Source organism: Triticum aestivum, chromosome 4D (genome assembly GCF_018294505.1).
Source record: "Triticum aestivum cultivar Chinese Spring chromosome 4D, IWGSC CS RefSeq v2.1, whole genome shotgun sequence".
NCBI lineage: Eukaryota > Viridiplantae > Streptophyta > Magnoliopsida > Poales > Poaceae > Triticum > Triticum aestivum.
In genome coordinates, this window is record NC_057805.1 from 27,764,499 (window position 1) to 27,836,587 (window position 72,089).

The following is a 72,089-nucleotide window of genomic DNA, read 5'->3' on the forward strand; positions in this document are numbered from 1 at the left end:
GACCAGTCCTATATCCCACCTGAGGTGTATGCTCTAAGTTGCAATGTTTATATTTCTCATATGATGCATATGGTGTCTTGCATTGCTTAGTTTAGACATCATATGCACAATATTGAATTCTATCTGCTTAGTTTAGAGATCATACATGCGAGTGCCAGTTGCTTAGTATATGAATCAATTATGTCAATTATATCATGCCATCCTGTATACTTAGACAACATGTATGTGAATTATTTCATCCCAACCTATTTTAGAAAGACATCATATAGTTTTGTCATGTCATCCTGTTTAGGTACTCATCATATGTTGAATTATGCCATTATATCCTGTTAAGTTATCCATCATATATCTGAAACTGTGTCATGCTATCATGTTTAGTTAGGCATCATATATGTGAAATTGTGTCATGATGTCCTGTTTGGTTAGACAACATATATGTGAATTACCACATCTGTCTATCATACAATGTCTGTACGTTCAATTTCTTTTCTTGTTTATCAGCCATTTGAATTGGAGGGGGTGATGGCAGTATCTAAGGGAGCAAAAACCCGTTCTTCACAAAAGACAGTGCTACCCGTCGATGCAGATAGAACCATGGTTGTACTGGCCCACAAACTAGCCCCATCACACATAATCGAGACTCTTCCAGATTGCACACTTACACTGTTGGGCAGAGAACCAGCTACAACCCATCTAACCGCAACCCCAGCGGATAGTAACCCACTTATAGTTGACAAAGCACCATGTCCACCACAGAGTACCCCCACACGAGCAGTTTGTAAAGCTACTGCAGTGCCCAAAGCACAAAGACCACCACAGCTAACCCAAACTCCACGTTTAAAGCAGAAGAGCAACTGTTCTCAGGTCAGATTCCGTAGCTATGGTCCATACTCCTTTGCTGTTGCATCACTGTATTTACTCATACCAACTACTTTCGAATTTGAAGGATCCAATTGAAACTCCAATGGCGCAACAGGTATGTTTTAAACCTATTTCTTTAACTAGATTGCTGTTCTAACTTCTTGCTCTATGTTGATTTCAGTTTAAGTTGTATAAACAGTTATGTTCTCATGTGATGCACATTACAAGTGCTGCCAATGCTGTGTAGTTTCTCACACTTATATTCTGTCTATGCTGCTGTGTCTTAAAAATATATGAGTTGAACTGTGTCTCTATCTTGATTAGGGAACATAAACTAGAATGATATGGACAATACAGTGACCATAGTACATAGATATATGTTTGTTTCATACTGTTATCCTGTCCACCTTACTACTGAACCGGTTTACCAAAATGAGTTTCGTATACTACAAGCTAAACGTGTGATGTGTCTGCTTGTTTCTCTTGTAGTATGCAAACAGAATATTGGAGAAGAGCACCCCACTATGCAGTGGTAGAGAAAGTAATGCAGATAAGGTTCAAGATAGTGAGACAACCCTGTTGGTCTCCAAGAAAGGTGATAAAAACGATCTTGTAGACAGTGAGAAAACCCCACAGTCCTGCGTTGATGTAGTGTTCGAGTTACTGGCCAGTACCGCTGGCACAAGCTCTTCGAACTCGCTGCCTGAATCACTTCGGCTTCTTCAGTCTCAGCTACAAGCTGAAAGGCATCAGTCAGCTGTGATGCGGCAAGAAGCCGAAGGACTGAGGAAGTCCCTGTAGAATTCATATGCGTACTTTCTTGTGCAACAGCAAGCGCTGGAGGATTTAAGCGCCAAACAAGAGAAAGTTAATAAGCTTGCTAAGCATCTTGCCAGCATTATGGGTACCCAGGATATTTTTTTCTTGAACTCTTCTGAAGTGGTTTCAGTTCTGGACTTGTTTTGCTGCGGCGTTTATATGCTGCTTTGTTCCCTATATTTGCACTGGTGGCGAACTTTGATGCCCAGTGGATGTAATATGTGTAATAGCCATGATAGCCTAGCATAAGTTGCTTGCTTATTTATTTCCTTGTTGTCTTGTTTATTTGTTTGCTTGTAGTCAGTGCAGTTCTTTTTCCGCGGTTTGCTAGTGGCTGCAATAACCTATTTTTTAAAACTAGGCCACAATAACCATGGGCTAATATTTATTGTAGTGACACTGGGCCTCCTACGGGCCGTAGAAACAGTGGGCCTTCTACGGGCCATAGAAACAGTAGGCCTTCTACGGGCCGTAGAAACAATGGGCCTTCTACGGGCCGTATCATCAATGGGCCTTATACGGGTCGTATGATCGATTGGCCAAACATGGGCCAATAACAGGCCGCATTATGGCCGTAAACGGGCTAGAGTTGGAATCGTCCGTTCATGGGCCGACCATAACGGGCCATCGTTAATAGGCCGTATTTGATGACGCTATGAAAACTGCCCAACGTATTAACGGACCACAAACGGGCCGACTGTAACCACGGGCTGAATTTGGCCCACAAGCAGAAAATGACAGTAACGGGCCGTAAGTAAACGAATGCTGGAAATGAGCCCAAGAATAAATGGGCTCTGAGAAGGCTGAAAGATAACATGGGCTAGAAATGGACCAACGGAATAACGGGTCGTTAATGGCTATAAAGTGATACACTATTCATTACGGGCCAGTTTCACCACGGGCCGTTAATGGGTGTAAAGTGATACATTGTTCATTACGGGCCAGTTTCACCACGGGCCGTTAATAGGCCAAGAGTTACATAGGGCCTCATATGGGCCGAATGACGTCATGGGCCAGAAGTGAAAACAGGCTGGAACCATATTGGATGGCCCAGATGACGGTACTGGGCCTAATTCGGATAGGGCGTAACGGGCCTTGGGTTAGCAGGCTGTAAATGGGCTATATGCGAACAGGCCGTTAACAGGCTTTCCATGGGCCGGCCCTCCACCTTTTGACCAAGTCAAACGGGCCAGCCTTTTCACAGGAATGGGCCTCTGTTGGGCCATGCCACGTGTCGACGTATCATAGGCGCCTTCTGTCCAATGAGTGGATGACATCTGTCCCAACGATGAGCCGACACGTGTTTCCTCCAGCCAATGATGATTTTACACGTGGAAAATCCCCATTGGTCGGGGCTGTTAACGGGTTATCGGATCCAAAACCCGACCCGATAGCTTAACGGCGTTCCGTTACGGTGGATGCCACGTGTCGGTCACCCTTGACGAAAGCACTTCTGTGACGCGCGATTTATCGTCATGGAAGTGCACACTTCCGTGATGATAATTTTGGTAATGTCATGGAACACTTCTACGACAGCACAGGTATGCCTATCTTGATTCTGTCATAAAATCGTCATGGATATACATGCATGACAAAAAAACGCGACCTACTATGATAAACACGTATCATCACGGAAGTGTATTTTTTTGTAGTGTGTACCGCCTTCTTCGCACACATCTAATTTGACCGGTCTTCGTCAACATCATCGTCAACAACATCGCCTCTGCAAAAACCACAACTGCATCATATACAAACCCACGTGTTCCGATTTACTTTCAAATTGAGGTTGTCGCTGCATGTGCGCTTGTACTGTTCATGTTGTTTAGTGCATATAGTATGCTCAAGATATACATGATAATAATTGATTTAATTATGATTTTTTTTGTGAAATTGATTATCAAATTGTCTAACTTTCCAATAAAACAATACGTCAAAATAACCCGCTACAAATGAGGCCTATTTTAAGGCAGATACTATTTGCCGTCCATGGGTGGGAAATAGTCGACTCAACGCCTTTAGATGAGCCAGTTGGGCCAGCCCACCTACAGGTTCGCGTGATGTTTAGTTTGCTTGTCGTTGTAATTTTTTACTATTTTTTATTTCTTGGTTTTCTTTCTTTCACGTTTGGTTTTTGTTCTGTTTTTCTTTCGGTTTTCAATGGTTTTGTTTCGATTTTTTCATTTTTCTGTTTTGGTTCTTTTCCCTTTCCCTTTTATGTTTCTCTTTCTCTTTATCCTTTTCTTTTTTGTGTATTATACAAAAAGTTCAACGTGTATTACAGAAATGTTCATCGCATTAAAAAATGTTCATCCTATAGTAAAAAAATGTTGATCCATATATTACAAGAAAGTTCACCGTGCATTATAAAAGTGTTCATCATGTACTTAAATAATGTTCACCATATACGAAAAAATGTTTAATTTGTATTTAAAAATTGTTTAGCATATATTACAAAAATGTCACTGCATTTCAAAAAGTTCATCGTATATTTTAAAAAAGTTCAGCACACATTATTAAACAAAAATGATCCCGAACGTTCAGGATTTGACCATGGCACATTGAACGTTTTTATGGCAATTTTAGGATGGCAAGTTTAGTTGACACTCACAACAATTTTCTGGCAAAAAGTACACTAAGCATGGAGTTGCCATGCTTGCCATCTAAAACTGCCATCGAAAATGTTTGATTTGCCAAGGTCAAATCCAGAATTTTCAGGCATTACTGGGGTTCTTATTAAAATGTTTATTGTGTATTAGGAAAATATTCAACCTATTTAAAAAAATGTTCAATATGTATATAAAAATTGTACAGTGTATATGACAAAAACGTAAATATTCAGAAATTTCAGAAAGCACACGGTTTAAAATAAATCATATTTTAGAAAAAGTTCAAAATACGAACCGACCAAGAAACTGGGTCGCTAAGATGGACCAGATGCTACAGTGCACCGACTGCTAGATTAACTGGTTGGCTACAGTGCGTTCTCCTACACTTTACACTTACTGCTTACTGGGCCGGCCCATTGTGCTCGTTTCAGGCGTCACGCTCACTGTTTGACGGCGTCATACAGGAGTATGGGTGACCACTTATGATGGATCTTTGTCTCAAAAAAAAAAACTTATGATGGATCTGAGACTTGATCGACCCATCAAGTCTAGCAGGTAGCAAAACTGCTATAACTGGTTTTTCGGAAGAGACAATCAACTCAACGAAGAGGTGGCATCTCGTCCTGGTCGATAATGCATCACACCGACTGAGTGGAGCGGCGGGAGCAATGGATTCATCTTTTGAATCTCTTGAACGAGTGGCGACGACGCGGCTGCGCTGCGCGCGCACCCGGATGTCGGCTAAGTTGGTTTGGAACGAACCATCGTGTTTGTGCCATCACGTGGCAGCGTATATGTAAGTATATATCTACCTACAACCGAAAGGTGACAATAGTGGACGTTCCGGCCTGTCTTGGCACGTACATGGTGCTCGTTGAGTTGTAAAGTTCCACAATATAGCAGCTAGCCAGCACTCCGTCTGCAGAAACTCAAGGATCAGCTAGCGTTACATGTATATGGAGGCAATGGCGCGTTGGGTGGATGTCAGTGTTTTGCAAAACGCGCCGCCGCTACCCGTCTTACGTTCACACACACGCCACTACGAGCTGCCACCAAAATACCTCCACTACGAGCTGCCAGCGAAATATCTCCTGGGACACCTCTTATTCCACCACCACCGGCCATCAATCAGACCCACTCACGTAGATAAATTTGACTATAAATGCTCCACACAGCCATGCCGGAAGAGCCATCCCACGCCCTGCGACCTAAGCTACAACCCAGAGCACCACTACGTACGTACGTGCACTTCCACTCCCGCACTGCAAAGAAGCAATGGCGTCCAAGTCCACCGCTTGTTTCCCGGCGCTCTTCCTGGCGCTCAACCTCCTCCTGGTCGCCGGCGTCCGCGGCCAGAGCCGCAACCCGTGCCCGACGAACGCGCTGGCCGACCTCAAGGTGTGCGCCGACGTGCTGGTGCTGCTCAAGCTCAAGATCAACGTGCCGGCCAACCAGCAGTGCTGCCCGATGATCGGGCAGCTCGTCAAGCTCGACGTCGCCGCCTGCCTCTGCGCCGCCATCAAGCTCAGCGTCATCGGCATCCCCATCAACCTGCCGCTCGACATCCCCCTCGTCCTCAACTACTGCGGCCGGAACGCAACCGCAGCCGGCTCCAAATGCTCGTGAAGTCCCAACATAGCTGATTTAAAAAAAACATGCATGCATACTACTCCTACCTACGTACGTACATTGGTGTGCTTAATTTACCTTCTCATGTGTGCCATAGATTTGTTGTTGTATCCGTGGATGTTTCGTTGATTGGCATGTCGATGAACATCCCAAAGGGAAATCGCAGAGTTGTTTGTGTTTTACTGCAAATAATAAACGTTCCTCCAGTTTGTCAACTGCAAGTGACTGCTAATTTCTCCCGTGTATGTCCAAGCATAAATATGATCTTCTCTCTATTCATAGGAGGATGAGACGGATGTCACATATGTTGGTCCGCTTATCTCTCACTTGGTTGGTGAGGTCACCAAGATTGGATTGGATGATGCAAGACCGGGTCCATGTTTTGCGACTTCACGGCGTCTTTGCGTAAATCTAAATCTCATTCCTCGAGAAAGAAAGAAACAAAAACCGCTCAAGAAGGCGAAGATTTCCACCCCGACCCGAGTTTCCACATGAGAGGCATGTTTTGGAATAGCAGAGGTCTTTCAGACTTGGCTAAACATAAACACGTCGATGATTGTGTAAGAGAACATGGGCTGGATTTTGTGGCAATTTCCGAGGCTGGTAAGTGTGACTTCCATGCGAATGTCCTCGATCACCTATCAGGTGGTTTCGACTACACATGGCATTCCCTATCAGCACATGAAAGGTCGGGAGGAATCCTATCTGGGATACAGACCATAACCATGGATTTGTTGGCCTTTTCGACTGGTGAATTTCACATCAAGTTCCACCTATGAAACAAGGCTGATAATTTTACATGGAGCCTGGTCGCACTCTATGGGGCTGCCCAAGATGAGCATAAGTCCGCTTTCCTTCGGGAATTCGTGAACCTGGCTAAGGATAACCCATATGCAATGCTTATTGGAGGGGACTTTAATATCCTTAGATACAAGGAAGAGAAAAATAATGACCGTTTTGATAGTCACTGGCCTTTCCTGTTCAATGTTGTGATTGCCAGTTTCAATCTTCGGGAAGCCAGTATGTCGGGGCGGCAATTCACTTGGGCCAATAACCGATCTGTGCCGACATATGAGAAACTCGACAGGGTACTCATGGATACCGAATGGGAGTTAAAATATCCTCTGGTAATTGTACGGGCCCTTGAGCGTATCAAGGCATCATCAGATCATGCGCCCATCATTCTCGATACTAACTCTACAAGCACATCTACGCGCCGCCCTTTCAAGTTTGAATTGGGATGGTTGCACAGGGATGACTTTGGAGATATAATCAAGAATGTATGGGAGAGGCCCGCCATTGGTCATACGCCTATTCAGAGATGGAACTTGAAAATTAGGGCCATCAGGTGGTATACCTCTGGATGGGTGAACCGCACCAATGGTTTGTACAAAAAAGAAAAATAACGTCTCTCCGTCATCATTGATGACCTTGATAAAATCGCAGAGACTCGCATCTTGTCGCAACAAGAGATTGAACTAAAAAATCAATCCAACGAGAAGATCGCATGTCTTTTGCGAGAAGAGGAAATCAAATATTACCACGATCAAAAGCTGACTTTATTTTGAAGGGAGACAATAATACACGATACTTTCAATTGGTTGCCAATGGGCGACATGGGAAGAAGTGTATCTTCTCTCTTCAACAAGATGAGGGGCGGATCGAAGGTCAGGTGGAGCTCAAAAATTATATCACTAAATACTACAAGTCTCTTTTCGGGGCGCAAGATGAAGGGAATTTTACCTTGATGAGACCCGGTCAGATGATATTCCACAAGTCTCGGCAGAAGAAAATAATATCCTTACGACACCATTCTCGGAGGAGGTGAAAGCTGCGGTGTTCCAGGTGGAACTTAACAAAGCTCCAGTCCCCAATGGATTCCCCGCAGAGTTCTATCAGAATTTTTGGGAAGTCATCAAGACTGACCTTTTGGAGTTGTTCAATTGTGTTCATGCCGGCCGACTTGAGCTTTTTAGGCTTAATTTTGGTGAAATTGTGTTGCTGCCGAAAATTAAGGAGGCTGAGCGGATTCAGCAATATCGACCCATATGTCTCCTTAATGTTAGCTTCAAGATTTTCAACAAAGTGGCCACTAATCGGCTCAACACGGTTGCAGACCATGTCGTCCGACCATCTCAAACTGCTTTCATGCAAGGAAGAAATATACTCAATGGAGTAGTGATCCTACATGAGACCGTTCATGAGATTCACCGGAAAAACATGAGTGGAGTAGTTCTCAAGATTGATTTTGAAAAGGCCTATGATAAGGTCAAATGGTGCTTCCTTCAATAGGCCCTAAGAATGAAAGGATTTTTTGATAAATGGCGCGAGTCGATCCAAAATTTTGTTACTGGAGGTAGTGTGGCCGTCAAAGTAAATGATGATGTAGGCCATTACTTGCAAACAAAAAAAGGACTACGCCAGGGCGATTCGATGTCCCCAATGTAATTTAACATTGTTGCTGATATGTTGGCGGTTCTGATTGAGCGTGCTAAGCAGGACGGTCAGATTGTAGGAGTAGTGCCACACCTAGTGGATGGTGGCCTCTCCATTTTGCAATATGCCAATGATACAATTCTTTTTATGGAACATGACCTAGTCAAGGCTCGAAACCTGAAACTCTTGCTTTCGGCATTTGAGCAAATGTCGGGCCTTAAAATTAACTTCCATAAAGGTGAATTGTTCTGCTTTGGAGAAGCCAGTGAGGCGGCGGCTGATTATACTGACCTGTTTGATTGTGCACAAGGCCAATTCCCAATTAAATATTTGGGAATTCCGATTCATTACCGTTGTCTCAATTGCGGAGTGGAAACATGTAGAGGAGCATTTAGAGAAACGATTGAGCAGTTGGAAAGGCAAGTTGCTCTCTGTTAGAGGACGACTGGTCTTAATCAACTCTGTTCTCACAAGCATGGTTCTCTATATGCTTTCTTTTTTCCAACTCCCAAGAGGGGTCTTGCAAAGACTGGATTATTTCAGATCCAGATTCTTTTGGCAAGGAGACAATGAAAATAAAAATACAGACTCGCAAAATGGAGCGTGGTTTATAGGCCTAAAGACCAAGGTGGCCTTGCCATTCATGACCTGCAAGTCAAGAATGCTGCCTTACTTAGTAAATGGTTGTTCAGACTTCTTACTGAGGACGGTGTTTGGCAAATCCTATTGCGCAACAAGTATCTATGCCAAAAAGTTGTGTCTCAGGCCTACTGGAAACCTGGTGATCCACACTTTTGGGCAGTTCTAATGGCGGCAAAGAAACATCTTTTCCGCTTTGGACCTTTCGCGATTAAAGACGGGTCTGAGATTCGTTTCTGGGAGGACATCTGGCTAGGCAATGCCAGTCTCCAGGAACAATATCCAGCTTTGCACCGCATTGTTCGCGATAAGAATGAAACTCTTGCGCAGGTGCTCAGTTCCTTTCCACTAGATATTTCTTTCAGGCGAGATTTGATTGGCCCCCGTCTTGTGTCATGGCAACATCTTTTGTCCCAATTGGATACGATTAATTTTACACAAGGACGAGATATGTTCCGCTGGAACCTCACTGCATCTGGGTCCTTCACAGTCGACTCGATGTATCGTGCGCTCACGCATTCAGATGTCCCGGTGGACAATAACAAGAAAATCTGGAGATCGAAGAGTCCACTGAAAGTTAAGATCTTCATGTGGTATCTTCGGAAGGGAGTGGTACTAACCAGAGATAACCTCGCCCGTCGCAACTGGCATGGAAGCAAGAAGTGTGGCTTTTGTACTCATGACGAGACAATCCGACACCTCTTTTTCCAGTGCAAGTTTGCGCGTTCTACGTGGTCAATCATCCAAATAGCGTCTAATCTTTATCCGTCCATAGGTGTTGCCAATATTTTTGGCCACTGGCTGGACGGTATTCCTTATAGATTCAAACACTAATAAGTGTGAGAGCGTATGCCTTATTATGGTCGCTTTGGCTATGTAGAAATGATTTGATTTTTAATGACAAAAACTCTTCTCCTTTGCAGGTTATTTTCCGTTGTACGCAATCGCTTCATATGTGGTCTATGCTTCATCGTACGGAGTTCCAACCGCTGTTCAAGGCGGTGTGTACGCAATTGGAGCGAGTGGCCATGGAGGTTTTTTCCCAGCATGGGTAGCAGCATAACCTCCGTATCGGCCCATCACATCCTTCAACATAGGCATAGTGACGGTCTTATTTGACTCCACTAGTCCCTATATGTCATCTTTTTTTTTCTCGGACTATTTGTGTTAGGCTGGGTGCATCATAACTATGCAGAGGCCAGGTGTTACTCATCATGATTTGTATCTTCTTAATGCTACGTTTTGAGTTAATAAAAACGTCCTTTATCAAAAAAAATATGCATGGTTTTCACTTTCAGTGTAATCTGACCGAAATTTCACTAATTTCGGACATACTGAAATAGCTATCTTTTTTTAGGTAGTGCGCACAAATTGAAATTATTTTTTGAATTTTCAAGATATTTGGTTGGATCCCAATGAAGTTCAAGTGAAAAATTTCCTTTGTCCGAGACTACTACTTAGCATATGTGTAGCAATACCTAGAAGAATAATAGTTTGTGTTTTCCCTCAAAATCGTTAACTTGGCTCATGTTTTGGGTTCAAATTATTTTGGAGCTCACATGACTCCAATCTATGACTCTCTTCATCGACGATGGTCAATGCTCTGGTCCTGTGCGACCTTAGCATGGCTACTTTTTGATTGTATATTATCACAAAGTTTGCCCTGCTTCGGTGAAGGAGGAGCGTTGATGATGACGTGCCTTAGTCTCACTTCAATACTCGTGGTCGTCGCCAGATGGTCCATGAACCAGGTCCTATTTTTTTACATCCAGTGTTCCCTATGACTATCATGATTGAATATGAATAGATTGGAAGTTTCTCATGCAATTTTTTTAAGAAGCACAATGAATAGATTGGAAGTTTCTCTTGCAAAAAAATTTAAGGAGTGCATTGAATAGATTGGAAAGAGGGTAATACAACAATAAACATGTTCAAGAAGCACAAACTAATGGCCATGTAGCTACCACTAATTCTCAACATGATCTTCGTTAACCTGCTCATTTTTTAGGGCTAAAAGTGGCTTTAAGACTCAATAATGTTCATGGATATTACTCCTATAAAGAATGCTAGAGTACCCGCCTCCTAGGGGCCTTCGAGGGTGAGCCTGCCTTCCGTTCGCCCGTTCTGCAAAGGCGTGCCACGGGAGCTTCTCAGGGGCTCTCCGCATCGTCCGATCAGTTCAAGCGCTCCTACTCGTTCGATAAACCTTTAGGTCGTTGACTTGAGGAAAAGTTGTTGCTTTCTATAAACTTGTGACTTGGGGCCCAACAACTTCCTAACAGAGAGGAAGCATTCAATGACAAAAATTAGATGTTGAGATTCAAATAAATATCTTATGTACTCTAGAAATCTCTATTTGCTTGTAACTAATCATACACTACAAACCTATGTAGGGGGTATTTGTCCCTTTTATTTTACTTTCCTCATATTTAAAGGATTTCGGTTTAAGTAAAGATCCACTCCATAGTTATGCCTTGAAAAGAGAAATTTTACTTAACTTTTGATACAAGCTGCAATTTAAATTTAGAGCGGCGCAAGTTAACTTTTTAAGGACAAGTGTTAGGGTTATATAGAAGTGCATGTGTAAGAAACTTTAGCAACCTTACATTCTTTTAATTTTGCAAATTAAACTAAATGGTAGAACAAAGTATTTCAGTTGAGATTGTACTACAATGGAATAAATTAATATGTATAAAAGTTTGGTATAACTACTTTTTATCTGAACCCATGTTGGATAGAATAGACTATAGTCCACACTATCATAAGTGATCGCGTGATCTTGGCGCCACATCTGTTTAAATATGAATTGCACACGTACGTGTCAACCAGGATGTAGAGTGAGCTCGACATGAACATGTGAATCTCGTGGTAGACTGAGTGGCATCTCTGAGTCTCTTCTTAGAAGCTTTGAACTTGATCTACGTTATTTCTTGCTTGAGAGCCATGTTGTAAAACTGGTCAAACTCAATCGGCTCCGAGAGAATAAGAGCGAGCTGAAGGTCCTCTCTGAGGCCACCCTGAACTGGTAAATTTTACTCTTCTCATCGGGAACATCTTGCTTGGCATATCGAGCAAGCCTCTCGGACTCAGAGTTATATTCATAGACGGACATACTTCCTTGCTTGAGATTTCTGAATTTCTTGTGCATGCCTTCAGTCACACTTGTTGGAATATGGTGAGCTCTGGAATCATGACAGAAATCGGTCCAGCTGACCACTCGTCCCCCTCTGGAGTCCTTGTACTGCTGCCACCAATCTTCCGCTTGATTCTTGAGTTGGAAAGTAGGGAACTTGACGTAGTCCTCACGCCAGACATTGCTGCTTTCGAAGTGCTTGTCAATATAGACGAGCCAATCGTCAGCATCGAGAGGCTCGGCGCAGAAGCTGAAAGTCTTGGGCTGGTTGCTAAGAAACTAGTTCAGAGTTGCGAATTGAGGTTGATTGTTGAAGTTGCCCTGGCCTTGATTTCTTTGAAGGCCCAATCATGACCATGGATGCTTCCTCTTCTTGCTTCCATTTACCTCCCATTGAGCAATCATTAAGCAACCTCCTCCAAGTCACCGCCTTTGAACAAACCATCGTCATAATAATCCAAGGTCAAAGAATCCTCGAAAATCTTTCACAATCGATCTCATGTATACAATTTGTACAATCCACGTCATCTACACAAAACACAAGTTGTATACAAATAGAATATAGAAATTCGAACTTAAATTACCTCTAGGGATCATGTTAATGAAGAAATTGACCTCGGCAGCGGTTGAGCCTGCGAGGAAAGGCTGGAGGAGAACCACGGCGGGGGGTGGGGGGGATGTTAGCAAAGGCTAACCAAAGAACACGCGGGGCTCAGAGTGGGGTGGCGGGGCGACAACCAGTGGCTGGAGTGCGGTGTGGGCGGGAGAGATCTCCTGTGGGAGGCATGTTTGACGGAAATCATGTGTTGAAATAGGACGGTGACATCCTCAACACATCATATATTTTGTTGTTTACTAGAGCTGGTTTAGGAAATCTGATAGACTTGTCTAATAAAGCATAAGAAGTGTGATGGAATTAGAACAACTCTATCAGAGTCGCCATACCCACAACCTTCAAACCGTGTATAGAGGGTCTCAGTATGCCTCAAGAAATCTCCATCTCTATCTTTCAGTATGCCTCAAGAGATGTCTAGATGCGATTTCCGTGCCTATGAGGCTTGACAGTTGTGCTCATATGTTCATAGTCGTTGGCTACGGATGTTTTCCCCTCATCCTCAATGATCATGTTGTATAGGATTAAACACCATGCCATGATCTTTCCCAAGCAATCATTGTTCCAGAAACAAGCATGACTCTCGGTAATTGCAAACCTAACCTACAACACTTAAATGATCTCACAATGTATACATGAAAAAATTAGGGAAAACTCGACCAATGATCTCACAATGTATACTTGTGGATTCGATTTGTACCAACCTTCAAAAAAACATGCCGACCGAGCACGCGACGGTGATTCGGCTATATATACTGATTGTTTCAACCAAAAAATCATCGTACGAGCGGCTGTTAGTCGATCGGGCCGATATGACGACTCTGCTAAAGTTGCTCTTGAAATATCAAGGAGATGCATATAGACTGTGATGTTGGCCGACAGCACCACACGTGTGCGCCATAGTGCACGTTCAACGCACTGCCTTGGAGTTCACACTCGCTGCGACACTGGGCGGGCAAAGTTGCAGGATAAGTGTTGAGTTTTTGGAGAAGGGCTCGAAATGAGCGAGCCGTTAGGCATACGGACAGGCGACTGCGTAGGCGACTGCGTGCCTGCGGCGGTGCGCGCGTCGGGCGAGGCTGCACCGGCGGAATGGACCTTGGTTCGCCACAGTGCGGGTTCCCCCTAGGTGAGCGTGGCGGTGGGGAGTGCTGGCTCGCCGGCGGCGGGGGCTGGGGCCCGCCGCAACTGGCTCTGGGCTTTGTCGGAGGAAGTCTCTGAAGACGAAGATGCAGGGGAGGAGTCTGAGCGGTGACTGTGTGCGGTGCCGGCGGGGCCGTCGGTCGGCGATTTCGTGGCCTTCGCGGCTGAGGCGTGCGGTCTGGGCGCGGGGCACGGGCGGCGCTTTGCGCCGGGAGGTCGAGGCTCCAGGGCCACGGCCTTGTGCATCTGGCAACCTTCGCCGGAGGGGAGTGCGGGCGCGGGCTCGGGTGATGTGTCGGGAGCGGCTCGGAACATCAGATCCATGACGGCGGCGAGCTTGGTGGCGGACAGGACAGCGCCGTCCAGGGAGGACTGGCCTCGCCTGCCTGCCTCATCTCCCCCTATGCCGCCGCCGGTGGCGTCGTGCGATCGGGAGCAGTCGCGGTCCCCTCCGGTGCCTAGGGTTGGACCGGTTGGGCCGGGCGCTGTCATTGGGCCTGGTCCGGTTGGCAATCCAGGACACGCGTCAGGCCCATCTGTTGGGCAGGGGCTGGGGACGGACCTGGGTGCGATTCCTCATGGGCCACCGCGGCCCGTGGCGACTCGGCCTGCCGCGCGACCGGTCACCGGCTATAAATGGATGAGGCGAGGCTATCTGGACCCTCATTCAGGGTTTCCAGCCACTTCTCGTGAGGTGCGGCGCCTCGCTCACTCCGCCCGCACCCTCAAGATCTCTCCACCTCCTCCCCCTCTCCTCAAATCCTTCGCGGCGGTGGTGATGGGAGACCGACGAGCTGAAAAGCAACCCATGGAGATCTTAGATCCGGAGGCGGAAAGGCGCAGGGAGCACGAGCTGCGAGACAAGGCGAAGCGCGCGATGCGGGAGCGCTCTGATGCTCATGAGGTCAGAGCTGAGCGCGGCGGATCTCGTGACCAGGGCGGGCGCGAGGGGGATTGGGGTCCTCCTCCCCCGTGGTGGATCCAGCTTCTAGAACGCAAGAAGAAGAAGAAGGTCAACCAGAGGCGGCGCGGGCTTGAGAGGAAGCCGGAGGCGCATCTGAACTGTGGTGGGGGCCATGGTGACCTGATGGCCAAGAAACCTCGGGCGCCCACAGATCCATTAGCGGTGGCGCTCCCTTCTTCGTCCAAGGGCACGGCAGAGGAGCCCATCCCGGTGGAAGAGGCGCCCGACGTTGAGTGCTTCAAGTGCGGCCGTCTAGGGCATTTTCAATCCAAGTGCAAGTTCCAGCCCCTGTGCGTGCTTTGTAAGGAGGAGGGACACGCGTCTGCTCACTGCCCGACGAGGGGTCGTCAACTGCATCTGCAGATCATGGGTAGCGCCATCTCCGGCGAGGGCTTTTTCTGCCTTGAGTTTGATGAGGAAGCCGAGGCCGAGCTGCCAGTGGATGCCCGGATCGAGAACGCGGCCATTCTCTCTGCAGAGCCTGGGAGGCGAAACCTGCGCATCCTCAAGCAAGAGCTAAGGCACATGGTGACTGGGACTTGGGATTGGCAAGTGACACAGGTAGGTGACAATGACTTCTTGGTGGTTTTCCCGTCCGCAGATCTACTTCACATGGCGAAGACTAGTGGGAAGCTGTTTCTGTCTATCAAAGACATCACGGCAACGGTTCGGGATATGCTGCATGAGGAGGTTCTGTTGGAAATATGCCCTAGAGGCAATAATAAATGATTATTATTATATTTCTTTGTTCATGGTAATTGTCTATTGTTCATGCTATAACTGTGTTATCCGGAAATCGTAATACACGTGTGAATACATAGACCACAACGTGTCCCTAGTAAGCCTCTAGTTGACTAGCTCGTTGATCAAACAGATAGTCATGGTTTCCTGACTATGGACATTGGATGTCATTGATAACGGGATCACATCATTAGGAGAATGATGTGATGGACAAGACCCAATCCTAAGCATAGCTCAAAGATCGTGTAGTTCGTTTGCTAGAGCTTTTCCAATGTCAAGTATCTTTTCCTTAGACCATGAGATCGTGCAACTCCCGGATACCGTAGGAGTGCCTTGGGTGTGCCAAACGTCACAACGTAACTGGGTGACTATAAAGGTACACTACGGGTATCTCCGAAAGTGTCTGTTGGGTTGGCACGGATCGAGACTGGGATTTGTCACTCCGTATGACGGAGAGGTATCTCTGGGCCCACTCGGTAATGCATCATCATAATGAGCTCAATGTGACTAAGGCGTTAGTCATGGGATCATGCATTGCGGTACGAGTAAAGAGACTTGCCGGTAACGAGATTGAACAAGGTATTGGGATACCGACGATTGAATCTCGGGCAAGTAACATACCGATTGACAAAGGGAATTGTATACGGGATTGATTGAATCCTCGACATCGTGGTTCATCCGATGAGATCATCGTGGAACATGTGGGAGCCAACATGGGTATCCAGATCCCGCTGTTGGTTATTGACCGGAGAGGCGTCTCGGTCATGTCTGCATGTCTCCCGAACCCGTAGGGTCTACACACTTAAGGTTCGGTGACGCTAGGGTTGTAGAGATATGAGTATGCGGAAACCCGAAAGTTGTTCGGAGTCCCGGATGAGATCCCGGACGTCACGAGGAGTTCCGGAATGGTCCGGAGGTGAAGAATTATATATAGGAAGTCCAGTTTCGGCCACCGGGAAAGTTTCGGGGGTCACCGGTATTGTACCGGGACCACCGGAAGGGTCCCGGGGGTCCACCGGGTGGGCCACCTATCCCGGAGGGCCCCATGGGCTGAAGTGGGAAGGGAACCAGCCCTTAGTGGGCTGGGGCGCCCCCCATGGGCCTCCCCCCTGCGCCTAGGGTTGGAAACCCTAGGGTGGGGGGGCGCCCCACTTGACTTGGGGGGTAAGTTACCCCCCTTGGCCGCCGCCCCCCCCCCCTCTAGATGGGTCTTGGCCGGCGCCCCCCTTCCCAGGGGGCCTATATAAAGGGGGGAGGGAGGGCAGCAATACAACAGCCTTGGGCGCCTCCCTCCTCCCCTGCAACACCTCTCCCTCTCGCAGAAGCTCAGCGAAGCCCTGCCGAGATCCCGCTACATCCACCACCACGCCGTCGTGCTGCTGGATCTCCATCAACCTCTCCTTCCCCCTTGCTGGATCAAGAAGGAGGAGACGTCGCTGCACCGTACGTGTGTTGAACGCGGAGGTGCCGTCCGTTCGGTACTCGGTCATCGGTGATTTGGATCACGGTGAGTACGACTCCATCAACCACGTTCATTGGAACGCTTCCGCTCGCGATCTACAAGGGTATGTAGATGCACTCCTTTCCCCTCGTTGCTAGTATACTCCATAGATGGATCTTGGTGAGCGTAGGAAAATTTTAAAATTCTGCTACGATCCCCAACAGTGGCATCATGAGCCAGGCCTATGCGTAGTTACTATGCACGAGTGGAACACAAAGCAGTTGTGGGCGTTGATGTTGCCAATTCTTCTTGCCGCTACTAGTCTTATCTTGTTTCGGCGGTATTGTGGGATGAAGCGGCCCGGACCGACCTTACACGTACGCTTACGTGAGACAGGTTCCACCGACTGACATGCACTAGTTGCATAAGGTGGCTAGCGGGTGTCTGTCTCTCCTACTTTAGTCGGAACGGATTCGATGAAAAGGGTCCTTATGAAGGGTAAATAGAAATTGGCAAATCACGTTGTGGTTTTACGTAGGTAAGAAACGTTCTTGCTAGAAACCTTACAAGCCACGTAAAAACTTGCAACAACAATTAGAGGACGTCTAACTTGTTTTTGCAGCATGTGCTATGTGATGTGATATGGCCAGAAGATGTGATGAATGATATATGTGATGTATGAGATTGATCATATTCTTGTAATAGGAATCACGACTTGCATGTCGATGAGTATGACAACCGGCAGGAGCCATAGGAGTTGTCTTTATTATTTTGTATGACCTGCGTGTCATTGAATAACGCCATGTAAATTACTTTACTTTATTGCTAAACGCGTTAGCCATAGAAGTAGAAGTAATCGTTGGCGTGACAACTTCATGAAGACACAATGATGGAGATCATGATGATGGAGATCATGGTGTCATGCCGGTGACGAAGATGATCATGGTGCCCCGAAGATGGAGATCAAAGGAGCAAAATGATATTGGCCATATCATGTCACTATTTGATTGCATGTGATGTTTATCATGTTTTGCATCTTATTTGCTTAGAACGACGGTAGTAAGTAAGATGATCCCTTATGATAATTTCAAGAAAGTGTTCCCCCTAACTGTGCACCGTTGCGAAGGTTCGTTGTTTCGAAGCACCACGTGATGATCGGGTGTGATAGATTCTAACGTTCGCATACAACGGGTGTTGACGAGCCTAGCATGTACAGACATGGCCTCGGAACACACGCAATACACTTAGGTTGACTTGACGAGCCTAGCATGTACAGACATGGCCTCGGAACACGGAGGACCGAAAGGTCGAGCATGAGTCGTATAGAAGATACGATCAACATGGAGATGTTCACCGATCTTGACTAGTCCGTCTCACGTGATGATCGGACACGGCCTAGTTAACTCGGATCATGTTTCACTTAGATGACTAGAGGGATGTCTATCTGAGTGGGAGTTCATTGAGTAATTTGATTAGATGAACTTAATTATCATGAACTTAGTCTAAAATCTTTACACTATGTCTTGTAGATCAAATGGCCCACGTTGTCCTCAACTTCAACGCGTTCCTAGAGAAAACCAAGCTGAAAGATGATGGCAGTAACTATACGGACTGGGTCCGGAACCTGAGGATCATCCTCATAGCTGCCAAGAAAGATTATGTCCTAGAAGCACCGCTAGGTGAAGCACCAATCCCAGAGAACCAAGACGTTATGAACGCTTGGCAATCACGTGCTGATGATTACTCCCTCGTTCAGTGCGGCATGCTTTACAGCTTAGAACCGGGTCTCCAAAAGCGTTTTGAGAAACATGGAGCATATGAGATGTTCGAGGAGCTGAAAATGGTTTTCCAAGCTCATGCCCGGGTCGAGAGATATGAAGTCTCCGACAAGTTCTTCAGCTGTAAAATGGAGGAGAATAGTTCTGTTAGTGAGCACATACTCAGAATGTCTGGGTTGCACAACCGCTTGTCTCAGCTGGGAGTTAATCTCCCGGATGACGCGGTCATTGACAGAATCCTTCAGTCGCTTCCACCAAGCTACAAGAGCTTTGTGATGAACTTCAATATGCAAGGGATGGAAAAGACCATTCCTGAGGTATATTCAATGCTGAAATCAGCGGAGGTGGAGATCAGAAAAGAACATCAAGTGTTGATGGTGAATAAAACCACTAAGTTCAAGAAGGGCAAGGGTAAGAAGAACTTCAAGAAGGACGGCAAGGGAGTTGCCGCGCCCGGTAAGCCAGTTACCGGGAAGAAGTCAAAGAATGGACCCAAGCCTGAGACTGAGTGCTTTTATTGCAAGGGAAGTGGTCACTGGAAGCGGAACTGCCCCAAATACTTAGCGGACAAGAAGGCCGGCAACACCAAAGGTATATGTGATATACATGTAATTGATGTGTACCTTACCAGTACTCGTAGTAGCTCCTGGGTATTTGATACCGGTGCGGTTGCTCATATTTGTAACTCAAAACAGGAACTGCGGAATAAACGGAGACTGGCAAAGGACGAGGTGACGATGCGCGTCGGGAATGGTTCCAAGGTCGATGTGATCGCCGTCGGCACGCTACCTCTGCATCTACCTACGGGATTAGTTTTAAACCTCAATAATTGTTATTTAGTGCCAGCTTTGAGCATGAACATTGTATCTGGATCTCGTTTAATTCGAGATGGCTACTCATTTAAATCCGAGAATAATGGTTGTTCTATTTATTTGAGAGATATGTTTTATGGTCATGCCCCGCTGGTCAATGGTTTATTCTTGATGAATCTCGAACGTGATGTTACACATATTCATAGTGTGAATACCAAAAGATGTAAAGTTGATAACGATAGTCCCACATACTTGTGGCACTGCCGCCTTGGTCACATTGGTGTCAAGCGCATGAAGAAGCTCCATGCAGATGGACTTTTGGAGTCTCTTGATTACGAATCATTTGACACGTGCGAACCATGCCTCATGGGTAAGATGACCAAGACTCCGTTCTCCGGAACAATGGAGCGAGCAACCAACTTATTGGAAATCATACATACCGATGTGTGCGGTCCAATGAGTGTTGAGGCTCGCGGAGGATATCGTTATGTTCTCACTCTCACTGATGACTTAAGTAGATATGGGTATGTCTACCTAATGAAACACAAGTCTGAAACCTTTGAAAAGTTCAAGGAATTTCAGAGTGAGGTTGAGAATCAACGTGACAGAAAATAAAATTCTTACGATCAGATCGTGGTGGAGAATATTTAAGTCACGAATTTGGTGCGCACTTAAGGAAATGTGGAATCGTTTCACAACTCACGCCGCCTGGAACACCTCAGCGAAACGGTGTGTCCGAACGTCGTAATCGCACTCTATTGGATATGGTGCGATCTATGATGTCTCTTACCGATTTACCGCTCTCATTTTGGGGCTATGCTTTAGAGACTGCCGCATTCACTTTAAATAGGGCTCCGTCGAAATCCGTTGAGACGACACCGTATGAATTATGGTTTGGGAAGAAACCTAAGCTGTCGTTTCTAAAAGTTTGGGGATGCGATGCTTATGTCAAGAAACTTCAACCTGAAAAGCTCGAACCCAAGTCGGAGAAATGCGTCTTCATAGGATACCCTAAGGAAACTATTGGGTATACCTTCTACCTCAGATCCGAAGGCAAGATCTTCGTTGCCAAGAACGGGTCCTTTCTGGAGAAGGAGTTTCTCTCGAAAGAATTGAGTGGGAGGAAAGTGGAACTTGATGAGGTGATAGTCACCCCTTCCGAACCGGAAAGTAGCGCAGCGCGGGAAGATGTTCCTGTGGTGCCTACACCGACTGGGGAGGAAGTTAATGATGATGATCATGAAGCTTCGGATCAAGTTACTACTGAACTTCGTAGGTCCACAAGGACACGTTCCGCACCAGAGTGGTACGGCAACCCTGTCCTGGAAATCATGTTGTTAGACAACGGTGAACCTTCGAACTATGAAGAAGCGATGGCGGGCCCGGATTCCGACAAATGGCTAGAAGCCATGAAATCCGAGATAGGATCCATGTATGAAAACGAAGTATGGACTTTGACTGACTTGCCCGATGATCGGCGAGCCATAGAAAACAAATGGATCTTTAAGAAGAAGACAGACGCGGATGGTAATGTGACCATCTATAAGGCTCGACTTGTCGCTAAGGGTTATCGACAAGTTCAAGGGGTTGACTACGATGAGACTTTCTCACCCGTAGCGAAGCTGAAGTCCGTCCGAATCATGTTAGCAATTGCCGCATACTATGATTATGAGATATGGCAGATGGACGTCAAAACGGCATTCCTTAACGGCTTCCTTAAGGAAGAGTTGTATATGATGCAGCCGGAAGGTTTTGTCGATCCTAAGAATGCTAACAAAGTATGCAAGCTCCAGCGCTCAATCTATGGGCTGGTGCAAGCATCTCGGAGTTGGAACATTCGCTTTGATGAGATGATCAAAGCGTTTGGGTTTACACAGACTTATGGAGAAGCCTGTGTTTACAAGAAAGTGAGTGGGAGCTCTGTAGCATTTCTCATATTATATGTGGATGACATACTATTGATGGGAAATGATATAGAATTCTTGGAAAGTATAAAGGCCTATTTGAATAAGTGTTTTTCAATGAAGGACCTTGGAGAAGCTGCTTATATATTAGGCATCAAGATCTATAGAGATAGATCAAGACGCCTCATTGGTCTTTCACAGAGTACATACCTTGACAAGATATTGAAGAAGTTCAATATGGATCAGTCCAAGAAGGGGTTCTTGCCTGTATTGCAAGGTGTGCAATTGAGCACGGCTCAATGCCCGACCACGGCAGAAGATAGAGAAAAGATGAGTGTCATCCCCTATGCCTCGGCCATAGGGTCTATTATGTATGCCATGCTGTGTACCAGACCTGATGTAAACCTTGCCGTAAGTTTGGTAGGAAGGTACCAAAGTAATCCCGGCATGGAACACTGGACAGCGGTCAAGAATATCCTGAAGTACCTGAAGAGGACTAAGGATATGTTTCTCGTTTATGGAGGTGACGAAGAGCTCGTCGTAAAGGGTTACGTCGACGCTAGCTTCGACACAGATCTGGATGACTCGAAGTCACAAACCGGATACGTGTATATTTTGAATGGAGGAGCAGTAAGCTGGTGCAGTTGCAAGCAAAGCGTCGTGGCGGGATCTACATGTGAAGCGGAGTACATGGCAGCCTCGGAGGCAGCACAGGAAGCAGTCTGGATGAAGGAGTTCATTACCGACCTAGGGGTGATTCCCAATGCGTCGGGCCCGATGACTCTCTTCTGTGACAACACTGGAGCTATTGCCCTTGCGAAGGAGCCCAGGTTTCACAGGAAGACCAGGCATATCAAGCGTCGCTTCAACTCCATTCGTGAAAGTGTTCAAAATGGAGACATAGATATTTGTAAAGTACATACGGACCTGAATGTAGCAGATCCGTTGACTAAACCTCTCCCTAGAGCAAAACATGATCAACACCAGGACGCAATGGGTGTTCGATTCATCACAATGTAACTAGATTATTGACTCTAGTGCAAGTGGGAGACTGTTGGAAATATGCCCTAGAGGCAATAATAAATGGTTATTATTATATTTCTTTGTTCATGGTAATTGTCTATTGTTCATGCTATAATTGTGTTATCCGGAAATCGTAATACATGTGTGAATACATAGACCACAACGTGTCCCTAGTAAGCCTCTAGTTGACTAGCTCGTTGATCAACAGATAGTCATGGTTTCCTGACTATGGACATTGGATGTCATTGATAACGGGATCACATCATTAGGAGAATGATGTGATGGACAAGACCCAATCCTAAGCATAGCTCAAAGATCGTGTAGTTCGTTTGCTAGAGCTTTTCCAATGTCAAGTATCTTTTCCTTAGACCATGAGATCGTGCAACTCCCGGATACCGTAGGAGTGCTTTGGGTGTGCCAAACGTCACAACGTAACTGGGTGACTATAAAGGTACACTACGGGTATCTCCGAAAGTGTCTGTTGGGTTGGCACGGATCGAGACTGGGATTTGTCACTCCGTATGACGGAGAGGTATCTCTGGGCCCACTCGGTAATGCATCATCATAATGAGCTCAATGTGACTAAGGCGTTAGTCACGGGATCATGCATTGCGGTACGAGTAAAGAGACTTGCCGGTAACGAGATTGAACAAGGTATTGGGATACCGACGATCGAATCTCGGGCAAGTAACATACCGATTGACAAAGGGAATTGTATACGGGATTGATTGAATCCTCGACATCGTGGTTCATCCGATGAGATCATCGTGGAACATGTGGGAGCCAACATGGGTATCCAGATCCCGCTGTTGGTTATTGACCGGAGAGGCGTCTCGGTCATGTCTGCATGTCTCCCGAACCCGTAGGGTCTACACACTTAAGGTTCGGTGACGCTAGGGTTGTAGAGATATGAGTATGCGGAAACCCGAAAGTTGTTCGGAGTCCCGGATGAGATCCCGGACGTCACGAGGAGTTCCGGAATGGTCCGGAGGTGAAGAATTATATATAGGAAGTCCAGTTTCGGCCACCGGGAAAGTTTCGGGGGTCACCGGTATTGTACCGGGACCACCGGAAGGGTCCCGGGGGTCCACCGGGTGGGGCCACCTATCCCGGAGGGCCCCATGGGCTGAAGTGGGAAGGGAACCAGCCCTTAGTGGGCTGGGGCGCCCCCCATGGGCCTCCCCCTGCGCCTAGGGTTGGAAACCCTAGGGTGGGGGGGCGCCCCACTTGACTTGGGGGGTAAGTTACCCCCCTTGGCCGCCGCCCCCCCCATCAAGATGGGTCTTGGCCGGCGCCCCCCTCCCAGGGGGCCTATATAAAGGGGGGGAGGGAGGGCAGCAATACAACAGCCTTGGGCGCCTCCCTCCTCCCCTGCAACACCTCTCCCTCTCGCAGAAGCTCGGCGAAGCCCTGCCGAGATCCCGCTACATCCACCACCACGCCGTCGTGCTGCTGGATCTCCATCAACCTCTCCTTCCCCCTTGCTGGATCAAGAAGGAGGAGACATCGCTGCACCGTACGTGTGTTGAACGCGGAGGTGCCGTCCGTTCGGTACTCGGTCATCGGTGATTTGGATCACGGCGAGTACGACTCCATCAACCACGTTCATTGAAACGCTTCCGCTCGCGATCTACAAGGGTATGTAGGTGCACTCCTTTCCCCTCGTTGCTAGTATACTCCATAGATGGATCTTGGTGAGCGTAGGAAAATTTTAAAATTCTGCTACGATCCCCAACAGGTTCAGCCGATGGCCATGCCCAAGACATGAGTGCAGCTACATGGCATTCCGAAGAAGCACAGGCGTGAGGACCGCATCAAGGAAGGGTTCTGGATGCTTGGTCGCCCGATCGTGGTGGGTGAATTGTCCCTCATCAGGTTGGGGCCGGTGAGGATGAAGTTAGCGTGTAAGGCTCCGGAGAAACTTAATGGTTTTGTGGAAGTTTGGTTCAATCACGAAGGCTATCAGATTAAGGTGGAGCGTGAGGTTCTTCCCAAGCGTGGCGGCGAACGTGTGGTGCCTGGCACTGGTCCTTCCAACCCCGCCCAAAGACCCTGATGTCACTGGTGGTTCGCGGCCATCGGGAAGCGCTCGGCCTAGCTGTGCGGGCCCTGGATCAACACCTCTAGGAGAGGACCGGCCGCCCATCACGGCTGCTGACGGCGACGCCAAGATGCAGGACATGGGAGAGGACTTCGAAGACAGCCAACAAGACACTTCAATTGACACAAAGACATGGGACAAGATGGGTGCCCTCTCGGCTGATGCGGGTGCCATGAGGGTGGCGACCCAGGACACGGCTGTGAGTGTTCCACCGTTGGCCCGCTCCCTTGCGCTGACTTTCGATGAATACGGATCCAATATCTCGGCCCCCCTACGAGCGAGGCCTGAGTCTCATGAGGTGGTTGGGCGACTTCAACTGCTGCCCTGACACCCTCTCTTGTTGTGGCAACGGGGACAAACTCTGGGTGCGTCGTTGACTACGACCTGACTCCTACCAACAAGCGTGGCTCCAACAGCGCAGGTCGTTAGGCCAAGAAGACGGGAGGCAGAAAGCCGGCCAATAAGCATGTGTCATCTAAGACGGGGGCGGCGGTGACTCTTAGTGGCGAGTTGGGGGCGGCTTTGGGTACGGCAGAAGTGGGCAGCAAGCCCAGGCGCTCCAAGGCTACTCCAGTGGTGCAGCGGGCCCCCAGCGTTCGGGCCAAGGCCAAACTTGGGGACCTGTCTTCGCTGGAGAGCGCCAAGCTTCGGCTCGCCGACAAGAATCTGGAGTCGTCAGGTAATCCCTTACCTTCTTACCGTATCTTGAACGCATTTTCGGATGAACATCTGGCTAGCATCTTAGACGATAGTGGTGTGGCGATTAGTGCTCCGTTTGGCAAAATTATTTCGCTGGTGCGCGCGCGGGAGGAAGCGCGGGCCATGCTCGCGGCTGCGGCTGCGCGTTGTGCTGATTCGAACCAACTGGCCATCGTACCAATAGAGGCTGGTGGCGAGGCAGGTCCCGATGAGGGGACAGAGGCTAGGGATGCCTCTGATCTACCTTCTTCCAGCCGGATTCCGACGCGGAAGCGTGTGGCGAAAGCGGTGACATCCAGGGGGGTGCGCCTTCGAAATCGAATCATATAGATGTGCTACCTGTTTTGGAACATTCGTGGTTGTGGCCACGGTGGGAGGCGTACTCAACTCAAGGAGTATATAGCCAAGGAGAGGATTGACGTGGTAGCGCTCCAGGAAACGATCAAAACTGACTTCTCGTTCCGCGATCTCCTTGCGTTTGATCCTTTGCAACGTTTCTCATGGAACTGGGTGTCCTCGACGGGCCACTCGGGTGGAATTTTAATGGGTTATAATCGTGATATCTGTGATGTATTGCAATGGGATGTTGGTGTATTTTTTCTTGCGGCTACCATTCAACATCGTGCTTCGGGTCTCTCGTGGGTAGTTGTGTGCGTGTACGGGCCTGCTGACCATTCGCGTTCAGCTGATTTCTTGCTTGAGCTAACCAATTTGGCCGGGGCCAAACGAGCTCTCAACTTGCCACTGGTGGTGGGTGGTGATTTCAATTTAATCTGTTCGGGGGCGGACAAAAACAACGCCAATATTGACTGGACTCGGGTGTCCATGTTCAATGGGGCCATTGCGGCAATGGCATTGCGTGAGGCTACACGGACCGGTACTAGATATACATGGACTAACAAACAATTGCAGCCGGTGCGGAGCATGTTAGACAGGGTGTTTTTTACCCCTGAATGGGAGGTTCTCTTTCCCTTATGCACGCTTGTAGCCAAAACACGCATTGGCTCGGATCATGTTCCATTGATATTTTCCTCTGGGGAGGACTACATTAGACGTAGCTCGCGTTTCTACTTCGAAATGGCGTGGTTCGAAGCCAAGGGGTTTGTACAGATGGTCGCGGATCGTTGGATTTCGATTTGCGCCCAGCTCGAGCCGCAACGCGGACCGGCAGAGTGTTGGACCGTGGCGGCTAGCAAACTCCGCGTGTTCCTGCGTGGGTGGGGGGCTAACCATGGCAGTGAAACCAAGAGGGAGCGGGCTAGAATTGTATAGGCAATAGCCGCGCTGGACTTGGAGGCCGACCAACGCACCTTCTCGGAGGGAGAATGTGCCTTTGGTACGACCTTGAACGCAAAGTCATAGCCATCCTTCGGGCAGAGGAGGAATATTGGCGACGTAGGGGCGGAATCAAATGGGTCACCAAAGGAGACGCTAACACCGGCTATTTTCATGCTTACGCTAACGGTAGGAAACGTAAAAGTACTATTCTACGGTTACAATCAGATAATGGTCTCTTTCTAACCAATGAACTCATTGTGGCCCACATCTATGAGTTTTTCATCGGCCTTTTGGGGACGGCCAAGGAAAAAGCCCTTTGCCTCCGCGAGGACCTTTGGGACCCATCCGAACGGGTCTCACAGGAGGAGAACTAAGGGCTCGTTCTCTTGTTCCTTCCGGAGGAAATCGATAGAGCTTTGCACGATATGAAAACGGACACGGCGCCTGGGCCGGATGGCTAGCCGGTGGAATTTTTCAAACAGTTCTGGCCTAATCTTAAGCACCTTTTCTATGATATTGTGAACGGTTTCGCGTTAGGTACAGTAGACCTTGTGAGATTAAACTATGGGGCTATCAGCTTGATTCCCAAAGTAAAAGGGGCCGACGACATCAAACTTTTTAGGCCGATCACTTTGATTAATGTCCCTTTCAAGATTTGCGCGAAAGCTTACGCCTCCCGCTTGGCGCCCGTGGCTCAACGGGTGATTAGCTCTAGTCAGACTGGTTTTCTGAAGCATCGTAACATTCTAGAAGGTCCTTTAGCGCTTCTTGAAATCATGCATGAGCTTAAACGTACCAAGTCGCAAGGCGTACTTCTCAAGTTAGATTTCGAGAAGGCCTACGATCGCGTGAACTGGGAGTTCATATGTGAGGTCCTCATCAAAAAGGGTTTTGATGGGGGTTTTGTTCACCGTATCATGCACCTCGTGAGTAGTGGGCACACGGCGGTGACCATCAACGGTGAAATGGGCTATTTTTTCCGCAACAAGCATGGCCTTCGGCAGGGAGACCCGAGCTCGCCATTGATCTTTAGTTTTGTTGCGGATGCCCTCGTGGCTCTGATTAACAAAGCCAGGGCTGCGGGACACATTAAAGGGCTAATCCCCCGCCTCATCCCCGGCGGTGTTACTCACCTGCAATACGCAGATGACACGATGCTTTTGTTCGAGCCGGACGACCATAGCATTGCTCGATTAAGTTACTTCTACTAGCATTTGAGATTTTGTCGGGTCTTAAGATCAATTTTTTCAAAAGCGAAGTGATCACCACAGGGATGGAGGATCACGAAAGTAGGAGGATTGCAAACTTGCTCAACTGTAAGATTGGGAAGTTCCCGATCAAATACCTTGGGCTACCGATTATGCACAAGAAACTGACCATAGCTGAATGGCCGCCACTTTATGGCAAAGTGGTGAATCGGGTTAGCCCGTGGAGATGGAGGTTTATGTCTTCGGCTTCTAGGTTGATTTTGACCAATTCTAGCTTATCCTCCCTCCCTCTATTTACAATGGGCATGTTCCTCCTAGCCGATGGCGTGCATGCCAAGCTGGACACGCCGCGCACCCGGTTCTTTTGGGAAGGAACTGGGACGAAACGCAAATACCACTTGGTAAAATGGGATGCGGTCTGCAGACCGAAAAAGTTCGGTGGTCTGGGGATCACGAATTCGAAACTTATGAATGTTTCCCTGCTCACCAAGTGGTGGTGGAGCCTCGCCCAAAATGAGAAGGGTCTCTGGGCGGATATCCTTCGGGCAAAATATTTCCCGGACGGCAATCTTTTTAAGGCCAAGACCAAGGGATCGTCGTTTTGGAATGGGATCCAAGCGGTGAGACCAACATTTTCGGTTGGGCCCATTTTTCAGTCAACAACGGCTCGTCAACGCGATTTTGGCTTGACTGTTGGAGGGGCCAAACTCCGCTGTGGCAATCACATCCGGAGCTGTATCAGCTTGCCATGGATACTAACATTTTGGTCGCTGACGCCCTTAGAGTGCACCCGCCGGCGATCTCCTTCTTCAGGTCTCTGGAGGCAGGAGAGGAAGCTTCTTGGAATGCACTGGTGGCTGAGCTCAAGGGGAGGAGCCTCAGCCAGGATAAGGATAAGGTCACGTGGAGGCTAACTGCTTCACAGAAATTCTCGGTGAAATCCTTATACGAGAAGCTTACGGAGGGGAATGAGCTAGACATGGCTAGGGGGCTGTGGAAGGCTGGCATTCCCCTCAAGATTAAGATTTTTATGTGGCAAATGTTTCGTAATCGCCTCCCAACCTCGGATAATGTGGCCAAGCGTCACGGGCCGGCGAATGGGACATGCGCCATTTGTGGACTCGGGGAGGACGCTAACCACGTCTTCTTCGGGTGTTGTCTTGCTAGATTTGCGTGGAGCGCGGTCAGAGATACTTTTAATCAGAATTGGAACCCGCAAACTAGCGTCGACCTTCTTAACTTGTTATCCGCACAGAGGGGTGCGAATGCGAGGGTGGTGTGGCACAGCGTAGGGGCGATGCTTTGGTCCATCTGGACCGTGAGATTCTTTTCAAATGTCATATTTTCTTACAGGCTTGGGCGCCATTGGGGAAGCAGCGTGACGAGGGATGCATGAACGAGATTATGGAGCAGATCAAGCGGTGCATGACGAGATCAAGACGGCAAGGACAGCATGCTTGAGCCTTTTGCGTTTAATTTAGCTGTGACGCGATCTATGCTATGGTCTATCTTCTCTAGTTTGAACTCTTAGCTTATCTTTGCCGGGACGTTGAGCCCGCTGAACTTATGTCGGCGTGGTTGTAAGGTTGAACTTTGTGTGGATGCTGCCTTGAGGCTTTATTAATTTAAAGCCGGACGCTTTGTGCGTCTTCGTTCCAAAAAAAAAAGTTGCAGGATAAAGTCATTTCTTCAGAGGAACATGAATCGCATTTACAAGTTCCGGCAGCAAAACAACATCATCAATTCAAGACACACAAGATACCAAATTCTTTTCTGCCATGCTATTTCCCCTACCATCAAAGAACGAAAAAAAAGGAAGAAAAAATGTGAGAGCAGCGGCCGCGATCGGCTCGGTGAGTTCAGGACAGCGACGCCAGCGACGAGGACATGCTGCCGCCCGCCTTGGCCACGGCGACGTAGTTGAACGACGACGCCGACGCTGCCGACAGGCGCCGCGCGCCCTGCAGGAGCTCGCCGCAGCGCCCGGCCCCGGCCGCCGACGACCGCGGCCGGTCGAGCTCGGCCGAGGAACGGCCTCCGCCGCCGCTGGAGCCGCTGCTGCTGCTGCGCATCGACGGCGCGGAGCACGTGAGCCTGCCGGCGTCGACCCTCTTCCGGTTCATGCTACTCGGGTCCGGCGTCCTGCTGAAGCCGCCGCCGCCGCTGCCGCTGGGCCTCTTGAGGCGCGGCATCGTCTCCTTCTCGCTGAACAGAGTGCGCAGCTTCTTCTGCTCCTGCAACACGCCATCAATTTACTTCAGGTGAGTTCAGAATCCGCATGAATTCAAGCAAGTGTCATCCAAATAAATGCAGTTAACAGCAGTCAGCAGGGATGATTTATTTACCCGGAGTCGCCTCCTCTCCTCCTCCTGCCGCAGCCTGGCTTGCTTGTGCTCCTCCAACACGGCCACCAGGCGAGCCTTGACAAGGTAATAAGAAACGCAAGCATTTCATCAGCTGCCATGCCATGGAAATTGTTGCTGCCGTACAGTTGAGCTGAAGCTAGCTTACCCCGTCGTACAGAAAAGGCTTCTTTCTTTCGCTCTCCCATGCCAGCGTTCGACTCATCAGGTTATCAACAATAGCTGCAGATCGATGAACACTGGGTTATTTTTTGCACAAGGGGTAGTTAGGTTTATGAATGTTTCATAAAACCCAGATGTATATGTACATGTACTCCTACATACCTGGAATCTTCATGATGATGACCCTGGCTTTCTCGGCGCGTTTGAGGTTCAGACGTGCAGTCCTGCCGGTGCTGAACCTGTTCTCATCCTGAATGAAATCAGCGAGATGAGATCAGAACCAAGAGATCACTGTCCAATGCACCCAGATAGTACGCATTCAAATTGTAAGATGTGGAGACATACCACGTTGTGGTCGTCGAGCCATTTCTCTTCCTCGCAGGCCAGCAGCCACTTGTTGATCTTCTCCATGATGTCCTTCCTCGACTGATGCTCCTCCTTGGCCTTGGCTATCTGGTCGTCGATGCTGGCCATCAGCTCAGAAGGGTTCACGAGGCCTAATAATATGTAAGATGCAGTCACCATTAGAATAATTGCACATTTGAAATGCATTTCAGTAAGTAAAGAAAAGCTCGGCGCGTCTGAATTTTTTTCTCGGTACTAAAACTGAACAAGAAGCCTGAGCTCGTGGTACTGTACGTACCGGAGTCGATGAGCGCGATGGACTTCTCGGGCACGGTGCTGGCGTCGGGCTCGACGTGCATGCTCCGGCAGATGTTCTCCAGCTCCAGCCTGCGCTTGAGCACCAGCTCCTTCATCCGGCCGGCCTTGAGCCTCGTCAGCCTCTCCACCTCCTCCTCCGTCCTCTTGATGCTCGCCATGGACAGCACGCCGGAGGACAGGACCTCCTCCTTGGCGGGCCTCAGGACGGCCGCCGCCTTCTGGAAGCCCCGCCGCTCCTCCACGGGCGAGTCCATGAGATCCCACAGCTCCACCAGCGGCACCACGGCTTCCCGCAGCTGGGGCAAAAAGGAGAACGTAAGTTGGAGCTTGGAAACAGAGGCGAACTAATTAAGGTTAACTGGTGGTGGTGTACTAAGCATGTAATGTACCAACCATGGCTGCTCGCTTGGCCTTCTCGGAGGTGAGCATGGCGACGACCTGGGAGAGCCTGGTGAGCGTGGTGTCGCTGATGCTGGTGGGCTTGCCGGGGTCGGCCTCGTGCAGCCCCGGGTGGACCTCGTTCACGATGGCGATGAAGTCCTCGCCCAGCACGTCGCACAGCGAGTGCACCTCCGTCACGTGCTCGAGCACCTTGTGCAGACGCTCCGACTGCAACAAATTTTCAGTGGCCGTCAGCTTGTCGCCGTCATATCCAGATGTTGCCAGTGATTGTTATTACTAGTACAGATCAACATTTCATATACTTGACAAATCACAATCCTTGGCACGTTATAATCTTCTGAAGATTTAAAAGTCGCTGGGAAATATTGACGTGAATGGACCGATTAGCCAACTTAACAACAGCATGGACAGTGCAGGATCTGAACTGATGTCCTACTAACTAGCTGTTGATAGGTCCGTCTTAAACAAAGGTAAAATCGATCGGATATCTTGATGAATGGCTTATTTTAAGCAATCCCTGTCGGGTCGGATGCATCCATCCATCGACTGCCAAACGAAAAGCGGTGAAATTCTGAAGTTTCAGAACAAATTTCTTACCTTCTCTTTCTGAAGAGTGGACAGGCGTGCCCTGTAGTCGTTGAGCCTCCTGATGGTCAGGTCATGGGCGTCGCCGGCCCTGGGGGAGTTGTCCTGGCCGTGGCTCCGCCCTGCGATTTCAGCGCTGATCTTCTCGATCTCCGACCGGATGTCAGAGAACTGCTTGCTCCGTTCTGCTCTCATCGCCCGCAGCTCTTCCAGCAGAGCCGTTGCCGATGACACCCGCTCGTTCAGGGACACGGTCCATTTGTTCACCTAAGAGATGGAAAAGAAAAATCGAAATAGTGAGTAAGTTTCAGTCAACAGGAACATGTCATGATTTCAGTGAGCAAGTTAAACAGAGGCCTCAACAAACAATCGCGTGTCCGTCTACTTCTGTTACACCGTACTGATATAATATGAGCAGACTCGATACAGAATCACGATTAAGTTCCATAAAACTACCGATTATTGATCGGTTAGCGAACTACACCTTTTTTTAAGATCATCATGAACTACACTTTTAAAAGTAGTTTCGCAAAGCTACACTTGTTTTGTGTCATTGTTCAAAAACCACATTTGTTTCTACGAAACTGCTCCACGGACGACACTTGAATTTAGTTTCTATGTAAAGAGTAAAGTGCACTGCTAGTCTCTGAAAAAAGGACACTAGCCGCTGGATGTGTGAACCGCTGAAAAAACAAAGATCTTTGCGCGATTCACACATCCAGCGGCTAGTGTCCTTTTTTCAGCGGTATGCATGTCCGGCTGGATTTAGTTTTTGGCTGTGAATCGTGCAAACTGTGTCATGTGCATAGCAGTAATCACGCGGTGCGGAATTTCCGTTGCCACATCTTTCTAATAACACCGAATCTATTTCTTTTTCACACACACACACACCACCACGTGTACCACCATACCAATAGGTGGGTTCTAGTTTCTCTGTAAAGAGTAAAGTGCACTGCTAGTCTCTTAGGAGTAAAGAGTAAAAGCTTCTTCCAGTATTAGTGAGCCCCCGGTTCAAAATTTGGTGTGGAGCTAACATGTGGGCCACATTTAGCTTCTCTGTAAAGAGTAAAGTGCACTGCTAGTCTCTTAGGAGTATGTGACGAGCTTATGCTTTGATAATGCATGTTTGCCTCTCTAAACTCGTTAAAAATGTCCATTGTTGTGGCAAGTTGACGGTGCCATCCTAGTTAGCTAGGACCCACATGACAGCTACCTCCATTTCTCTCTTCATCCTAGTATCAGTTATATCTATTTTAAAAATAACAGTACAAAAGAGCTTGATTCTGTGAAACGATTCGTTACAAGCCTATATTTCCCTTTATGGATAGGCTGAAAAGACTGTATGTTTATGGAATATTTACTCCACAATCTTAGACCGATAGAGATCAAGTTTTTTTCGAAAAGGAGAGAATCCCCAGCCTTTGCATCAATATATCATTTCTAAAGCTAAAGGCTTTAAACTTCTATTAATTTTTAGAATCCCTGTGCCTCGTGCTCGAATGGACTTCCTTCGGGTTGACTCTAAAATGGAGTGCAAAACTATATATTTTGACTGATCATGTAAATATCATAATATTGAAAGTATAAAATCTTACAGTTGTAATTAATATATTAACGCGGAAATTGACTCCTCATCAAAGTAACAAGTACTGAAAAAACAAGATGGGTGCAGGGAAAGGAGAAGCGGATTGCCGGCTGCCTGCGAAAGGCCCCAAGTAAGTTACGCACCTTGAACTGCGTGGAGTTTTCGGCGCCGAGGGCGGCGGTGAGGGCGGCGATCTCGGCCTCGCTGGCGGCGAGCGACTGGTGCAGCAGCGCGCGCTCGCCGGTGGCCTCGTCGACCTTGCGGCGGTACACCCGCGTGCACTCCGCCTCCAGCTCGTGCACCATCCGCTCCCTCTCCTCCCTGCTCTTGCCTATCTCCCCCCACAGTTGCTGCACACACACACATCCACTCCACATGTCAAACCACAGCACTTGAAAACTCAAAAGAACAGAACAGAGCCCAGCCGGCCGGGAGAAGATCGACGGACGCACCCTGAGCTCCGCGAGCAGGGGCGCGCAGCTGCCGACCTCGGCGCCGGCACCGGCACCGGCACCGGACAGGGCCAGCGGCGCCATGTTGTACAGCAGCTCGGCGGCGACTTCTCCCATGGTGGTTGCACGCGTATGCTGGCTGGCTGTTGGAGAAGAGACGACAATGCACCAGCTAGCTCGAGAGTTGGGAGAGGGTTTAAGCGTCCAGCTAACAAGAGGTAGACGTCGCTGATTGATGGATGGGTGCGTCGGGTGGAGAGGAGAGCATATATAGCTGAAAGTGCCAGGCCCTCGGGTCGGAACACCGGGCCCGCTGGCAGCCTCCGCGGCTCGGTACGCGACAAGTATAGGATGGTCCCGTGTGTAACCACTGACCAGCCAGCAGCCGCGCTGATGATGATGATGATGATGATGATCGACTGATCGACTGACTCCGTGTAGGGCAGAGCAAAAAGGAAAGGAAATTGGAAGAGAAGAGGAAGCCTGGCCGGGTTTTGGTGTGTGATAATATGCTTGATTTGTGGTTTGTTTATGCCTACTTCTGGCTGGGCTGCAGTTGGCCTGGAACCATCGTCGATCGATCATGCATGCTGGTCATGAACCCTAATTTTGTGATATGATATTGGCACTTGCCGACTTGCGCGCGTCACAAACAAATGAATTTAACAACGTCCGTCCGGGGTGTTTGCATCATCCTTTCTCGTTGCATCCACATGGAAAAAAGAATAAGTGCTTGCTTCGCAGGCCAAGTCAAAAAAGAGCGATGCGCATAGTCAATTGCGTATACTCTGCGCGCCATTGACACGACATGCACGAGAAGTAGTGATAACAAGGACTCTCCGCCGGCTGTCCCTACCGAGATTTTGCACAACACTATATATTTATCTCGCTAGTTAGTTAGGTACTATGTTTCACATTGACGTTAGGGTTAGCAGAAGTCCAATATATAAGAAGATAGAAATCCGGACGGTGCAACGGAAAGATGTTTGGCCGTACTTTTCATGCATGGGAAAAGGAAGAAATTGACATCTGACTAAGATTAAGAAGACCTACCCGAAACATAGACAATTTACATCATCCGTTGCACTCCACAATCCACATGGATAAAAGAATAAGCTTTCTTTGCAGGCCAACTAAAAAATCAGTTCGATGCGGTACAACTCTTTGAACTAAAACTACGACAAGAATTATGGAACAAAGGGAGCAGCTAATTGCATGCGTATACGGTATACCTCCGTCATGGCATGACATGCACGAGTAGCTCATCGATGACTAAACCTGTAATACCGAGTAATAACAAGAGCACTCAGCCGGCTGACGAGATTTTGCACTACATGCCGCTACTTTAGTGCAACGTGTGTACTGTTGTTTGTTAGGTATAGTACAGTAGTATGTTTCATATTTACGTCAGGGTTTACAGGATTTTCAATAAAAGAAAGAAGTCCCGACGGTCCAACGGAATACTTTTCATGCGCGCATTAGTGCATGGGAAAAGGAGGAAAATTGTCACCCGATTAAGATTAAGAAGAGCTACCCGAAAGGTGTCTATCCAATTCACTATTCGTGCACCCATGCATGATGTCGATCGACATCGACAGCAAGCAAATCCCTCGATTATTGCTCGACTAAGCCCTCTTTAGCTTTCCAAGAGGGTTTCCGGGCTTTTCTTGCGGTAGGTTAGCAAGTGCATAAATAAAGCAGGCTTGAGGTCAACTACTACCCGGAAATAGACCACACACCAGATGCTATGATTGGGATTGTTCCTTCCCGGGCTTCTTTATCTTTGGGCTTGTCTCACGGTGGTTGCATGCATGCATTGGCAACGGCAACGGCAAAGCTGATGAATGATATGCTTGGGTTGGTGCAAATCCTATCCCAACCGGCGGCAAACCCCCGGCCGTGCTTTTGCACCTATGCGAATGTGTTCGCGGCACCCAATATTTGGCGTGAAAAAACTAAGTGTTGTGTGCGCTTGCATGGGGCCCCACGCCTGATGCAAACATTCCAGCAGTCCCAATCATCAACGGTCGATGCCTCTGCATTGATTAAGCTGAAGAAAGCGTGGATAAAGGACCAACAGATTGATTTGACGGAAAAAGAATCGCATGCTCGTTTCGGTGGTTCATATATGCTTGACAGATGTTGGGTGTCGGGTTCACCGAAGGGTACGTGTACCTCTCATGGAATTTTCTAAACCGTTGTTCATACGAGCAGTGTAGCGCAAAAACGTTTCAGTAAACATTCCTAAAAAAGCATGTTTCAAGAAACACACTATTTATCTGTGGACTAGTCCGTGGATACGGATATGGGAGTCGGCCATCCAACCCTGTCCACTGAACGTTCGTCCCTATTTTTTTTCCTGAATTCCGCAGCAATCAAAATAATTATAGAAAATAGCACAATTCATCCGTAAATTACTTGCAAATATCCCTAGAACTCCGCAACACTCAAAATAATTATAGTAAATAGCACAATTCATCCATAAATAACTTGCCAATATCCCTAGTACAACAATGTACGAACGCAAATGGTCTGCCCTCGTTCATGTGGACGTTCGGGCTATACAACGTGATGATTATCAAGTTGCAACACTGATTGAATCAATGAATTGACCAACATGTAAAGCAACAAGAAGAAAAACTTACGATCTCTATTGTTGACGAGCCTTGTGGCCACTGTCTCCACTCGTGCAACCACACCGCAAAACTTCATGACGGAGTTGGAGATGGTGTACCGCTGATGGGCTAGCGAATTCACATTGCGGGCTTGGACCCCCCCCCCCTGCCTCATAAGTCCGCAGATACGACTTTCCACGCATCGCACAACAACTCATCCTCCATCACTGAGTACCCATTCATCGTGCTTACTCTAGAAAACAATGAGAAGTTCAACAAAAAAGCTCAGTGGCATTTGACCGAACACCTGTCGGATGTGTTGTCTTCCATGGACGGTGTCGACGGGGGGGGGGGGGGGGGGGGGTACCTGGCTATGGACGGATCTTGAGTGGACGACAGCGTAGTCCATGGCGGGCAGGCATGTGGGTGGGTGTTGTGGATGTCCGACAATGCCCAGGCGAAGAAGTACAGTGGCGGCGGCAGACGAGGAGGGTGTGGATACAGAGCAAGGGGAGCAGGGGTGGACTGGAAGAAAAGTGGCACGAGGGGGATTTGAGTGGGCCGGGGGTGTCGAGGTCCTATGTGGTGGCGGTTCGAACTCCCACAAAGCTCCCCCCCCCCCCCCCCGTTTTGCGTCCAGTTTGCAGGAATTCAGACAAGCGGACTTCCGCGGACGAATAGAAGTTTGTGTTGGATAGCAAACTATGTCCGCACATATGTAGGCATTTTGATAGTCCATGTTGGAGACTCCCTTATGCCACACTTTATAGATAAACTAGTAGACAGTCCATACATGACGCGCCGTCTAGCTTAACAATAAGCCCAAGCAAAATGATCTTAGGAGTTCATTGGCAACGACTGGGTAGGAGATTTTTTTTAAAGGCACTTTTATTGACTTAAAATGTAGCATCAAGCGAATACAAAACATGATGAGCAACAACCTATCCCGAGTCTTGCCCAACTCCAGTGAAGAATCAATATGAACAATCCAGATAGATAATACCTAGGACCCGTCAAGCATCACAGAATAAGGTGAAGACTTACATGTGTCCTCGTATTGCTAGTTGCAACAAGTCATGAGTAGATAATGATATAAAATATAGGTTGTATCATCAAAATAAATCAGAACTGAAAATAGATTTGCAAATGAGATTTTGGAGTTTTCCTTCTATAGAAATTGGACCAGGGTTCATAGGTTCGTTAGTAGCATTTCTCGTAAAAGCGGTGACCCATAATAATAAGCATAGTTATGTGAAATTGATCAATCAAACAATCATGTCAATGTTATAGGTTGGGATCATGTTATATATTTGTCCATATATTCACTACATCAACACACGAAAAAACTAATGGTTAACACTCCACTCAAAGTGATTGAAACCTATTAAAACAGATTAATTCCATAAAGCAATATTCCCCTTACCTGTGCAATGCACAGACATAATGAGTCATACTTTGTTTTTAATCTTAGTGTGGTAATTCCTGGTGCAGTCCGCTTCCCTTGAAACGGCAACGCCATAATATGGATGTAGTCAACAATCGCCTAGGATGTATAGTAAGGTGGCTAGCAGAAGAGTTCAAGTGAGTATGATATCCTGGGAGATAAACTTCAAAGGGTGTCTCCGGATGAGGAATCAGACAGAACAAAAGAGATATTTTCAAAGGCTATGTGTAGGTTTTAAATATAAGTCATCGTGTGGAAAACGTCAATTTAAATTGACGGTGTTCCGGCCCAGGGGTGTCTCACCATGTCGATTGTTGGCCTGGTGGCGCTCTACATTGGAGACTCCAGAGCCTTGTCATACAGGTCAAGGAAGACGGAGCAGTGGAGGACTCCCCTCTGTCGACGTAGATGACTAGTTGTGTAACCCTAGGGGGGCGATATGTTATATAAATTGAGGCCAAGCTAGTCGATAGACATCATATAATCCCTTGGTTCATACATGTACTTTGTACACCCCAATCGCAATATAAAGAGTAGGATTAGAGTTTTACCTCCACCTAGAGGGCCGAGACCTGAGTAAACTCGCCTCCTTGTTTCTCCTCCGACCTAATCACCACGACGGGGTGCCCTACCAAGGGATCAATCATCTTCGATAGTGGTGGCCCATGCAGGTCCCACTTGGTGAACGCAGAGGTATGATGGGATCTCTGACCGAATCCATCGTGATCTACGCGTCGGGCAGATATTTGTCTTAGGCACTGACACATTTGTCGATGACTTGACTGCCCACCTCGGCCAGATCAAAAACTTTGCTCCAGGGCAGATCGTCAGATTTGACATCCAGGAGTGCATCGCGGGTTCTCGCGATGAGATGGTTTTCGAAGGCTTGGCGTCTTGTTGGGCCCAGGAGCAGCAAGAGGTCATTTCTTTTGATCCACCCACCATCCACCTGATCGTGAATACCGAAGAAATCACTGACACTGAAGTGCTAGAGGGAAGAATTGAAAATATTGAAGGCCTGGACGAGGAGACTGTCGTGTCTGCGAAGAACCAACCGCCAGCCGGGTGCCATTACGCCTGTGGCACGCGACCTCGGTCCAGGAGTCTTACATAGTGGATACACCCAAAGTAAGCAATGATGACGGTCTTGAGGACCCCGATTACGCGAGTTTGAAGCCAAAGAACCGCAAGCCACGGACAACAGCGAGATGAAGCTAAGTGATGGAGAAATTAGGGTACTAGATAAAGATTTGTGCAGCCCGAGGCATGATGAGTGGATTGAAGGCCATGTCTGTCATGGGCAAGGTCTCTAAGGAGCAATGTCGTTTGCAGCGCAGGCTGGCCAAGCTCGATGTCTACGTAACTCCCATGTCCAATTAGTAAGGCGGAAGGAACATCCCAAGTGCAACCAAGGCCGCTCTAGCTATAGAGAATTGGCACTTGGATCAAACCATGCAAAACATTGCAAACCTAGGCCACAATGAGAGCACATTGTTATCACAACAATCATGTTGAACAGACCCAACTGAATGATATACTATGAGAACACATCATCATAATGTTGTTAGTGTAATCATACAAGTGTTAACGTATACTCACTTCCTTGGACCATGAGAGTATCAAGTACCTCCATAACGGACCTTGCACCTTAGGGTTCATCAAACGTTATGTGTAACATGGTGATTATAACGGCAAATTTTGGGTGCATCGGAAAAGTATGTCAAGGGACTTCATAGCTCAAGATTGGGATTTGCTCCTCCGATGATGGAGAAATATTCTTAGGTCCCTCTCGATATTTTGGTATCAATCATCGTCTGGCCATAGATATCATGATGGTATCATTGGGATGCCGAAATACAGAAACAAGAAAAGAGAACAAAACTAGTAACGAGAATAACTTAGTATTGTGATCAAGTTGTTGCTTCACAAGGATGCCGATAAAAGTCTCGCCCTTGGTTTTTTCAAGTGTCATAAAATAAATGGAATTGTGTACAAAAACAAAAAGGTTCCCTCAATAATTATTCATATATGTGTAGGAGTCAATTGGATGCCCAGATACCGATATTGATAATTGACTGGAAGGAGTTCCGGGTCATGTCTACACATTATCAAACCGGTGGGGTCACACGCTTAAGGGTCATCGATTTGTTGAGTACTAGAAGTGTTAGGAGAACGAGAGAAACACACTATAAAAGTTCTGGGAAGATTGAAAATGTTTTGGAGACAAAATCGATTTTTCAGAAAACCAGGAAAGTCTCAGAGTGTCATGGAAGCCACCGAAAGGTCCGGGAAGGTTTTGGAACATTCTGAAACCTTCCATAATATTCGGGGGGGGCACTAGAGGGATGCTCCCTTGGTTGTGCTAAGTGGGGCAGCCACTTGGGCCGAAAACCCATGTACGGGCCAGCCAGCCCTCCTTGCCTTGAGGGGCAAGTTTGCGAGTGGCTAGGGTTGGGGGCGCCGCACTCCTTTGTGGTGGAGCCCCTCCTCCAAGGTGGTCTCCTCCCCTGAGCCTATAAATACCTGAGGAGGGGCAACCCTCCAAACACAATTCTATGCTTGAAGGTTGCACCCTTTTTCTCTTTCGCTCTCTCTCTCTCCCCCTCTCTCTCTCTCTCTCTGAAATTTCTCAACGTCGTAAGGCTGCTCCACCTACACATCTAGGTCTCCGGTAGGTCTTCTTTCTGGACGGTAAAGCCGTGTTGGATTGGTGACCTTTACACTTGGATAGCGGCAGAGGGATCGTTCCTTTGATCCACGAACGAAAGAAATGATTCCCATGGCTGGGTGGTTTAATCCTATTTGAGGGAATCTGCGTCAACAATCTTCACCAACCTCTAATCTCCATTGCGTTCATTGGTAAAGATTAGATCAAACCTATTTGCGTCTTCATAGTGATCCTGGGTTTTACATGTAAGCCCAAATTTTGTGATTTCTACTACATTTTCGAACTCTGGTGACATTGGAGTTGATATCACTCCATGGCTAAGCCCAAGTGACACTGGAGTTGATATCACTTTATCCACTTCTTCAATTACCCACTTATATACTTTGAGGTAGCTTAAGAAGAATATGGGCAAAGAAGGCAGAACTACATTCACCAATTGGAGCTTGCCACCATAGCTAAAGAAATGAGCCCATCTTGAAAGCCTTCTTTGGGTTCTGGATATGAGTGACATGAAGAACTCCTACGGTTTAGTAATACATGTGCAATCCAAGATAAGTGAAAGGCAGAGTACCAAGGTGGAATTGCAGAACACCAGTGAAGAGTTGAATCCTATCTTCAGGTATGTTGATTGGGAACGTATTGACTTGGAGTAGTTATTTTGAGCCAAATTTCTAGGGAAAATATGTGAAGAAGGTCTTTGAAATTCTTCAATTGGTACACATTGGCTGACAAAATAATACGGTTCTCATCTGGATACTACATGGTATGGTTGGCTAAGTTTGGCAAGATTGCAATGGTAGAAGCCTTACCAAATCCTTTGAGCAAGAGCCTCACTGATAGCAGACTAAAGTATATTACCACCTTCCTCCGGGTTTATTGGGCCCCTTCTTATTATGGGCTAAAGTTTGACCATAAATTTTACTAATAAAATATAAACAATATGTCACGAAAATTATACTATGGGAAAGTTCTTTCAAATACAATCAATATACTTTTTGTATCATATAATTTATATTTTGTTATTTTAATAGATGATCAAAATTTGGCATAAAATACGAGGGGGTCCAATAAACCCAGACGGGGGTAGTAGCAACTACAACAAATAGAAGAGGGGAGAGTGGATCTCCTTGCCTGACTTCCCTTTTACATTTAATGGTAGGTCCTGGAACTCCATTACCCTTCATCTTACTAAATGACCAGGCGAAAATGGTCTAATTATAAAGAAAGTGGGTAATGTAATGAGCATCGCTAGTCCACGGGCTCATACTTCAGCACTGAAACCCTTGATGTTCAGACCTTAGCTCGAGACATCACGTCCAAGGACAAGGCAATTGGTACGGATTTTACACACACCAATGAGAAGATATATCTATCGAGGGCGTTCGCAAACTTTCATCACCACCACCCATATATTTCATCCAACTCAACAACTTTGAGACGAACACTACCCATGCGTTGAGCATATGTGCTTTGAAGTCTAACATTTGCATGCACTGCATAATAAGGCACTCCATCCAGAATGGGAATTCAAGACCAATAAGGATATAGTACCTTCATCCAGAAATACAATAATTATATATGCACAGTCGATGTGTTAGAACTTTGAATAGACTGAGCATGCAAGAAGAATATTAGTGTATTTTATTCTTGCAAGAATATGTTATATGCACAGTCAGTGTGTTAAAACTATGAATAGATTGAACATGGAGGGCTAATATTTTGTTGTGTTTTTTTTGCAAGATTATATTAAGTCATATACCATTTAGTTATATTACACAAAAATTCATTGTAAAAGTTATGCATTGGAGATTTGAAAAGTCAAGTGTATCTTACATTTTAAAATGGGCGTAAATCCATAAAGAATACATAAAAACCATTTACAGAAAAGATGTCCTAGCTGGAAACAAGGGAGGTGATTAGGATTAGGATTAGGTAGACTTCACTTATTACGGTGCAAGGAAACAATCACGTGAGCGTTCTCCCAAACCCTGCACGCCCTTAATTTTGCCAGGCGTATTCGGGTCCGCATGCTCACAGTCAGTGCAAGTTAGCTAATCAGGAAGCACTAACTAGCTGTGACAGGCAAGAAGCAGACATTATCCAGATTAGATATGCAGAACCCTAATCAGCAGGCAGCATCCTTTCTATCGCAGAACAATATTCTATAGCACCAGCCAAGAATCTCGCTTAATTCCCAGCCTCTCTTTCTTTTGGCTAAGCTTTTATTCTTGGATTATTATAAGCTTTACGGTGATGATTTAGCTAATGCTTGAAAGCACTAGCTTTAAACAAATGGACAAGCACAATGATCGTACTGCGTATCTACATTTTATTGATGGTTGTATGCTTTGCAGGAAAAACAATACATGAAAGGAGATATTACCTACTCAAAGGTTGATTATACACCACCCTTATTGAGCACACAATGATTGGAATATGTAGTCGAATTTACGAACCATCCAACATACCACATAAACACATATGTGCCATGGTAATGTCTTCCATAAAAGAAATCCCAACAAAGGTTCCTTTACCTTGACAACTCATAATCGCATTTTTATTTCTTAAAACAGAGTAATCATATTTTTTTTATAAATGACTTTCATTCAGTAGGTACATCGAGGCAATGCAAGCAAATGTCCAGCCTATGCATAACATGATGCACACAATGTTTCGCAAAAAAAAAATGATGCACACAAAAAGAAAATGTTTTTTACAACAAGAATAAAAAAAATATAATTTATCAGTAAAGTAGCATCATTTTTTAAAAGAAAAGTGGCATCTAGTTGGTAGATACTAGAGAGCCGTAAAGCTCCTCCCAGAAAATTAATTCTGAATTTAAGTACACTTGCTACTAAAAATTCTTCTAATTACATGCATAGAGTATGTTCATTTTTTTTCAAGTTCTTAGTTAAGCCAACCCAGCGGTTCCATGCCCGGAGCATTTATTAATTAGCACAATTTCCCTCAAAAACAAATTAGGTGCACAATAATATACTGTCGGAGTAGCATATTATATTATGTAATCAGTGCCAAACTTCCAATTTAGTTAGTACAGGTAGTTCATAAGCAATGTTCAATAAACTAGCCACCAGGTTAGCAGGTTTCTTTCAAATGATTGTCCAATCACTTCTTAGATCCTATGAGAGACACTCACGGATCATTTGTGCAGATCTGTAGGTTACAACTACAGAAGCAAGACAGTATATTTCTGTACCCGAGTACCACGCATAGACGCACTCACCCGCACACCCAAACAGGATACAGGCTTGCACGGGACGTCTTAATCACATGGCTCAAAGAATAGACATAGACATCAATTTCAAACATCATTCAACCGGTTTGGATAACAATTCAATAATAGGCTGTGTGCATATTCATATATATGATTCAATAATAGGTTGTGTGCGTATTCATATATACTACGATTCAATAATAGGCTATGTGCATATTCATATATTCTTAATTTCTTTGGTTGTGGCTATTTACATACATTTGCTAGCTTTGTTGTAGATAATGTTGATACTTTTGATTTAATAATAATGTTTGTGTGATGAACCAATATATGGTTGGATGGTTAGGAAGGCAATGGTGTCCCCAAGGTTAAATCCTAGAATTGACACCGGTGCTCGTATTTTTTAAATTTTATTTCAGTCAGCAACGATGTACCCTATAAAAAGATAACAGTTTCAAACATTGGTTCCTATTGTCTTGTAATGCAAGTTTGAAGGAAACTACATATTTAGTTATGGCAATCCACGACAAGTGGCATATGGTGTTTTATAGTATTTTATTTATAAAAATGGAACACCAGGTTTATTCCTCTGAAGCATCAATGAAATCTAAAAATAATAGTCAGCGAGACTCGACTTTTCTTATGCAAAGGCTGAGAAAAGGTGGAAAAAAATCATGCAAAGGCCAAGAAAAAGTGGGAAAAATCATGCAAAGGCTGAGAAAAAGTGAAAAAAAAAACATGCAAAGGCTGAGAAAAATATAGACAACAGAATACCGAGGTACAGGGAAGATACTACCGCCTTGATGAAAGAAATGATGTGATTCAGGCCGTTCAGGTAAAAATAGACAACAATCGTTAGTATCAACACAATTGACCACACGGCAGACACACACAGATAATCATCACTTCACCAGCAAGGCAAAAGCATAGTTTCACTCAACCTTTGTAAACGTCTACAAATCCTTTGAACTGCTCTCAGCACAAAACAATACGGAACTCGATTTCTCGGCCCATGCAAAGCACAAGCGGAAATCAAATCAGAGGGATTGACAAAGGCCCCTGAGGATTTCGCCGTCAGTATAGTATTTTGGACTGTGAAGCATAGCATGCACTACTACTAGCTTTCTGAAGCATGCAGCTTGTTCTTCACCGAAAGAGCTGCAGCTTGGTACCATGCAGCTGCAGCCATTGCTCCTGGGTCGGGAATTGAGACCAGATGGTCGGGAGAAATGTACGATGACCGTCCTGCCTGCAAGTGCAACTGAACCGCATTACTACGGGAACGGACATAATCAAAGGGAAAAGGCCCAAAAGTACAGATTTTAGTGGAGGTACAATTGCACGAGCTCAGAAAGCCAAAGAAAAGCTTTTGCTGAAGGAGGCCAGGCAAGTTACAGATTGTATTTCTTCTTAAGAAAGGGCCAGGTGAAAGATGTACCTTTGCTTGCATTTGTTTAGTGGATTCAGCGCCAGCTGATGCTGCTTCAGCAGAAGCGATAAATGCAGTCACCGGATCATCCCCAGCTTTAAGAGACTGTTCAAGCACAATGAATACATCACATAATTAAAGGTAATGATGCAGGAAGAGCAAGGCTTGAGAAGTAACCTGTTTCAAAACTGTAGAAGCCGGAATTAGAGCATCCAACATTGTGCGATATCCTGCTCTGGCACCACCATATTTGCTAACAGCAGCAATAGAGGCTTCTAAAGCATCAGCCCCTGCAGAAAAGCAGAATACTTTGTTTAGTATGCACATTTCTTGATAGTTGTCTCGGATCATAATGGAATATATGTTGTTTCTTAAGCTTTCAATCATAATGATTGATGAACATATATCTTACATTCATATGCCGTAATATTTTTGTTTTGTTTTAAGCTTGCATATGCAGCCTTGCAGAGTATGTCATACCTGAAGCATAGTATAGAAGAATAATTACTTGTGTTTTCATATCTGGCCCATAATGCAACAAGGAAAGGACAAGCACAGATTACTTACAGGATTCCACTTGTTCCACCCATCACCTTCCGGATTGTTGACCCAATCTCATTTACTGTTCCAGCTGCATCGTTCAGATGATAACTGGCAAAGAGGAAAGTTGACTTAAAATATGATAACTGGTAAAGAGGAACTGGCAAAGAGGAAAGTTGACTTAAACAAGGTCAACTTGTATGGATGACTGGAAAACCCCAGCCAACAGAGAAGGGTTTGAATGAAAAAACAGGACCATGACGCAGAAAGAAATGCTGTCCTTAACCAGTGAATCTTTACAAGAATTACATACGAATACTAGGTACGGGGAGTCACACATCAATAATATGCATTGTTTGCAACTTACCGCGTTTTCATATCTTCAAGAATAGCTGTTGCACCTCTATACATCTGAAAAAAACAAAATCAGCTAGTAATGAATCTTAAAACAGCTCTCATCGGACAAACAAAGTTGATAAACCCTACTAGACCTACCGTAGTTCCACAGTCACCATCACCGACTTTACTGTCCCAATCATTTAGGTTATCCTTGAGATCAATGAGTTCTTTAGCAGCTGCTTCAATAGCGGCCTCCAACATACACCCTTGCTTGCTTAGTTCCTGGCGTTCTGAAAGAATCTGCAGAACAATAGCTAACCATCATGCTTAAGAAATTTGGAGTGGCAACTGACATGCATGTTCCAGTATGGTCACAAATTCACACTAGTATTTGCTAAACTTGCTGTCAGACAAGAAAATGTTTTCATAGTTCTCCTTTTTATTACCACTGTGTTCTCCTCACCTTTCCTCTGGTATCTTTGAAAAAAATGGTATCTAGATAATAACTGGAATAGACCTTTATAAATACTCCCTCCGTCCGAAAAAGCTTGTCCCTCAAATGAATGTATCTAGCACCAAGTTAGTGCTAGATATATTCATTTGAGGGACAAGCTTGGGACAAGCTTTTTCGGACGGAGGGAGTACAACCCATGCAGAACCAGTCAACAGCATTATGAGGTTCTTGTATAGTTGTATATTTCTAAATAAAAGCGAAGGTGAAACTACTACCAGCATGACAGCCTCAGGGAAGAGGATTTTACTTTACCTCGTCATCCTTCATTGAAGGTGATGGTGGTACTGCAACCGGAAATTTTGCTGGTGGGCGATTTCCTACAATAAACATCATTAGAAAACTGGTGGTTGAGTTGTATCAGAGCTTAAAACCTTCTTTTGTAACAAACTAATACTAGATGATGTGTGATAAAACCAAAAATATATTTAAAACGTTGGTAACTTCGCACTCTACATTCAGTTCAAAAAGAAATCCTGCTAATTTTCTGCACCCAAACTAACCTGGTTCTGCAGCCTCAAATCAAAGCTTGTACAGAAAGAGTTTGAAAGTGTAGTTGTGCTAAAGATCACTAAAAACGTGAACTTAAGTATTCTCAAAAACAAAAAGCTAGTAACAGAAGGCACAGAACTAGAAAACCCATCACATCAAACCTAGAATACAGATATTAGTGGCTAACGGCTGCAGACATGCAACTAGTTTTCTGCTAGCAAGATAACTACCTTCAGAACCAACAGGCCAAGCTGGAGCTTTAGTGGGAGCGTCAAGTCGCTGCAAAATGTTTTCATCTGATCGCATAATGGTGATAGAAAGTCCTGCAATGGAAACATAATTTAAAGTATTTAATATATGCCATTCATAATAAACTAAGGAATTAGCCACAAGTCAAATGATTGCATATCCGATGAAAATGCAGAATACAACACATTAGCAGAAAAGTGAAGTGGCTAGATAATCAGCAATTGGTCAAATGAAATTAATGCGGATACATGTTCAAGCAACCACCCAGATCATCATAATATATGTGTGATACTAATTACTCCCTCTGTAAACTAATATAAGATGTTCTAGGTCACTAAAGTAGTAATTAAAGTGGAGAGATGTTCATAAAGCTTAGCCACAGATTATCTTAGGGCCTTTAGCAGATATCAAGGTTCTCTTAGAAAGATCCATACAAGAACTAACCAGCCATATCAAGTGATGTCATAAATGTGCCAGTGTAGACTCTGTCAACAGCAATCCCATACTCCAACTGTAACTCAGGCACCGCTTTTCTTGCTGCAATCATAAGCTCCATGACAGGAGTAGCACCTAATCTGTAAGATGGTATTAGACAACAAAGTAACATGACTTACTTGATTCATAATGTAAACAATGCAGATAAAGGAACTGATACAGTAATGCACCTCCAAAGATATCAAAGTTTGCCACAGTAGATTTATGGCAGTGATTAATATGGAAGATGATTCATGGGTAAAATTAACAACACTTAGTCTGAGTTTGACAGTTGGTCCTAGTTTCAGACCCCTTTAATCTTACTGAAGCCACTGAGAGATGGTATTCAGTCTCCTAAAAATGCTAAATCAATGTCTGCTTCAGTCCTAGCGTCACATACCAGTCAGTTTCCTGGGGACATTTTCCATTGTAATAGAAATGGATAACTAGATAGATAATGGGCATAGTCAAATTTCTCCAGAACCGACATCTTAAGTACTAAATTCTCTAATCACTGTGAAAGATGCAAATGGTGAAATACCTTGCAGACCCATATAACTATCCTAGTCATATTCAGTATTTGTGCTGGTAATTTTCTGATGGTAAAAATCAACTCTTAAAGTAACAAAAATGCTCAGATTTGTAGTTACCCATTGATTAGGAGAACAGCATTGCTCCCTCTTGTGATAGGAAGATACTGAGTTTCCTGCAAATACGAAAGACCACACAATAAGCAAAAGTAACAAGACCAGTAAATACAAGTAACATTAGTTGGCAGAAACTCACACTGAAACAGTATCTACGAAAGTTAAACTTTATACCAGGACAGGAACAGCACGAGTTCTCTTTCTTACTGAAGGCTACTCTCCTTTCAGCATTAACCTTAAGTGCTTGTGAAATGATTAAATCAAGGTAAACTGATGCAATGGAAGGAGAGTCCCACCCAAACTTTCAACCCCCATTCCACTCCTTTCCCTGGCATTCAGGCAATGGCCTCTTTATTACTAGTAGGACCTACCCTAGTTATTTTCATAACCTTCTGCAAACTTCACCTTTTGGTATTTCAGAACAAATTATAGCTAGCTAAGCTTAGCTTAGTGTTGAATTTCACAAAGAATAAAAAACATGATTTCATTGTACTCAAACATGACTGATAAAGATTGGACAGATGTCTAACAACAGTTCAGTGCTTGCAGTGAACTAAAGGAGAAATGGAGAAACACAAGAGAGGATAGAAATAAATAAATTGCATATCACCAACCACACCTGTGATAGTATCTGCTTAAGAACATGTTCGACCACCACATCAACCGTCTGTAGCTCAACAACAGCAGCACCAGGTTCTCCATGCTGGGAAACAAATCAGATGCTTACTGTATTTGGAAAAAAATAAAGTTTGCAGCTCTTGGGTATACTGAAAGCAAACAATTGTTGATGCCGTCTAGACTTACAATTCCAAGGCCAAGCTCAATTTGCTCAGGACCTAAACGATCAGATGTCACTTGCCCAGGCAACGTGCAAACAGAAAGTGCTACTCCCATTGTACCAACAGCCTCAGATGCATGTTTTGCTTCTGCAGCAACATCTGCAAGAGATAAGCCAGCATCTGCAGCAGCCCCAGCAACCTGTAGAATCAAACGAAGTGAAGACTTCAGAGAACAGCAGGAAATATTTACAACAAGGCATTGGTTTTCTATTCAAGTTAGGATGACCACAAAATGTTGGTGGACACTGTCACAGCCCAAGTTCGTGAGAATGTAGCGATGAGGTGGTGGCTGCACTGTGGCACTAATGACATCGACAGGGACAGGGTATGTGGAGGAGAAACCTCCTTTGATGAGCCTGAGGCTTACACACTAGTCCATTATATGTATAACTCCTTGGTCCACAAGTCAGATCAGATCCTTCCTAACAAACCCTGATTATTTCACATCTTACTTAGCACTAACCTTTTGAAACTAACTGACAAACATGATAAGCAAGGAAATAGAGGTCGCAAAGCTAAGCCTCACGCTGCAGGTTAATGGACATGATGCACATAATGCTGGCCTCACATAGTATCAATTAAGACAACCACAATGACGGAATTTGTTCACCACATAGTATCAGTTTTATTAAGTACAAACAGGAAAAAAGATAGTGCCTCATCAGTCAAAATAATTCCTGGTTAATGTCTGCTACTATGATTTCTTCATCTAGCAGGCTAGCACCTAATAACTTAAAAAGGCGCCATCGGTTTGTTTAGACAAGATACAAGCTGGTCAAACCAGAAAAATGCATGAACAAGTGGTAGATCTATTGGAAGGGATTTTCCTAGGTGCATTGCTTAACAAATCAAGAAGTGTAACACAGCAGTAATCACCAAAATGCATAAAACAAGAATCTAAAATCGAAACGGCAATGGCCACAATGGAATACCTTATGCACAAGAATTGTTCCTGCTAAACCTCTTCTACCAGCTATCCCCCGAGGCGGGGGAAGGGCACAATCATCTCCAACAATTACCATCTACAATTGGTGGATAAATGCTGATTACAAGCTGATTTTAATATGGTATGCTATACTAAGGTCGTAAGATGTTATATGCTCATCAACCTCTATCTTATAGCCTTCAGATTTTGCCTGCTCAGCAGCTAATCCAAAATTAAGTCTATCACCAGTGTAGTTCTGCAAATGTCCGACAACAGAACGTGAGTACAGAATGCAGTGTACCTTGGAGAACAGAATGTAGTGCAACTAGAACAAAATACAATAACATAAACAGAAACAAGCACTACAGATTAAATTTTTGGGAAACAACACCAGCATAACAGCACCACACATGCATCTATAGCCAAGTAAGCCCCAGTGGGCAGTGGCTAGGTTTTTCCTTTTTGAGCATAGGTCAAGGATAGCCTTCATCCAATAATCAGTAGAGAACGGTGTCAACATCATAAATAAAAAGATTTTAAGTGTAATGTTTGTTTTCTTTGACTGTATTTCTCACCTCAAGAACATTTCCTCAAAATAATTATAATACTACAAATAAATATTGAGGGTGTTCCCTCCATTCCTTCTCAGTCTTTCACCACAGCTAGTGTCTCCAGGAGCTTGCATAGCACTTTGAGCAGGAGAGAGACCACAGACCTTCACCGGTAAAATTGCCAAGAACTTAACAAATATGCAAAATTCAACCCCCAAGTCAAATTCTTAGCTCTGTACACTCTACACAGACAAAATTGCCTTTCAAGAAAATCCAATCGACCATATCTACAGCTAGCAATTTAGTTTGTCCCAAGTTTATTTTCAGGAATCTGTGCTAAAAGTTGAGCCCCCTGTCCATCCATAGACGTATTTGTCTAAACAGTACACAGAATTAAACAGGTGGAAGAAAACGATAGGAAATCTTTCTGAGAATCAAATTGGCATTGATCAATCCCAACTTCGCAAACATCAGATAAAGCAAACTTCAGATGCATTATGTTGTTCCTATTAACTAATGAATGTCCTTTCATAATAGAAACTACTGAGTACCTTTATTATCAGAAGGCATCCCATGGTGCCCGTTACAGCTCGAATAGCCTACAAAACAAACATACAGTGCAAAAAATGTGAGCTAGAGCAATCTTAGCAGTGAAAGCAGGTTGACACAGTTTTATTGAAAGAACCATACAGCTAAAATAGAATCAACAGGTGGAGAAGCAAAAACATCTCCAGAAACAGCAGCTGTCAACATTCCTGGCCCAACAAATCCCGCATGGGCTGGCTCATGACCACTTCCACCACCTAAGAATAAAATTAGTATTATAGTACAGATAAGATTGTATTCTATGGTCTCAATAATATAAAATCCTGGCTAAAAGTAAGTAGTTGACATGTTTGTTTATGCAGGAAGAACAATAATCTGTATAAGAATATCTACTTAACTTTAGTATCAGTCATCAGAAGATAACATTTACAGCTACCAAGAGTAATAGCAGACTCGGATGCATATTTGCTAAATCTTTGACAAATACATCAGAAGATAACATTTACAGCTACCAAGAGTAATAGCAGACTCGGATGCATGTTTCCTAGGAACCAGTTCACAGTTTGGTAGAACCAGCAGAAAAAATTCATAAATAAACAGTAACCACAGATAATATTCAAACTGAGTACATTCAAGCTGTAGCTCTGATGTATCATATTACTGATGACAACTAACTCATTGCAGGTTAACCTCAGTACAGGTTTTTCATGAGAAGTGGGTGTATTTACTCTTCAGCAATTGTAATCAAAATTAGATGGTTTTGTTCAATCATATCAGCTATATTAAAAATGAATGAGCTGGTAATAAGTAATAGACTACAAGCTCATGAATGTAGGCTCCAAGTCTATTGCTACAAGATGTACAGGCACCTTGCAATAACATAGCTCTAGTGTCTAGGCATAGTTCAGGCACAAAGACCAACACAGTGCCCCACATGCCCTACATGCCTCTCGGATAATAGTGGTAACTGGTGAGGATAGAGGCTAACAGATCACATACTGTCAGTAAATATGGTAATAGCGCATTTTACTTTGTTCATCATGAAATCTATGAGTGCTACAAATTTTGGGTTCACGAGAAACATGAGTGTTCAATACAACTCTTAGATGAGCAGTCTATGCATACAGGAAAACAGTGTGCAAACAACACAAAAAACATAATGGGTCTTCCCGGTGGGGACCACAATGCACCACCTTCATTATGGGCAAGCAGCATGCCTTTTCTATCAAAATGCCACAGGGTGCAGTCCATCTAGGTATACACTGTCCTGTGCCCTCCAACATCAATAGCACCAAGCACAGATCCGAGATTGTACTCGTGCCGCACAATGAACCTCTCATTTTGAGATATCATGTAATCGTAGGCAACCAAGAGTATGACCACCATCATACATTCATATTACTGCAGAACTTGCGAAACTGAAAGGCATCCTTATCCTGAACTCATTAGAATTTTCAGAAACACATTAAAACTAGATATGCGAGATGACACGCTTCATTGGCAAATTCAGTCAGCAACCAGCATAAAGAGGCAAACCCTACAAACGTTGTAAGTTGTGATCTCCGAGCTGGGTTTATACCATACATACTGCATTTTACACAGAGAGCAATCAACACAATCTTACACAGAGAGCAATCAACATAAAAAAAATCTGAACATTTGCACCAAATGGACCATCGCATTCACAAAGCCGAGTTCCCAACAGGGACGTACCTGAGATGACAGCAACCTTGTCATAGGCACCGCCCACAGCATCAGCGCGAAGAACAACTTTAATCTGCACACATTGTAGGAGAATTTCGTCACGGAACGGTCCCAAGCATCATCGGAACCATTACCCAGCGAACAGTGTTCTCACCTCAGGGAACCCGTCCAGGTACTGCAGGCCCGGGTAGGTCTCCACCAGCCCCTCGATGAACTCCGTCACCACATCTGCAAAAGCGGGACCGACCCGAAGCCCCGCCGAGGGCAGCGAGGGCGATTAAACCCTAGAATCGACCAAAACCCACCGGAAATCGGCGGAAAACGGAGGGGAATGGGCGCGCGGAGTACCGTCGGGGTTGTTTATGAGCTTCTTCCCCTGCAGGGCCATGGCGAGGAGGAGGGGGAGGCCTCCCGGCGGAGGCGGGCGCGCGCCCCGGCGATCGCCGGCGGAGAGATTGGGGTGGGGGAGCGGGGGGCGAGCAGTACGAAGCGAGTCGCCGCCCCTGGTTCCTGTGGCCTTTTTCTTCCCCTTGCTTGCTCGAGTTGAAGTGGGGTGGGGTGGGGAGGAGGATTGTCCTTTTATAGGCGCGGATTAGCAGTCCACTGACGAAATGGATAACGATGGAATTACAGGCGTGTCCCTCTTTTGGTAGAACCGCCCGCTCGGAATTTACACTGCAATTACGGGCCCCCCTCGTCTGACGTGTACTTCTATGCGTTGTTTCCAGTTTTCCATTTTCATTGTAAAGACTTGAGATAACGCATTGACGATGGGAAAATAATCGCTGGTTACAAATTAGGGCCTACGGAAATGAAGGAAGAAAATTACTACTGTGTAGTATTTCGCCACAGACAAAAAGAAACGGTTCGCCATACAAAATGGAAAAGATTTGAAGTTGGTCCACTGGCTGAGCGCCAGATCGGTCGCTTGCGAGCATACGCTTTGCCTCGTGGGGCCCACGCACCGCTCTGCCCCCTCTCGATATCTCTATCTCCACCAACAACCTTATCCGCGCATTCCCAGGCGTTGACTCCCTCTTTTGTTTCTTCCTATCTCTCCCCCGTGCTCCTCTGCCTTCGTTGCGGTCAAACCCGGTTTCCCTGTGCCTCCCCCATCCGGCCGGCCCCCCCTCCTCTCCCTCTACCTCTCTAGCGCTCCGTTGACACCCCACTTCTTCACGACTCTTCTGATCCCCGGCACACCTTCACTTCCTCTAGACACCTCCTTCCATGGCTCTGCTCTGAGTTGTCGCAAGGCCGACGGGGGGACACGTGACGCAGCCAAGCAGCAAGCCCTCCACCGTAACGTTGTTTAGAATTCGGAAAAAAGAATTGTATTTCACCACAAACAAAAAGGAACAACCCACTTTAGAAAATGGGAAAGATTTAGAATCGTCGACCGGCTGAGCGTTAGATCGTTCGCCCGCCAGCACCAGCCTGCCTCCCGGGGCCCACGCACCGCTCTGTGCCCCCTCGTTATCTCTATCTCTACCGAACTACCTTATCCATGCATTCCAAGGCGCTGACTCCCTCTTCTCTTTCTTCTATCTCTCCCATGTGATCCTCCGCCGCTGCTGCGGTCAAACCCGGTGTTCTTGTGCCTCCGCATTCAGCCAACCCCTACCCTCTCCCTCTATCTCTCTAGCGGCTCCACGCTCCAGCCCTCCGCCAACACCCCACTTCTTCATGGCTCTTGTGCTCCCTGGTGCACCTTCACTTCCTCTACAGACCTCCTCCCATGGCTCTGCTCAGAGTTGTCACAAGGGCGATGGGGGACATGCGACGCAGCCAAGCAGCAAGCCCTCGACCACAACGCTAGTTAGAAATTCAAAAAAGAAAAATGATATACTTCTCACAAACAAAAGGAACCATCTACTTTACAAAATGGAAAGATTTAGATTCGGTCGACCGGTTGAGCGCCAGATCGTTCGCCCGCCAGGACACGCCTGCCTCATGGGCCCAAGCACCACTCCGTGCCCCCTCGTTATCTCTATCCCCACCGAACAACCTTACACACACATTCCCAGACATTGGCTCCTTCTTCTCTTCTTTCTATCTCTCCAGCGTGCTCCTTCGCCATCGATGTGGCCAAATCTGGTCTTCATGTGACTTCACAAGCCGGCCAGCCCCTCCTCTCCCTCTATCTTTCTGGCAATTCCACGCTCCAGTGCTCTGCCAACACCCCACTTCTTCACGTCTCTTATGCTCGTAGTCGGTGCACCTTCACTTCCTTTAGAGACCTCCTCCCACTGCTCTGCTCTGGGTTGTTGCAAGACCGACAAGGGACACGCGACGCAGCCAAGCAGCAAGCCCTTGACTGCAATGCTGGCAGGAGGGCTGCGCACTACTACAAATCCATCGGATGTCGCATGTTTCAGGTTGCTGGCTTGCCATAGGCACTACTGCAAGCAGGTGGATCTAGACGGGCATTCACTGGCACTATTGCGATGAATATTCACCGGTAATTCGACGAGAGAGCTTACCATTGCTATGACAACCGACCACCAATGGAACGGGGCGTGTGGACAGTGATGCTTTGTGCTGGAACCTACATTCAATAGTTCATCGACGGTGTGCTAGAGATGTTGCTTTTGCCCGTGGCGAGCTGGCCATGGTGGCAGGTTGAGGCTTGAACCGGAGACCACTCATATTGGAACCAACTTCAGGCATGCTCGACTGACGCCTCAGCCTGCTGTGACCCAGCGATGGCACACTGTGATGCTAGAACCGGTGGCTCGGCGTGCTGGAACCGCCGCTTTGGCATGCTGCAAGGAAGCAAAGGCGAACGATGATGCTAGAACGCACATTAGCATGATGCAAGGTCGTATGAAAATAGCCCGCGAGTTGCGATTGGTGTTACGGGGGAAACCATGAGGTCGTGTGACAACTGCTTTTGTTGTTGTTGTGATAGCCTCGGGGGAGATCATGAGGTTGTCTAACCATCGGTTGCTGGAGCAGCACTTCAACGATGGTCGGTTAAGCGATGCCCAATGCCCGAGGTTTTGTGCGCGAGCATTACGGTGGGAAGAGAAGGGGCGTGGGGTAAGAGCTTTTTTTCTTCGAAAATGATGTCGATACGAAGCAAGGGCTGATTTGATGGCTAGGAGGCGATGCACCGGACAGTGCAAATGTGACCGATCGAGAGCTCATCTCCATCAGCCGATGCCTGGTTTCCCCCTTACAAATTGCAATCGGGATATGGTTTAGTATGGTCTTTGGATTCCACAACACCCTCCTACCTCTTAACCTAGCCACGAAACATTCATCGTCTCTTAGATCTCCCTTCCTCCATATCTCCACCTACTCCTCCTGACAAGGTCGGTGGTTCCCTCTTCTTAGCTTGTTGCTTCGATGATGACAAGATCCATATTTTGCGTATTTGGCATGTAGTTATGACTAGATTTTTCATGTCATTGTGGTTCATCAGATGACGATGTTCATGTTAACCATAGACATGTGTTGTCATTTGATAGCGGGATCATATCATTAGGAGAATGATGTGATGGACAAGACTCATCCGTTAGCTTAGCATATTGATCGTTCAGTTTATTGCTATTGCTTTCTTGATGACAAATACATATTACTTCGACTATGAGATTATGCAACTCCTGGATACCGGAGGAATACCTTGTGTGCTACCAAACGTCACAATGTAATTGGTGATCATAAAGATGCTCTACAGGTATCTCCGAAGGTGTTTGTTGAGTTGGCATAGATCGAGATTAGGATTTGTCACTCCGAGTATCGGAGAGGTATCTCTGGGACCTCTCGGTAATACACACCCTAAGCTTGTAAGCAAATGACTAAGGAGTTAGTTACGAGGTGATGTATCACGGAACGAGTAAAGAGACTTGCCGGTAACGAGATTTAACTAGGTATGAAGATACCGACGATCGAATCTCGGGCAAGTAACATACCGATGGACAAAGGGAATTATGTATGTTGCCCTGACCAACTTCCAGCGGTCCACCGATCCTGAATGCCCAAGCTACACACTTAACTTTGGAGTTTTTTCCGAATGGGCTCCCGATAAAGGAAGGATTCCTTGTTGGTATGAGTAGTTTATCATCCCATTAAGCCATGCTCGTCACATACACCACAAAAGGAATTGACGTCCTCATCGGCGCCCACATGAACGTTCCCTCTTGGCACAGTACGTATGTCGATCCAGTCCGGCACATGTGCCATGCCGTGTGCCATGACGGGTCACGAACGTCATGCAACATATGGACCGCCACACCTAACCCAACAAACATTCGTGGTAACTGTGAGGGTCATTCTGGTTACCAACTTGGTAACGACCCCGAACACACCCGCTGGCACACAAAAAAAGACACATTCCATGAACATTTGGCCGAACGAAAAATTTATGTCATGCTTATGACACTTCTATGACGATAATTGTGACAAAACCCTGGTATCATCATAGATGTGGTGGGCTCCTACTTCTATGACAAAAAATCATGACAGAAAATGGGCTTTTCATCCTGGGCGGGCCGGAGACGCAGCTGCATGACATTCTTTGGGCCGTCCATGATGGAAAAAACCGTGGTAGAAGCGAGGGCTAGGAAAATATCGGGGTGTTCCCGGTTACGGTGGGTGGTCGGGGACGAGCGATGCACGGAGGTTTGTGCGTTTCTCTCATACACGCACGCGCGTGGGTGCGAGGCGTTGGGCTCTAACTGAACCCGAGCGAGGCGTTGGGCTCTAACTGAACCCGAGCGATTGCACTGCAGGCTACGCGTTACTGAACCCGAGCGATTGATCGATGGCTGTTAACTGAACCCGATCGAGCGATTCCTTTGCTACTGCTGCTAACTGAAGCCGATCGATGCTGCCTCTGGATGAACAGTGAGCGTTGCTAGGGGGTTTGGATGAACAGTTCCCGGTGGGGGTGGATGAACAGGACCCCGTGGTGTTGCCTCTAGATGAATAGGACCCCGATCGATCGAGCCGGTTGGGGCTGGATGAACAGGACCCCGTGGAGGGCTGGATGAACAGGACCACCCCGTGGAGGGCTGGATGAACAGGACCACCCCGTGGAGGGCTGGATGAACAGTAGACGGTGGAGGTTGGATGAACAGTAGCCCGTGGAGAGGGCTAGTTGAACAGTAGCCGGTGGAGGCTGGATGAACAGGAGCCCGTGGATGAACAGCCGCAGGTGGAGGCTGGAGGAGGTCGACGGTGGATGAACAGTAGCCCGTGGAGGCTGGAGGGGGTCGACGGTGGAGATGAACAGTATCCCGTGGAGTCCCGTTTTGCGGTACGCCACACCCCTCCCGATGAACAGGACCCCCGTTTCGACCGTAGCACTCCAACACAAGTCTGTTTCCTCCGTTTTGTGGTACGCCACACCCCTCCCGATCAACAGGACCCCGTTTCGACCGTAGGAGGTTCGTTTCCTCCGTTTTGCGGTACGACAGACCCCTCCCGATGAACAGGATCGACCGTGGCCGGTCGAACACAAGGCCGTTTCCTCTGTTTGGCGGTATGCCAGACCTCGTTTCCATCGGTTGTTCCGTACAAGCCCTCCCGATGAACACGACGACGCATTCCGTTCCGACCAAACCGGTTGGCTCCCCATGAACACGACGACGACGCAGTTTCTACGTTCCGACCCAGCCATGTACACGAGCCCTGGCCGTACGTATGCACGAGTAGGCGTTCGAGACCCAGCCCGTATGTACGTACGTGGCCCTATTTTCTTTCTTGTACACTGCCGTTGTACGTACGTGTACATGCTACGTGCGCGCCTCTACTACGACACGTGCGCGCCTCTACATCGACGAGTATGTACGTACGCGTTCGCGACCAGAATGACAATGCTACGTACGCTTCGACCAGGTGGGTCCCGACTGTCAAGCACTTCCTTCCGTGCGAAGATGTAGCTAGTGGGTCCCAGCAGTCAAGGGGCGAATCGTTTTTTTTTGCCCGAACGCACTTCCTTGCATGCGAAGATGTAGCTGGTGGGTCCCAGCAGTCAGGGGTGAAACATTTTTTTCGTGAAATACGATGACCCGTCCGGTGGGTCCCTGCTGTCAGGTGGAGGAATAATTATTTTGCGCGTAATAAGGAGGCACTTCCTTGCGACAGCCGTGGACCCAGCTGTCAGCCTGTCCATGTACAGTACTCTTCCGATGGAAGTCTTTCCTTGACCACGTTGACCACGCCGCGCCGAGAGCACCAGGGCGGTGGACAACGGCGAGGCCTAGGAAGGGGACGACGCGGAGCCGGGGAAGACGCGGCAGTGGATGCCCACGCGGAGAGGAGTACGAGGGTTCACTGGTTCGGCTGCGGTGTGAGGCTGCCGTCGCCGCAGAATAACAGGGGGTGTGGGTGAGTAGAGGGATGCCCTGGCCAGCGATGGGAGTAGTAGGGGGTGGTGAGGCCTGCGCGGCAGCACAGCCGCCCACGGGAGGCAGGAGTAGGCGGCACGACCGGCGCTGCTTTGGGCGGCTGGAGCAAGAAGACCAGAGGTTGAAGAAGCACGAAGTCTTGTTTAGATCTGGAGAGGGTGAGAGAGTGTGAAGAGAGCAACTCCAAGCAGACCAGCAGTGAGGGGAGAGAGAGAGGCCAATGAAGTCTTGTTTAGATCTGGAGAGGGTGAGAGAGTGTGAAGAGAGCAACTACAAGCGCTGAGGCTCCAACGTGTATATATATACTGGAGAAAGTGTGAAGAGTGCAAACCCTAGAAAACAAGCGCCGAGGCTGCAGCTTATACGTGATGAGGTGATTATACGGTCACTACGAGATCGTATAGCTCTGTATCCATCCATTTTGACCAGTCAAAGAATCCTCATGGCACGAATTGTGCTCAAGTGTAGTTATCGAACCCGAGACCTCAAGTTTGATGAGCGAACAGGCTAACCAGCTACACAACCCTCCCATTATGTTCAACGAGAGGAAAATAACCTTTTATACATTCCTGCATTCGTGTGACAAGCATGCCGTGTTTTTTGTGTGTGTGGGAGTCATTGGGATTTAAATCATAATCGTGTCATGTGGCTTTGGTGGTAAGACTATCCACAGTGGTGCAGAAATAATGCAGCCTTACTGCCTTAGTCACCTTACCTCTCTCCACGTAGTACGTTGGGTCCCACCAGTCAGAGGGTGAAACAAACAAATTAATAAGAAAAATTAAAAGCACCAGCGGTGTATCTTACCTCACACATCTCGCTACTGCTCGGGAACACTGTCCAATTGATCCCTCTGTTCGCTCACGTACTATTTTAAGTGAATCCTTATTATAACATGCACACAATTTTGGGCACTTGTATTCAACCTAAGTCAGTGTGCCACCGTATCTCGTACGACTCCCTCCGTCTAGGTGTAATAAGTTACGTTAGAAGGTGCAGCGGGACCAAGGTGCAAGCAGATTGGAGGAGAAGGAGAAACTTGACCGGTCATTCCTCCAATCAAAGCCCTGATTTCTGTCTCTAAATGCAACAATTAATCCAAACAACTAAGAGCTGACGTATTAGCTACCATGCAGGGCCACGTATTAACTCGCATGCAAGCCGACTTTGATTTCTTGACTGATCAACACGTAGTTGCACTCCATGCATTGGGTTTCCGGGGGAGATAACAAGGCAAAGTAATTAAGGAGCGTTTGGTTACATTGCTTAGGCTGGTCATAGTGGTGAGTAACTTGGACTAGTAACATGCATATGTTACTACTACGCGAAGTTTGCCGTCGGAAGCGAGCCGATCTGGCTCTCCTGAGCTAGCAGGGTTTTTCTAGCCCACCCAAGCTAGCTGGCCCACAAAAGCTAACATATTTTAACAGTTCCAAACGCCTAACCTTGCCCGGCTATGCTATAAGCTGTTCTTGCTAAGGATCCAAATGCTCCCTAAGTAACAACGCTCGCTAGCAACGAGGCCAGGAGGGGATTGAGATGCGAAGTTAATGGACGACGCCTAAACATTTTGGGAATATCTGATTTCCGTAAGATGACTTAACACCTAGACGGAGGGAGTACTACTCCTCAGTCCAGGTTTGATGGAATATTCGTCACCTCTTCTCTTCTTGTACGTACTCCATTTGTATCTCACTTCCTGTGGCTTCGCACTCGCACAATTTTCCTATTCTATGAACCTGTGTGTGCGTGTGTGTGTTTAATAGCATGTGTGTGTTAGAGAGAGCGACAGATTGACCTACTCCTATAGAGAGATGGTGTGTAGTGTACGATTTTAGCCGCGAGAGTCGGTGCATCCTCTCGTTTCCGGGCATCCGGTAGGGACAGGCGGACAGCTGCCTCGCCCGCTCCTGACCAGCCTGGCCCACCCAAAGCCCCTCCATCGCCCGTGCGCGCTTCCCTCCCGAGACGGTCATCGCCGCTCCAAAGAATTGGTGCCGGATTCATGCCCAGGCAGAGCGGACGCGACCTCTCACTGGCGCCTGCGTTGAAGGAGAAGCGGATTCAAGAGTGATGGTTGCTTCGTACAATGCTGTAATTTATCAGCGAGATAGTACAATGCTATGAAGCTTCCAGCTTCTGTTACATGTATCTTGCGTCCAAGGTTGCCCGTTGCAACATTTCATCAAATACAAAGGAGACTAACATGCATGCTATTGCATCTCAATGATTGACAGATCATAGCAAATATCGGCTCCTCAAAAAGATCATAGCAAATATGTACTCCCTCCGTTCCAAAATAAGTGTCTCAACTTTATGCAGGGGGTGTTTGTTTTCAGGGACTTTCTAGTGTAGGGACTAGAAAAAGTCCCTCTTAGAGACTTCTTAACCAAACAGGAGGGACTACTAGGGACTAAAACTTGCTTTTTGGGATTGAATGAAGAAGACTCTCAAGGAGAGTCTTTTTTGGAACTTTTCCAACAATGCCCCTCCCTGCACCCATTGCCCCGCCGCCAAATGGTGTTGTTTGGTTGTTATTTTTCTGTATACTGGGGGTAACATGGTCATTCAATAACCTCTAGGGAGGGACTAGGGACTTTTTAGTCCCTGAAAACAAACAGGGAGGGACTTTTTAAGGAGTAGGGACTTTTTAGTTGGGACTAGAAAAAGTCCTAGGACTTATGAACCAAACAGGGCCTCAATATGGACTACATACGGAGCAAAATGAGTGAATCTACACTCTAAAATATGTCTATATACATCAGTGTTTGGAGTATGTACTAGTAGTTCATATTGAAATCTACTAAAGGACATATATATTCCAAACAATATGATAATCTCTCTAACCAAGGTAGTAGGGACGAGGAGTAAACGGAGGGAGTAGTAAAATTTTCTCCTCGTCCTGCGAGCCACCGCGCGCGTGGGCGAGGGAGCGGGCATAAGGCGTACAGTACTACTACTAGTAAGCAAGCTTCACCTCATCCTGCAAGCCACCGCGCTCGTGGGCGGGGGAGACGGCGTACTAAGCAAGCTTCTCCTCGTTCTGCGAGTTGACGGGACACATCAAAAGTACTCCAGTGTATAGAGCCTTGCCTCTAAGGTAGGCCCCACATGGTTTGCCTCTTTTTTAACATAACGCGTCAAGTCGCAATTTGTTTGTTCACCCGTGGTAGACGATCCTCCCTCCATCAAGTGGACAACCAGTAGACGTGTCAAATTACCACGTGGGCTGCCTTTTTGTATAGAAATGAGCTCCACCATGTACCCGCGCAGGCGTGGTTGGGAAAGAGACGGGAGTACGTGCGCCGTGCGTGCACCTCTTCTCCTCGTGCACGTCCCCCACCTACGCGGGTGTGTGTGAGAGATACAAACCTAGACAAATGGCTTGTGCATTCGTGAGTGTTTTTTGTTTTGGGGGGGGGGGTTGATTTCGTGAATGTATTTGTGGGAATATGTGTCGATGACATCTCAAACAAAATTTTGCATGCAATGTCGTCCGTGAAATGGAGGCCTATCCATATCATATATAGAGGGCCGGGCGATCCACCAGAAGAGAGGGGGGGTCATAGATATCGATAGAGTCGAAGAGAGGATCAAGTGGGTGCGTGCGAGATCGATGAAGAGAGCCATCGAAATTGTGTGTGTGTGCAAGTCAAAGATATAGGGCGACTGACCTACCGGAACGTCAGAGGGCACAGGTCAAGTTTGTGTGTGGCAGGGAGACATGACTAGAGCGCTCGATGTATCGGTGTGTGTGTGGGAGGGGGTGTGATACGTCTCCGTCGTATCTATAATTTTTTATTGTTCCATGCCAATATTATACAACTTTCATATACTTTTGGCAACTTTTTATATTATTTTTGGGACTAACATATTGATCCAGTGCCCAGTGCCAGTTCCTGTTTGTTGCATGTTTTATGTTTCGCAGAAACCCCATATCAAACGGAATCCAAACGGGATAAAAACGGACGGACATTATTTTTGGAATATTTGGAAAATTCCGGAAGAAAAATCCACGCAAGACGGTGCCCGAGGTGGCCACGAGGCAGGGGGCGCCCCTGACCCTCGTGGGCCACCCGTAAGGCGGTTGATGCCCTTCTTCGGCCGCAAGAAAGCTAATTTTTGGTAAAAAATCACGGCGAAGGTTTCAGTCCAATCGGAGTTACGGATCTCCATATATATACGAAACGGTGAAAGGGCAGCAGAGAAGAACGCAGAAACAGAGAGAGACAGAGAGATAGATCCAATCTCGGAGGGGCTCTCGGCCCTCCCACGCCATGGGAGCCAAGGACCAGAGGGGAAACCCTTCTCCCATCTAGGGAGGAGGTCAAGGAAGAAGAAGAAGAAGAAGGGGGGCCCTCTCCCCCTTGCTTCCGGTGGGGCCGAAACGCTGCCGGGGGCCATCATCATCACCGCAATCTTCACCAACAACTTCACCGCCATCATCACCAACTCTTCCCCCCTCTATGCAGCGGTGTAACCTCTCTCTTACCCGCTGTAATCTCTACTTAAACATGGTGCTCAACGCTATATATTATTTCCCAATGATGTATGGCTATCCTATGATGTCTGAGTAGATCTGTTTTGTCCTATGGGCTATTTGATGATCAAGATTGGTTTGAGTTGCATGTTTTATTATTGGTGCTGTCCTATGGTGCTCTCCGTGTCGCGCAAGCGTGAGGGATCTCCGTTGTAGGGTTTGCAATATGTTCATGATTTGCTTATGGTGGGTGGCATGAGTGACAGAAGCACAAACCCGAGTAAGTAGGTTGTTTGCGTATGGGATAAAGGGGACTTGATACTTTAATGCTATGGTTGGGTTTTACCTTAATGATCTTTAGTAGTTGCGGATGCTTGCTAGAGTTCCAATCATAAGTGCATATGATCCAAGTAGAGAAAGTATGTTAGCTTATGCCTCTCCCTCAAATAAAATTGCAATAGTGATTACCAGTCTAGTTATCGATTGCCTGGGGACAAATAACTTTCTCGTGACAACAAGCTCTTTACTAAAACTAATTTAGTTGTGTTTTTATCTAAGCAGACCCTAGCTTTTATTTACGCTTTCTTTACTTTCTTGCAAACCTATCCAAAAACACCTACAAAGTACTTCTAGTTTCATACTTGTTTCCGGTAAAGCGAACGTCAAGTGTGCGTAGAGTTGTATCGGTGGTCGATAGAACTTGAGGGAATATTTGTTCTACCTTTAGCTCCTTGTTGGGTTCGACACTCTTACTTATCGAAAGAGGCTACAATTGATTCCCTATACTTGTGGGTTATCAGGGTGGGGGGAGGAGTAGGCAGAGGCCTAACTATAGAGGTAGAACGACTCGTATATGTGTTGAGAAGGAGAGACCCAGCTATGTCTTGAGGGAGATCGGTCGACATCCATACATAACTGAAGGACGAGAAATAGGATGGGACAGAGAGAGAGGAGAGAGAGAGGGAGGGAGAGGGGTAGAGTGCTGGATGGGTGATGGAGTTGCTTCTCGAAGATGGTGGGAGAGGCCTACTAGACAAACTGAGGATGGAACTGCAATATTATCAATAAGAGTGGGGATGTGTTTCTGTGTGTGCCTGTGCGTGATAGATCTGTCGGGACGCATCCATGGATGATGAAGGGGAATCATGTGTTTGGTAAGCAAACCTAACTAGATCAGTAGATCAATTGTTGTTTGTCAGAGGAAGGGAGAGACATAACTAATGAGGTAGATCGATCGACGCGTGGGTAAAACGAGTTATAAGGACCTAGCTAGCTATATGTATAGCGGGAGATCGGTCGGTGTACGTCCATTTGTTAGAGGCAAATAAGCCCGACGAGACGGATAGACAGAGAGAATGGAGCTAGGAGGTGGTGCGAGAGGCCCAACTACTAGCTAGATAGGGGGAGGAGTGTGCGGTTGTGAGATCGATGAAAAGAGGGGCGAGAGTTTACACGTGTGTGGGACCGTATGAGAGACACGAGGCAAGGACACATAAAGGAGGAGATTGAAGGTGCGTGTGTATGTTGTAGGCAGACATCGCTGGAGAGGTTTATCGATCGGTGTGTCGGAAAAAAGTTGTGGAGACTGTGGGAGAACGACCTAAAGAAAAAAATGAATATGCGCGATGGATAGAATGCTGAGGGAGGGGGAGGGCGAGGAGGGCGTGTGCATGCACGAGAGAAAGTTAGTGGTAGTTACAAAGGTTAGAGGATTGTGTGGGTGTAAGAGACTAACAAAGATCATAATTTGATACGAAAGTGGATTCATATATTTGAATAGGAGATCATAGTGTTTTAAACATATGCATGCATGAATATAGCGGTGATACGCGTGTTGTGGTTTTGCACATGTTATACCATAATGTGATAATGCATGGCGTTTGCAACTCACAGCTAAATGTCGAACAATCTAAACCATACTATACATCGAACAATCTCACATTTTATTTGAATTTGTGATAATGTGTGGCGTTTGCAGCTTACAACTAAATATCGAACAATCTAAACAATACTATATATCGAACATTCTCACATTTTATTTGAATTTGTGGTAATGTGTGGTGTTTGCAACTCACATCTAAATACTTGTAGGCGTAGGGGGCGGGGCACCATACATAATGTGATAAACACATTATACATATGAGACATGGTTTAGATTATGAAGATCTAGCTAGAGCTTGAAATGTACTGTGATTTGAACTCAACATAAAGTGGATTCAAAAAATCGAGTTCGAGTTCATATAGTACACATAGTTCATATGTAACTCGAGACTAATCATGTGGTGTGCTATGAAGATAATACACAAATGATGGTTTAACTTGACAATAATGATGATTGTAGATCTTATTAAAACAGAGAAACGAATTCAAATGCTTTGACTTCACAACAATCATTATTGTAGATCTTATTCAAATAGAGAAACGAATTCAAATTTAGTTCATATTGAAGCGGTACTATATACGTTTGGAATGCACTAAAACGTTCATTTGAGTAGTAGGTTGCATGCATTATACACGTAGCGAAATATTTTAATTGAACATAACATGAATTCAAAGTTTTGAATGACATTTGTAGTGCGAATTGATTTGGTACAGTACACGTTAGGCTTGTCCAAAAATTTCAACCCGCACCTTGTTAGCCCAAAATATTTAAGATATATCTTTGTCTTGTTGTGCTCCGACAACACCCTCCATCTCAACCCGCGCCTTGCTATTCCGAAATTACAACGCGCGCGAAAACTCCCACCTTCTGTGAAATCCCGACATGCGAAATGCCTGTGATACCCCTGAACCGAAAGAACCGCCTCAAATCGGTGGGGGTACTTTCGTAACTTACCACACATTTCGGACAAGCGCGTCCCTAAGCCATGGTTCCCCACTCCCATCCCATCCGCCCACCCATTCATACACCGAGGCCGGGAAAACCCGCGAAGCCCCACACCCTCCTCCGTCCGCCACCCAACCGGAGCCTCTTCCCCGACGACGTCGTCCACAGCAACACCTCGACATCCCTCATCCACCGTACCGGATGATGATCCGTCGTCGATCTGGTCGTCCCGCCGGTTCAGCCACCCCGTCCTCCACCTCCAAGGAGCTGCCCCGACGTTCCCCTCGTCTTTCGCGCCACCTCCATTCTCACACCGCCATCTTCACCTGCACCACCGGAAGAGCATCATCATCACCGTTTCCTCGGATGAAGCTGCGGCCTAATCGGCGCCACCAAAGAGGTTGTACACTAATCGCCACATTTTCTTCTTGATTCGATCTCACGGTGCTGCCGGCGCTCGCTCCCGAGCCGACACGGCGCGGCTCCATCCACGGGGGCGTCGCCGGCCACTTCCTCCACGGCGTCGCTCCCTCGGCGGCGACGTCCACATTAGTAGGAGCTGCTGCTGCTTTAGCTCTCACTCGCGCTGCTGCTCTGCTCTTGCTCTCGGTCCCCTACCTGGTCTGCTCTTGCTCGCGCTGCTGCTCTCGCTCTCACTCTTGCTTGCGATGCTGCTCCGATTTAGCTACACTTCAGTCAACTGAATCGACTTTTGGGTCAGTCGATTTTCAGGGGGTGGGGGGCTCGCCGGAGTTAAGGAAGAACCAGTCGCAGCGGGGAGGGGGGCTCACCGGAGAGGTACCCCACTATCTATCTTAGGGTTCAGGGTGGGGGCGGTGGTCGCCGGCGGTGGTGGGGCGGTGGCGTGGGATCGCCGGAGAAAAAGCTCGTCACGGGGGGAGGGGGTTGAGGGATGGCCGGGGCGGCGGCGGACCGGCGGTGGGGAGTGTTTTCGGGGCGGGCGGGGCGGCGCACCGCCGGCCGCGGGCGGCCGGGGCGGCTGTTTGGCCGGTGGTGGCTGGCGGCTCAGGGGGGTGGAGGTTGAAGATGAACTGCATGCCCTTGATTTTGTATCCAACGGCTGCAAAATCGACTGACCAAAGATGAAAAAGTCAGTCGACTGACGTGTAGCCTCACCTCTAGGTCATTCAGTTTCGACAGCAAAATTCAGTTTCGATAGTTAAGTTCAGTTTCGACAGTTAAATTCAGTTTCGACAGTTAAGTTCAGAGATGAGCGGCTGATGTATACATCTAGCACTTTGTGGTTATGTATTTTACGTCATCTATTGGAGATGCTATTAGAATTCCACTCAGGTTAACGTTGTCTCTCTTGTCCTGCTTCAGCCTCGGCGTCGTACAACTCACCGGAGCTGCTCCAACGACGAAACTCTCCATCACAGCAGAGCAGTACCTCAGGCTCCATCTCCAGACGCCTAAGATCTTCTTCCCCTCCTCCGTCAGCCAAGTCAGCCGGAGCATCCTCACCGGCCAACCCAATCACACTGAGATCGACATGGCTTCGCCAAAGAGGTTGTACACTTCTTGTGGTTTGACTTAATCTCACCATGCTTCTTTGCATCCTGTGATCTTCCAATTCTTGTGAACCAAACACCCAGATTGGCAGAAATCCTGTGTTTTTAAATTCTCTGTTTTGCACGTGCATTCCTATCCTATTCCTGTCTATTTCCTATCCTTGCATTGTTAGAATCCTCAAATTCAAACAAGCCCTTACACAATTACTTATGTTACAGATATGTGTGAAAGAAAACCTTATGCGGTTTGTCCTGCTCCTGCGGTGTTGTGTTCCACCCTAGCTCTGCTGCTCCAACGACAGAAGGGTTCACCACAGCAGGGATCTGCTCTCCAGACTGTCTTTCACCGCCTCAGATCTTCTTCCCCACCGCCGGCAGCCACGACAACTGCATTACCATCATCAACTGAGCAGATGACCTTGAGGACTACACGGGTCCGCAAGAGAGGTCGCACTCTTCCGTGTCTGCTTACGTTATGCATCGCTTAATATGATGACATGCTACTTTATCGTCATGTTCACCTATTAGACTCCGAGTCAGGTCCAAACTTATGCTGAAACTTGAGTTTTTAAATGGCTGTGGGGTACATATTGGGGCAGCAATCAGTACTATCTGTCTACTATTTGGTTAATCTCGGGTGTCTACTATGAGTTTCATGTTGGGTGCAAACAAACATTAAAGGAGCCATTATCTGTATTTTTTAACTAAAGCTATTATCTGCCTGCTATAATTGGTTTTGGGTCTATCCACAGTTTGCTACCATCACTCTGGATTTGTGCATGCACTCCTTACATAATCTCACTATGTTTTATTCCTATCCATGTCAGTTATTGTACACAATGGAACTGAACATGTAGAGCAAAAGAGACGAGCCTTGCGTGGCAATAAAATTTCATGCAGACGTCGCTCCATGGTGGGCGCAAAGGCAGCCCCCCCTCCACCCATTTCGGATCGTAATCAAGAGGAAGATAACTGTTCTGAGGGGGATTCAGAAGCAGAAGACCACTCCTATTTACCCCATGAGGTCTTCGCTCTAACTTGTCATGCTGATGTTGGTAATATCATGCATATGGTGCCTTGCATTGCTTACTGTATACATCAAAGATGTCATTTGCTTAGTTTAGACATGCTTTGTGTCAATGCCATCTGTTTAGTTTCTTTATCGTATATGTGAATCATGCAATGCCATCTTGTTTAGCCAGGCATCATATATGTGAATTTTGCAATGGCACCCTGGTTAGCCAGGCATCATATATGTGAATTTTGCAATGGTACCCTGGTTAGCCAGTCATCTTATATGTGAATTATATCATGACATCATTTTTTTATTACGTGTTAAATTTATCAACAATTTTAGTACATTCAATTACTCTTCCAGTGCATCAGCCATTCGGCACGGTCATGGAAAAATCTGGAGTGGAAACAAGGTCTTCAGAGCAGACAATGCTATCTGACGAAGCGCATGTCTTGCTGGTTACAGATAGCTCCTCAGAGGAGGATTCAGAGACAGATGACAAGTCCTATTCCCCCCCGAGGTGCATGCTCTAACTTGGCAGGGTTATGTTGCTCATATCGTGCGTATGGTATCTTGCATTGCTATGTCATTTGCTTAGTTTAGACATGCTTTGTGTGAATGCCACCTGTTTAGTGTCTAATTACCATATATGTGAATTATGCAATGCCATCTTGTTGTAAGACATTATATATGTGAATTATGCAATGCTATCTTGTTGTAAGGCATTATATATGTGAATTATGCAATGCCATGCTGTTTAGCCAAGCGTCATATATGTGAATTATATCATGTCGTCCTTTTTTTGTATTTCTCATTGCTTTTGTCGACAATGTTTGTATATTCAACTGCTCTTCCTGTGCATCAGCCATTTGAATTGGTGATGGAGAAATCTGGAGTGAAAACAAGGTCTTCAGAGCAGACAATGCTACCTGCTGAAGCAGATATCTTGCTGGTTACAAATAGCTCTTCAGAGGAGGATTCAGAGGCAGATGACCAGTCCTATTATCCCCCTGAGGTGTATGCTCAAACTTGGCAGGGTTATATTACTCACATCATGCATATGTTGTATTGCAATGCTTAGTTTTTACATCATATACACGATATTGAATGCCATCTCCTTAATTGACACATCATATATGCGATTGCCCTTTGCTCACTTCGTTAGTATATAAATCATATATTTGAATTATATCATGCCATGATGTTTACATAGACAGCATGTATCTGAATTATGGCATGCCAACCCATTTTCTAAAGACATAATATAGTTATATCATCTCATCCTGTTTACATAGTCATCATATTTTGAATTATGTCATTCTATCCGTGAATCATATCATGCCATCATGTTTCCATCGGCGACATGTTTGTGATTTATGGCATGCCAACCACTTTAATAGACACATCGTATAGTTATATCATGTCATCCTGTTTACATAGTCATCATATTTTGAAGTATGTCATTCTATCCTGTTTAGTTAGCCATCATACATGTGAAATTGTGTCATGCTATCCTGTTTAATTAGCCATCATATATGTGAAATTATGTCCTGCTATTATGTTTGGTTAGACACCATAAATGTGAATTATTTCATGCCCGGTTTTCTTCCCTACTATCCATTGCACCTGTCTATCTTACAATGTCTGTACATTCAATTACTTTTCTTGTTTATCAGCCATTTCAATTGGAGGGGGTGATGGCAGTATCTGTGGGAGTAAAAACACAGTCTTCAGAAAAGATCGTGCTACCTATCGATGGAGATAGAACCACGGTTGTACTTGCCCAAGAACCAGCCCCACCACACATAACCCAGACTCACGCAGATTGTACCCCTACCCAGTTGGACAAAGAACCAGCTACACCCCTTCTAACCCCAACCCCAGCAGATAGTAACCCAGTTCCCGTTGACACATCACTGTCTCCACCATAGAGCACCCAAACACGAGCAGTTAGTAAGGCAACTGCAGTGCCCAAAGCACGAGGACCACCACTCCGAACCCTAAGTCAACGCTTAAAGCAGAAGAAGAATTGTTCTCAGGTCAGGTTCCGTAGATATGGTCTAGGCTACTTTGCTCTTGCATCACTGTATTTACTCATACCAACTAATTTCAAATTTGAAGGATGCAATTGAAACTCCAATGGCGCAACAGGTATGTTTTAAACCTGTTTCTTTAACGTGTTTGCTGTTGTAACTTGCTCTATGTTGATTTCAGTTTCAATTGAATAAACAGTTATGTTCTCATGCCATGCACATTACAAGTGTTGTTATTGCTGTGTAGTTTCCCACACTTATATTCTGTCTATGTTGCTTTGTCTTAAATAGATATGATTCGAACTGTATCTATCTTGATTTGGCAACATAAACTAGAATGATATAGACCATACAGTGACCATACTACATAGATATATGTTTGTTTCATGTTGTCCTGTCCACCTTACTACTGAACTGGTTTACCAAAATGAGTTTCATATACTACATTGTAAACCTGTGATGTGTTTGTTTGTTTCTCTTTTAGAACACGGATAAAATATTGGAGAAGAGTACCCCGTTATGCAATGGTAAAGGAAGTAATGCAGATAAGGTTCAAGGTAGTGAGACATCCCTGTTGGTCTCCAAGAAAGCTGATAAA

General features: G+C 46.4%; 3 protein-coding genes across 3 annotated transcripts; 1 reads left to right on the forward strand and 2 right to left on the reverse strand.

Annotated features, from left to right (window-relative positions):
* Positions 1-5,643: 5,643 nt before the first annotated feature.
* LOC123099495 (cortical cell-delineating protein) lies at positions 5,644-6,130 on the forward strand (the record flags this gene model as incomplete). The annotated part of the gene is given in 1 exon segment (XM_044521643.1): positions 5,644-6,130. A coding segment is annotated over 1 exon segment (269 nt), but the record flags the coding sequence as incomplete, so codon positions are not given.
* Positions 6,131-29,496: 23,366 nt separating this feature from the next.
* Positions 29,497-34,271, reverse strand: LOC123099496 (65-kDa microtubule-associated protein 6). Its single transcript, XM_044521644.1, has 10 exons — positions 34,041-34,271; positions 33,732-33,938; positions 32,016-32,270; positions 31,410-31,625; positions 30,997-31,312; positions 30,699-30,850; positions 30,516-30,603; positions 30,340-30,413; positions 30,174-30,248; positions 29,497-30,062 (listed from the first exon to the last, which is right to left on the reverse strand). Exons 1-10 carry the CDS (start codon positions 34,155-34,157, stop codon positions 29,688-29,690), a joined length of 1,875 nt encoding a protein of 624 aa, XP_044377579.1. The 5' UTR covers positions 34,158-34,271; the 3' UTR covers positions 29,497-29,687.
* Positions 34,272-44,908: 10,637 nt separating this feature from the next.
* Positions 44,909-53,801, reverse strand: LOC123095912 (putative 3,4-dihydroxy-2-butanone kinase). Its single transcript, XM_044517485.1, has 20 exons — positions 53,597-53,801; positions 53,403-53,476; positions 53,258-53,321; positions 51,689-51,801; positions 51,550-51,597; positions 50,632-50,703; positions 50,455-50,544; positions 49,488-49,661; positions 49,303-49,386; positions 48,687-48,742; positions 48,007-48,137; positions 47,544-47,636; positions 47,077-47,141; positions 46,467-46,610; positions 46,339-46,382; positions 45,999-46,082; positions 45,844-45,911; positions 45,609-45,721; positions 45,441-45,536; positions 44,909-45,251 (listed from the first exon to the last, which is right to left on the reverse strand). Exons 1-20 carry the CDS (start codon positions 53,634-53,636, stop codon positions 45,120-45,122), a joined length of 1,785 nt encoding a protein of 594 aa, XP_044373420.1. The 5' UTR covers positions 53,637-53,801; the 3' UTR covers positions 44,909-45,119.
* Between the last annotated feature and the right edge of the window lie 18,288 nt (positions 53,802-72,089).

Excerpts from the sequence above, each read along its gene's own strand:
- LOC123095912 (XM_044517485.1), bottom strand. The coding sequence starts at position 53,636 with ATGGCCCTGCAGGGGAAGAAGCTCATAAACAACCCCGACG. Across the intron at positions 49,387-49,487 it reads TTGAGCTTGGCCTTGGAATT|CATGGAGAACCTGGTGCTGC; the intron begins GTAAGTCTAGAC and ends TTTGTTTCCCAG. Across the intron at positions 46,611-47,076 it reads CTTCAATGAAGGATGACGAG|ATTCTTTCAGAACGCCAGGA; the intron begins GTAAAGTAAAAT and ends ATTGTTCTGCAG.
- LOC123099496 (XM_044521644.1), bottom strand. The coding sequence starts at position 34,157 with ATGGGAGAAGTCGCCGCCGAGCTGCTGTACAACATGGCGCCGCTGGCC. Across the intron at positions 32,271-33,731 it reads AAAACTCCACGCAGTTCAAG|GTGAACAAATGGACCGTGTC; the intron begins GTGCGTAACTTA and ends TCCATCTCTTAG. Across the intron at positions 30,851-30,996 it reads CATCGCGCTCATCGACTCCG|GCCTCGTGAACCCTTCTGAG; the intron begins GTACGTACAGTA and ends ACATATTATTAG.